Source organism: Bos mutus, chromosome 3 (genome assembly GCF_027580195.1).
Source record: "Bos mutus isolate GX-2022 chromosome 3, NWIPB_WYAK_1.1, whole genome shotgun sequence".
Taxonomy (NCBI): Eukaryota; Metazoa; Chordata; class Mammalia; order Artiodactyla; family Bovidae; genus Bos; species Bos mutus.
The window spans coordinates 30599398-30671486 of record NC_091619.1 but is presented as its reverse complement, the minus strand read 5'-3'; the positions used below and the strand labels follow the sequence as shown (position 1 = coordinate 30671486).

Here is a 72089-nt window from a genome sequence, read left to right as displayed (position 1 = left end):
ATAATTCTAAGATCATTCTAGATGAGCCACAAATGAATAAACTGAACTATTATGAAGTCTTCTCAATTCTATAGCTTTTCTTACAACATAGTACATCTTCTATCACCTTTTTGCTATTTTGGACAGTAATCTTTTGTAACACTTTTACTGAGATGTTTTCATCTCAGTCAACTTTCTTTCAGGCACACTATGTGGCATGCACAATCTTAGCTCCATGACGAGGGGTGGAATCTGGGGCCCCTACCTGGAAACACAGAGTCTTAACCACTGGACCACCAGGGAAGCCCTTTCATCTCAGTACATTTTAATTCACTGATTTTAACTTCTCTTCTCCTTGTCAAAATTGCAATGAAATACCTTTATTGCCTGCAGTAAAATCTCTTTGTTTCTCTTTCTCATTTGTCTCATTCACCATATTCTGGCCATTTATTGATAGAAAGAACCCAGGCTTGTAGAATGTCCAGTCAGAAGGAACAGGTTCAGAGGCATTCCTATGGCCTCTCAAGGGCTGCCACCTCTGCAAGTACAGTCTCAGCAGTAGGAAAATCCCTGCTAGTCTGTGGCCTCCCAGACTGTGTGTGTGTGTGTGTGCACAGCCTTTTCATCACACAGCTAGTTAGTGGTTTTCAGGAGCCCTTGTCTTTAACCCAATGAAGGGGTCTGATAGATAACTGTCTTCAATTTTTTCCCTTTTTTCCCTTAATGAGCAGATACTACAGAAAGCAGTGAGCACTCAGCACAGCCCTAGAACACAGAGATCAATAAATACTTGTTCACTGATTAATGACATTGACCTCCAGTTGTCCACGTTCACCCTAACATCAGAGCCCCCAGCACACACCCACGAGTCTCTTCTTCTCCCCTCACCCCAGCCCAGCTCAGAAAGGAGCTGTGCTGAACAACCTTGACCATGGCCGCTGTGTAGGGGAAGCTAAGGAAATGATGAAAGACTTTGAAAGACAAGTAAGCGAAAAAAGGCAGAAGGTCACAAGGGGCAGGGAAGAGAGAAAGGAGGCTGGGTAGAGAGGCTGGGGGCAGGACAGCATCTCCTCACAGTTGAGGCTGCCCGCTTGGTTCTCCGAGACTGCTCTCCTGCCCCACCCTTGGACTCCTGCAGATAATATTATTTTGTCTTATGTCTTGGTCATATTTAGAGAGATGGATACACAAAGGTGTGTGTATGTACACATATACAGGCTCACATAGGTGCCTCATGGCTATTTAGCTATACATACCAAAAGGGGAGATCCAACCAGTCCATTCTGGAGGAGATCAGTCCTGGGTGTTCTTTGGAAGCAATGATGCTAAAACTGAAACTCCAGTACTTTGGCCACCTCATGCGAAGAGTTGACTCATTGGAAAAGACTCTGATGCTGGGACGGATTGGGGGCAGGAGAAGGGGACAACAGAGGATGAGATGGCTGGATGGCATCACTGACTCGATGGACGTGAGTCTTAGTGAACTCCGGGAGTTGGTGATGGACAGGGAGGCCTGGCGTGCTGCGATTCATGGGGTCGCGAAGAGTCGGACACGACTGAGCAACTGAACTGACTGAACTGAACTGAACCAAACTAACACGTGTCCCAAACTGCACTCTGCTGAATGGAGCCACACACATCCTGTGCCTTCAGGGAGCTGGCACTCTTGGGATGACATACAGACGAAAGGATAGGGACGGGCCTCCTATCCTCCTAGTGGATGCCTATATCACACTTTTCTAAGAGTTGAAAAAAGTTGCAGCCTACGTCCTCATTTCTCCCCTTCTCTCCTCACTTCATATCTCACTCTAACACTTTGTCATGCAGCTGTCATTTCCTGAGCATCTCCTGTGTCCCAGGGGCGCTGCTGAGTGTTGTGGATTGAACCCCACAAACCTGAATCTGGCTCCGAGGAGATCCCCTCTCAAGTGTTCAGAGGAGTTCCCACCGATGTAAATTGCAGGCTTCTTGCGAGGACCAATGGAAATTTTAGTTATGAACACGCTTTGAGTAACTGGATTATCCAAGCTGATATTACTGCCATATACAGAGTTCATGAGTGTCCTTGTAGCTGAGAGGAAGCAGAAGGTAACAGTACTGAGCACCGTCATGGACCGCACGAAGGCTGTGAGGTCTGAGCAGCAATCAAGTTTCGAGTAGGTGAGAAACCCTGAGCAGAGTCCCATGGTGAATGCTCTTTTTGTTGTTATTGCTTTCTGCCCCCCTCCCCACGTCTTGTGTAATATACAAAGGAAACCAAATGCAAATTGTTACTTATTCTACAGGGGCCCAGAGTCCCTGGCTGATCAGGAAATGGAAAGTATCGGTTGCCCTAACAACAGAGTCCAGGTTGCAAGAGACCTGTGTGTGTGGGGGGAGCAGGGGGGGCGGTAAGGAGGGGGGATGGTTGTTTACCAGCTTGTTCTGGGGAAGTAGGTGGAACCCTCACCCACAGCACTAACCAGAGGAAACTGTTCCCCAAGGTTGTTATGCGCTTCCTGCCAGAGCACCTGACATTTTAGTTCAGGGCTGAGGTGTGCCTTCACCTCAAAATCTTTCCATAGATGGAGATGGGAGGGTTTGTGAATGACCAACCAACCGCCTCCCAGCTCAGACTTGAACTCTTCTTTCCTGCTGGCTGGAGGTAGAAGGAGCACCAGGCTTTTGGATTCCTGACTCTGCCATTTGAAAGCTGTGTTGAGGAGAGGGTGTAAAGCCCACTGGCTAGGAGGGTTACATAACCGTCTCCCATTCATTTTAATTTTCCCCCTTTCCTTCCCAGTTCCCAGGTTCCCTTTACCTCTTTTCCTGTTCAGCCAGCCAGAACTTAACATGTTTCGTACTTTATTTTGCAAAGAAGTTCTGTTTTCTTTGTTTCATGTTTTGCTCTCTAAACCAGATTCTGAGACCTAACTTTGCAAAATTGAGTGACTCTGCAAGTGTTTTGCTAGCAACAATAAAAGTCTTCTCCAGAAGGAATTCTGCCTCCAGTTTTAATATAAAATCCATTTTCCCCCCTCACGGCTACTATACTGGCTCTTCACTCTACACTTCCCTACCTCCCCTGTTCCTCAAGGTAACCTAAAATGAATGAGAGGGCCAGCCTATCCTGCCGTCTCTACAGACTCTGCCCTGAGGATCACATATAGTTTTGAAACTCACTGAAGCTCTTTAGACATCTCTACATTTAGAAATTTAAAATGACAAATCTTCAATGTTTCAAACATCTGGCAGGGGAGATATATTTATCCAAGTCCCCAGAGCATTGCTCCCATCACAGGTCATTTTTTTTTAAACAAACTGAAACCAATCATGTCAACCCTTCTCCCCTCCATCTCCCTCCTCTGTCTTTCAGTCAGCTTGTTTATGAAGTCTTCCAAAATCACCACTGTCATGCCAGCTTCACAGCAGTACATGTTTATTATGTACCTCTGCCGAACACTGGGCAGGGTTTGTAACCAAATTGCAAAAAGCAATCTATGATAGAAATTGTCTATCACCAACCTAACACTCTTCCTACAGCTTGCCCCTTCTACTCTGCTAAAAAACCTCCATGTGTTTAGCTATCAGAAGTCTTCTGAATTTGGGGAGAGAAGATGTCTTACTCCGACCATAAGGACTGAATTTTCCTAGACCATACATAGTGATCTATTCTCCTAAGTTCGGCTACTTGACCCAATGAGATATTAGGGGAAGTTTGCTGGATGGGGGTTCCAAGAAAGTTTTTGCTTTCGTGAGTTAAAAGGGACAAATTCAACTGCCAGAGCCCCGTTTACCTTCTGCCATTGCTTCTTTCCTGAAATGCCAACATCATGCCTGGAAGTACAATAGCTATCTTGGGACAATGGGACACAAGAAAAAGGACAAAGATACAGTCTGTTAAGTATGGTTTAAGGGAAAGACAGCAAAAGGCTGGGATACTAATGGTTACCTTGAGTAGTTGAACATCCTTGGTCTAACCAGTTATGTGAAACAAATAACCCTCTATTTGTTTAGGTACTTAGGTTTCCTGTCATATATATCATACTGATGTATAGTTCTTGTTCTCCAGAAGAAATTAATGGCTCAGTGTATATTATACACCTTGACATCAATCTTGATTCCAAATTCAGTGCATGAAAAAAATGCCATCTGTGATGGACATGGGTTTGGGTGGACTCCGGGAGTTGGTGATGGACAGGGAGGCCTGGCGTGCTGAGGTTCATGGGGTCACAAAGAGTTGGACACAACTGAGCAACTGAACTTAACTGAACTGATTGTCCCTGCTGCTACTAACCTGGTTTAAGCCACCATTCTCTCTCACTCAGAATAATGTTGTGTTCCCTTGACAGACCACCTGCATCTACCCTTTTGCTTCTAGTCTATTCTCAACACAGCAACCAAAATGATCCCATAAATGTAAGTTAGATGGTATCACTCCCCTCATCAAAACTATCCAATGGTGTCCACGTTGCTCAGTGTAGAAGTCAATGTCCTTAGAGTGACCTGCAGGGCACCTGTCTGATTTCACTCCTGGTTTTAGACAGTTTCTGTCATGTCACCTTCAAATTTACTTTTTCTTTTAATTTTACTTTAATTTGAAACATAATTGACTTACAAATGTGTGTCAATCTCTGCTATACAGTAAAGTGTCAAGTTTACTTTCTACTTTAGGATCTAATCTACTTTTATGCCCATCCAGTTCATCATTTTGAATATTATATTTTTTAGCTCTTGAGGTTCCTTTTTTTTTTTTATGGTTTCTATTTCTCTCTTCATTATTTCAACTGGTATACAAACACAGTGTGAAAGATATGGGTTACAGTTTTTTCTGGGGACTTACTGAGGACTCTAACCATAGAGACAGTCTCTCAGAGAGCTCTGAGGGCCTGCTTGGAAGAAGAAGGGGGAGACAGCATACATGTGATTTTGCAGAAGGGGGTACATTCAGTCAAGCATGCTGTTAGTCACACGGCAGGAATATCTTAGCTAATGATTTTAGTGCTTTCTAAGTATGGGAAGATGCAATAAATTGGGTTCATAAAATTATCTCCTGAAAATATCTGTCTGAAGGCCTGTTCTGCCAATTTTCACAGAGCACAAGGTGCCTCATTCCTGATTTCTGCCCTAAACTGCTTTCAGGGCATGTTGAAGGTCAGTGACTTTAGTGGCTAATGACTCAATCATTGTAAGGCCAGATGGTGAACAGCATTCTTTAGTTGCCAGTTGTATTTCTGTTTTTCTTTAAGTTCCTGGACATACTAATTATAGCTGCTTTAAGGACTTTGTGTGTCAATCTCTATTTTCTATGTCTATATACATATAACATTCTCATCCTGGTTGTTAGTCATATTTCCTGTATTTTGGCATATCTAGTAATTTTTTTATTGGATGCTGAACACGGGAACTGTTATGTCATTGAATGTGTAGATTTTGTTGGCAGGCAGTCAATTTACTGGCAGATTGGCTTCAGTGTTTTGAAGCTTGTGTTCAGGCTTTGTTAGAGAAGGTCTCCAGCGTCTTTGGGCCAGCATGTCCTTTACCAAGGATTGAACCTTCTGAGGTCCCAGTTTAATTTATCAACTGCTCAACCAAGACTTTCTGCTCTGGTCAGTCTTACTTAATGTCTCCCAGCCCTGTGCAGGCTCTAGTGGGTGTTTAGTTTTCGGCTCTCTAGCGGTTTGTTTTTTTTTTTTCCCCTCTGTGATACATCTTCACCCATTCTTCTAGAGTTTAACACTTTGTGCATACACTTTGCGTTCAGTGAGGATCCAGAGGAAACATAGATTCCTGAAGCTCTTTTTCTGTATTGCTCCCTTGTCTCTGGGACTCTGTTGCACAATTTCTGTATCTCCCAGCCTCTTCCAACTCTAATCTTTGTCCTCTCAGCTCAGCGAGATCACGATTCTCTTAACAGGTTACCCTTCCTTGTGCTGCAGTCAGGAAATGGTCCCAAGGCGGAAATCCAGGACAGCAGCTGGGCTCACCTCACTTGTTTTCCTTCTCTCTGATGTCATAGTCCTGCACTGCCTGCCGCCTACTGTTTGCCTGCATTTAAATATGTGAAATAATGGTTTCACAGTTCGATCTAGTTCTCTAGTTTATGGCATGAGGGTTACTCAGTCATAACTGGAAGTGGTGACAAACCCTTTTTAAACGTACAGTGCATTTCAGCCTCTGCACTAGCTACTAGGATATGGAGCTGAGTGTAAACATACTGGCACGTGGTAGAGGAACTGAAACTCAGAGTGGGGAAATAATTTGCCTAAGATAAAGCTGTTGCTGGTAACAGAAGGTGTGTCCAGGTGTTTTTCATTCTCAGGCTGGTCTTTATGTTCAGCCATATCATTTTTCCCCCCAACTTAGCACCTCTGAGCACTTTTCCCTACTTGGTCCCTGTCTTCTAATGCTTGGAATACTGACTCTTCTTTAGCCAGCTCCCTTCCAATGCTTCCCCAACCCTGCTTTCAGACTATCTGGGAAAGGTCTTTCAGGTCCACATGTAACAGACCATTTATTTATTTATTTTGGTTTGAAACATAAGAAATCTGTTCTCCAGTAAGTTCTGGAGGCCAGAAGTCCAAAATCCAGATATTGGCTGGGCCACACTTCCTCCAGAGCCCCTGAGGAAGGACCCTTCCTTGTCTCCTCCAGCTCTGGCAGCCCCAGGTAATCCCTAACTTGGGGCAGTGTGACTTAATCTCTGCTTCTGTCTTCATATGGTCATCTACCCCCTGTGTCTGTGTCTAAGTCGTAACAGACCATTTAGAAGCACTGAGACACTCCAGCAGCAGCCAGTGGGATGAGCTTTGTGATTCTCCCCACTTGGACATCTGCTTCAAGTCTGTCCCAAAGGCCCTTCACGCCAACATGCAACAAGATGAGCCCGGGTCTAGGAAACTGTGAACAGTAACATGTTAGCAAACAGCATGCATCAAAAAACAAGTAGAGTAATAAAGACCTGCCTCTGTGTGTCAGGCCTGGAGGGGCTGAGAGTCACAAATAAAAGGCCTCTTTTCTCCAGGAGCACGGAGTTCGAGGGACTTGTGTTTGGAAGCACATCTTGCTGCTGGTGCTTCAGGGCCTGCATCAGGTATAGATGTCTCCCTTTGCCAAGGTCATGCCCTTACCAGGGCAGCCCATATATGGGGGCTAATTTAGGTGGGAGGAGAAAGGCCTAGGCATTTTAGTCTGAAGGAGGACAACTCAGCTGGACACCACTTGTTCTAGAGCTCCTGGCCAGGTTGGCCAAAGCTTTGTCAGGGCTGCATCATGAGGCAGCTTCTCCCTCTGCCCCGTCCTGCCCCCATCCCTTCCTTTCACAGGTGATGACTCCTGATAAATGACTTGTGCTGTGATTCCACACCTGTTACTGGAGAACCTAACCTGTGTCATAGGGAACCACAGCTGGGCTTGGGCAGCTACGTGGAGTCCAGGTTCCCTGCAGCCAGGGTCTCGAGGTCAGGCAGTGGGTGATGACCTCACAGGAAGGTCACCCTACTACACAGGTTCTGTCTCCTCACAGCTCTCTACCTCCCTTCTTCATCAGTGTGACAGAAAATGGAAATAAACATCCAGAAGGTGTTGGAAAATAACAGATTTATTGAGTGTACATTCTCATACAGGTACTATACTAAATGCTTCACGTGTATGATCAAATTTAATCCCTCAGACAACCCCACAGGGGAGGTCATCTTATTATACCTATTGTGTAAAGAACTTTGTCTTCTCTGACCTGCATCTGCAAGAATTGGAGCAGGTCCATGGGCAATGATGTACGCTTATCTCAGGCCCCTCCAGGACTCTGACTCCAACTTCTATGGCACGAACCCCCTCACAACAGCTTGCTTTTCATCTCTGGCTGGTGCTTACATCCTTCTTTTCCTCCTTCCTCCCTCGACTTTCAATTCTGCAGATCTAGCAGCCCCTGCACGGGGCCCACTAACAAATCAGAGGCTCTTTCAGTGCTCAACCCCCACCCTCAAAAATAGGAAGGCAAGACGCACTCAGCCCACATCCTGTATTTGAGCCAAGTTCCCACCAGTGGTTCAACCTAGGCAAGCCTTTATGCAACATCTTTCAGCTTCCCACCAGCTTAGCAACCACCAACTTGGGGTCTCAAGAGTTCACTTGCTCATTCATCTGTTCAACAACGATGCACTACTGATAATGGGCCTACTGTGGACAGCAGCCAACTGGAAGAACACAGATGAATGGCTTATTCATTTATTCTCACCCCTGTTTATTTAATAAAGACTTAACTGAGATCTCATTCTGTTTGAAGCAAAGCCTTGAAGTTATGGAGGAGGAGGAGAGAAAGAAACAGTATTTTAAATTGAAGTATAGTTAATTTGCCATGTTGTGTTAGTTTTTGCTATCCAGCAAAGTGATTCAGTTATACATATGTATGCATGAGCACGTGCATCTACTCAGTCATGTCTGACTCTTTGCGACGCCATGGACTATAGTTGCCAGGCTCCTCTGTCCATGAAATTCTCCAGGCAAGAATACTGGAGCGGGTTGCCATTTTCTGCTCTAGGGGATATTCCTGTCCCAGGGATCAAACCCACGTCTCTTGCATCTTCTGCATTGGCAGGTGGATTCTTTACCATGAAGCCATCAGGGAAGCCCCTATACATATCTAAACGTTCTTTTTTATATTCTTTGTTTAAAAAAGATTTATTTATTTATTTTGGGCTGTAGTGGGTGTTTTTTGCTGCCTGCAGGCTTTCTGTAGTTGCGGCGAGCAGGGTCTACTCCCTTGTGGTGGAGCACAGGCTCTAGGTGACCAGGCTTCTCGGCGGTTGCAGCACGTGAGCTCAGTAGTTGCAGCCCCTGGACTCTAGAGCACTGGCTCAGTAGATGTGGCACACGGGCTTAGCTGGTCCTCAGCGTGTGAGATCTTCCTGGACCAGGGATCAAACCTGTACCCCTGGCTTTGTGAGGCAGATTCTTAACCACCGGACCACCAGGGAAGTCCTTATATCTTTTCCATTATGATTTATCACAGGATATTGAATATAATTCCCTGTGCTACACAGTAGGACCTTGTTTTACACACACACACATCCATTCTATATATAGTAGTTTGCATAACCCCAACCTCCCACTCCATCCCTCCCCCTTCCCCACTTGGCAACCACAGACTTGTTCTCTATGTCTGAGAGTCTGTTTCTGTAAGAAACAGTCCTGACCTCACACTCCACTTAGCAGAAAGGAGAAGGGCTGTTGTTGTTATCGTTTAGTCACTAAGTTCATGTCTGACTCTTGGTGACCCCATGGACTATAGCTCATCACATTTCTCTGTCCATGGGACTTTCCAGGCAAGAATACCAGAGTGGGTTGCCATTTCCTTCTCCAGGGAGAAGGGCTGCTGCTGCTGCTGCTAAGTCGCTTCAGTCGTGTCCAACTCTGTGTGACCCCATAGCCGGCAGCCCACCAGGCTCCCCCGTCCCTGGGATTCTCCAGGCAAGAACACTGGAATGGGTTGCTATTTCCTTCTCCAATGCATGAAAGTGAAAAGTGAAAGTGAAGTCGTTCAGTCATGTCCGACCCTTAGCGACCCCATCGACTGCAGCCTACCAGGCTCCTCCGTCCCTGGGATTGTCCAGGCAAGAGTACTGGAGTGGGGTGCCATTGCCTTCTCTGAGGGAGAAGGGCTAGAGTCCATTATTAAACTACATTACTGTTGTCCTGTCTCATACACAAAGTCCAGAAGACATTTTTAGTTCAGGTTTAACAGCAAAAAGGGTTCTCAGACAGATGGGTACTTCTTTTGAGAGGTATGGGTCTTTCTGTTTAGGTCCTCTGGGTGTGTCACAGGCCAGTTCCTCTCACCAGGGAGGAAATACCTCTTTCTGAACCTGCTCTCGCTCCTCCCCGTCATGGGCCCTTGGCCTCATTTAGCCTCCCTGCCCTGTAGTGGGGCCTCTCTCAGCACACATCCCATTTGTCCCCAGGCTGACATGTGCTGAAAGAGCCTGTGTCTTCCTCTGCCTTGAGACACATTAACAAAAGCCCCCTTTCTGTTGCACCAAGCCTAGGCCTGAATCGGGTCCCAGATAGCAAAGTGGGAAGGTGCCAAGCCTCAGGAATGTGTGCAAGTTGGGGCAAACAAGAAAAACCCACTTGCCATATTTAAAACAGAACATTTCTTCATCCTTTTTCCCTCTGACTTTCCCTGGTGTTCTACCTCTGTTTCTCCCCACCACCCCCCCTTTTTTGGTTTGTACCTATTTCCACATTGAGTGGTGTCATTGACTCACTCCTATCTCCCTATTCCCTTCCCTATTAATCCTCCCAACTTTTCAGACATTCTTTATCCCAGGAAGAAACCGAGGGCGAGGGGGAGACAGTGCCCAGGAGTTGAGCCTCCCACAAACTACCACCAGAGGGCGCTACTCCCCCTGGCCTCCTGCTGCCCGCGCACTCTCCCAGTCCAGGCTGGTGATGGTTCAGCCGCAGGGCAGGGGCCTGGACCCAGAATTCTACCTAAACCAATGCCAGTGCCTCACTTTCCTCACTGACTCATAAAAAGTCATCCTTCACGTGTATTTCCTCTTCTGGCAGAACTGGGTTCTGAATTTCCTTCTCAAGCAAATCCCTAAAAAGTGTATTTTTGACCAAACCTTGACTTAGTAAATAAAATTTTTTTCCCCACCTTTAGGAATTTGAGTCTTTCCTGGGGCTTGAAACAGAGCTGAACTTTGCCTTCCTCAGTTCAGTCTCTCAGTCGTGTCCGACTCTTTGTGACCCAATGGACTGCAGCATGCCAGGTTTCCCTGTCCATCACCAAATCCTGGAGCTTACTCAAACTCATGCCATCGAAACATCTCATCCTCTGTCATCCCCTTCTCCTCTTGCCATCAATCTTTCCCAGAATCAGGGGCTTTTCCAAGGAGTCAATTCTTTGCATCAGGTAGCCAAGGTATTGGAGTTTCAGCCAAAGTATTGGAGTTTAGTTTTGCCTTCCTAGGCCCCTGTAAATCAAGGTGACCCAGAGTTGGCATTGAAATCTGGCTGTATAACCAAAATGGACATCCTCACACCCCCACTCCCCCGCCCCCATCTGGTGATTCTCGGTTCCTGTGATGCTGGTGAAAGCTCTCAGTGACTCTTGTTTCCACCTGAGACTTGCCTGAGGTCTGGCTGCAGTGCATGTTTCTGACTCTTCTTCTGCATCCTACCTAGCAAAGCCCACACCCTCTCTCTCTCGACCTATCTGAAGGTTTGCTGTTGGCAGGAAACCAGTCCTGTTCCTTTCAGGGCACTGCAGCCATTCTCCGGTTAGTCTTCATTTCAATTTGCACTGCTGTGCTGGGTGCATTTTATTCTCTCTTCCTTCATCCTGCGTCTGACATAGCCCTCACCTATGTCCTCTTTCCTGGGTTAAATGCATAAGACATAAATGAAGATCAACAGATAAGATTTCAAAACAAATTTTTTTAACTGCACAAAGAAGATATAAACAAAATATAGAGTAAACAAAATGATAACAATTGAAATAAATATGAGAAAGAAAAGGTTAATATGTGTAATATAGAGAAAACTCCTAAAAAACAATACCAAAAAAAAAAAAAAAAAAAGGACGATCCAGTAGAATGGTCAGGCAATAGTACTGGCCAATAAATAAATTAAATAGTTACCCAATATTTAATTTTAATATAAATTAAAATAAGGCATCACTGTTTAATTGAAAAGATATAAAAAACTGATAATAACTATTATTTGTTAGAAAGGGGATGATGGACACATTCTACATACTGTTAGAAGGAATATAATCTGAGTAGCATTTTGAAGAGTAATATAGAAGTAGCAAATGCATGTTTTCTTGGTACAAACTCATCTCATTGAAGTATTTACTGTAATTGTGAAGTTTAGGAACTAAAACATCCGTCAGTGGGGAATGGTAGCTGTTGAAAAAGGCATAGAAATTGATATATCCTGATTGACCATTGTGAGGATGCTTTATCATAAATGGTTGAGTGCATGTGTGTGAATGTGGAGAGAGAGAGACAGGGAGAGAGAAAGAAGAGAGTTAGGTGTGATATGTATTAAACAGTCACAGTGGTTTCTTTAGAGAATGATGAGCTACTTTAATTTTCTGCTTGGTATACTTTCTTACATATTGAATACTTGCATATACTATGCCAAAGCCTTTGACTGTGTGGATCACAATAAACTGTGGAAAATTCTTCAAGAGACGGGAATACTAGACCACCTGACCTGCCTCTTGAGAAATTTGTATGCAGGTCAGGAAGCAACAGTTAGAACTGGACATGGAACAACAGACTGGTTCCAAATAGGAAAAGGAGTTTGTCAAGGCTGTATATTGTCACCCTGTTTATTTAACTTATATGCAGAGTACATCATGAGAAACGCTGGACTGGAAGAAACACAAGCTGGAATCAAGATTGCCGGGAGAAATATCAATAACCTCAGATACGCAAATGACACCACCCTTATGGCAGAAAGTGAAGAGGAACTCAAAAGCCTCTTGATGAAAGTGAAAGTGTAGAGTGAAAAAGTTGGCTTAAAGCTCAACATTCAGAAAACGAAGATCATGGCATCTGGTCCCACCACTTCATGGGAAATAGATGGGGAAACAGTGGAAACAGTGTCAGACTTTATTTTTGGGGGCTCCAAAATCACTACAGATGGTGACTGCAGCCATGAAATTAAAAGACACTTACTCCTTGGAAGGAAGGTTATGACCAACCTAGATAGCATATTCAAAATTAGAGACATTACTTTGCCAACAAAGGTTTGTCTAGTCAAGGCTATGGTTTTTCCTGTGGTCATGTATGGATGTGAAAGTTGGACTGTGAAGAAGGCTGAGCGCTGAAGAATTGATGCTTTTGAACTGTGGTGTTGGAGAAGACTCTTGAGAGTCCCTTGGACTGCAAGGAGATCCAACCAGTCCATTCTGAAGGAGATCAGTCCTGGGTGTTCTTTGGAAGGAATGATGCTAAAGCTGAAACTCCAGTACTTAGGCCACCTCATGTGAAGAGTTGACTCATTGGAAAAGTCTCTGATGCTGGGAGGGATTGGGGGCAGGAGGAGAAGGGGACGACAGAGGATGAGATGGCTGGATGGCATCACTGACTCGATGGACGTGAATCTGAGTGAACTCCGGGAGTTGGTGATGGACAGGGAGGCCTGGCGTGCTGCGATTCATGGGGTCACAAAGAGTCGGACATGACTGAGCGACTGATCTGATCTGATATACTTTAGGGTTTTGTTGCAATGTACATTTGCTACAATTATCTCTTTTTTCCCCCCAAATTTTCAGTTTTGAATGAAAAGAACAATTTGTTTATGCATTTGTCTCCACCACTAAGAACATAAGTTATTGGAAATCTGGAACCATATCATATTAATATTTATAAAGTAGATGACATAAATTAAACATTCTGTTAATCTATTTTGAATTTATTTTCTTTTACACAATTTAAAAGTTGTTGTTCAGTTTAGCATTCCTCCCTTGCCTATGGAGTATAATTTCTAAGACCACCAGTGAATGCCTGAAACAGTATATAGCACTAAACCTGATATATACTTTTTTTTTCTATACGGACATACGTATTGTAAAGTTTAGTTTATGAGTTAGGCACAATAGGATAGTATCCTAATGGCCTGCATCTCTACTCTTTCACTTTGGGCTATTATAAACTAAAACAAGGGTTATGTGAACACAAGTGCTGCAATGCTCAGACAGATGTGATATCCAAGGCTCCTAAGCGACTAAGCGAGTGCAGTGGGTAGAGGACATTTACACTCTGAATAAAGTAATGATTCACATACCAGGTGTGCTGGAGAGGGATGGACCAAGGTTTTATCATGCTGCTCAGAACAGCTCTCAATTTTAAACTTACGAGTTGTTCATTTCTGGAATTTTCCACGTAATATTTTCAGATCCTGGTTGACCACAAGTAACTGAAACCATGGAAAATGAAACCAAGGAAAGCAAAACCATGGAAGAGAAGGGACCACTATACTTCATTTCCTGTAACATTAGTATTATACTTAGATGTAGAATTGATTCTTGAATAATGTGGGAGTTTGGGATGGCAGCCCTCTGCATAGTCAAAAGTCCACATAAAACCTTTACAGTTGGCCCATGGTTTCACGTCTGCGAATTCAACCACAGATTGTATAGCACTGTAGTATGAGCTTATTTTTTAAAATCCACATATAAGTGGATGCATGCAGTTCAAACCTGTGTTGTTCAGGGGTCAACTATATTTATAAATTTGTCTCTATAAGTACAAGTTTGTTGAGGCAGACCACATGCATCCTTTATAAAGCCTCTAGCAATTCATTGCAAAGTATAGACTTTGCATAAAGTTTGCTGAACTTGTTGAATGCTAAATAATTGCAAACCTTACTCACTGCTCAGACCTCATTTTTTTTCACTCATATTCTTCTTTTCCGCAGCGGAGCTTTGAGTCTAGAACATACTAATGCCTGTTGTAAAAGCATGAATCTAGTAAAGAATGTCTGTAATATAAGCTTTTTGAACAATGTAACAACAGAGCAGAGGTCCCTCTATTGTGGGACTTCTGTGAATAAAATCCACAACTTGAATCTGGAAGACTTGTTTAAGAAGAAAGTCTGCAAACAACTGCCATGACCTTGATAGAGAAAAGCAAAATATTATTGACTAAGTTTCCTTTTTTAGTCTGTGCTGTGTGCTAAGCTGCTTTAGTCATGTTCGACTGTGGGACCCTATGAACTTCAGCCCACCAGGCTCCTCTGCTCATGGGATTCTCCAGGCAAGAATATTGGAGTGGGTTGCTATGCCCTCCTCCAGGGGATCTTCTCAACCCAGGGATCAAACCGCATCTCTCACGTCTCCTGCATTGGCAGGTGGGTTCTTTACCACTAGTGCCACCTGGGAAGCCCTTTTTCAGTCTTGGGGACAAATTTATTATTTTCCAGAATTAAGATAAAGGGAGAAAGAAAAGATACATCTCTTCTGCTGCTGCTGCTGCTGCTGCTAAGTTGCTTCAGCTATGTCTGACTCTGTGTAACCCCATAGACGGCAGCCCACCAGGCTCCCCGGTCCCTGGGATTCTCCAGGCAAGGACACTGGAGTGGGTTGCCATTTCCTTCTCCAATGCATGAAAGTGAAAAGTGAAAGTGAAGTCACTCAGTCGTGTCCGACTCTTAGCGACCCCATGGACCGCAGCCTACCAGGCTCCTCCATCCATGGGGTTTTCCAGGCAAGAGTACTGGAGTGGGTTGCCATTGCTTTCTCCATCTCTTCTTCTACCAACATATTAATAATAAAGTATATTAACTTTATTATTATATTATTAATATTATTATATTATTATCTCCTCTTTCCTGGAAAGAGGAGATAAATCCTGAATTACTTTGTTTAACATACTGTCTGTGGACCTGGCCATCTGATTAAAAAACTGAGATGAACACGATCAAAGAAATACAAGCCAGTGTATAATTCACAGAGACACTCATGAAATACTAAGGTTAATTTTCTAGAAAGGCAGGAAATACCTGCTACAGGATGGGAAGACCTCCATTCAAACCATATAAATTATTGGTCAAATAAATTAGATTAAATGATGAGATCTTGTGGAAATATCAAAAACAACCAAATTGATGTTAAGAAGTCAAGGGTTTAATTTCAGGTTCTGTCTTTAATTAGAGGTATAATCTTGGACCTGTAATTAAACATTTATAGGCCATGATTTTCTCTTCTTCCAAATGAGGAAATTAAAACTGATAGGTTGTTTACAAAAAAAATGTGTTGTTGTTTTGAATAATCCAGCACGCTGTCTTAAAATATAAGTTTAGAGAAGCTGCATGTATACAAACATAAAAATGAAACTGTTCTGATTGAAGCTGGCATGAGTGCCTGGAACCATCTGTTCGCACAGGCTGCCTTTGAGGGAATCCAAGGAATTCCAGACTCCATGAAGCTCAGTGTCAAAGTTGCTGGACAGCATAATCCTTGGAGTCACCTCCATTTCTGACTGACTACAATTCAAGGGCCCTCATAAAATTAACTGCTCAAAGTAAAAAATTCAGGTGATATGTTGGGTGTAGATTTCAGCCTGGGAAACACGGAAGCACCACCATCCAGTGATGACATAGTTATTTTTCACACCTTGGTTGCCCTGTGACAGAAAATCTTTCATAAGTACTAGAAAATTTCTATAAGATCTTGACAGGAATCGAGTAAAGGGACAAAGCATGTAGTTAAATAGTTAATCCCACTAGGAGATTGTAAGTAGAAAAATATAGGAGACCCCTGTAAGTTAATGATCACTCAGGAAAACAAGTTTGCTTAACCTCAAAACCAAGCAAGCTTGCTTAGCAATGAAACTATGCTGCAGAAGCACAGGACATGACCCCAAACAATAAACGAGTAGTGGCATGAGCCTCACCTCCTGCCCAGCGAGCTCCATAAGTTAATGACCCCTAGGACATGCTCTCTACACACAGTAAAAAACAATTTGTGAACCTAACTTGACCATTCAGGAATAAGAAAACTCCCCTGCTTAACCTGGAAAAGGAGCTGATGATGAAAGTATGACATCTGCTCAAGAAAGGCAAACAAATTCTTCTTCCCCTCCCCACTTTTCCTTTGCTTATAAAACTGTAGCCCAGCAAGTTCTCAGGGCACGGTATCCACCTGTAAGCCTAACAAGCATCCTATTCTAATGTTGTCGTTCAGTTGCCCGGTCATGTCTGACTCTTTGAGACCCCAGGGACCGCAGCATGCCAGGCCTCTCTGTCCCTTACCATCTCCTGAAGTTTGCCCAAGTTCATGTTCATTGCATCGGTGATGCCCTCCAGCCATTCTAATAAATCACTTACCTATCACTTTGGCTCACACTCAATTCTTTCTGTATTAAGACATAAAAGGCTATGGTACTGGAGTTCTTTGGAGCCCCCCAAATGACACCAAAACAGTTTCAATCTTATCACCTATTCTAGTTTACTTGACTAAGTATAAGCCACTGGAAAGATCCTAGGTGATCTTTGTCTACTGAAACTACTGAAATCTAATTCTGATTTTTATAGTAAGTCCCCTACTTTTCCAAGTTCTAACTAAACAAATGTGATTGTATTAGGATAAACTTAACTTTTCCCAGGCTACCTAACTCTGACTGTAGCTAGTTCATCACTGGCCAATGACAACTATTTGGGAACCATTGATCTAGTCCAGTTTCAAAAAGTACAAAGCTCTATATTCACCCAAAACACAAACACACTGGTTTTCTATATAAATTCTCAGATCTCCATACTGCTTTCTCCTAAACAATAGATGAACAAACAAACAAAAATGCTTTCCAAAGTCTCACTTTAATTTGCAAGGAGAATGAACACTTTTGTATGCATAATGCTAATACTATACACAATATTAATATTTTTCTCTGCTATATTTTGTAAAACTCACTGAAGAAACTAGAAGAAAATTAAGGCTTTCTACACCATTTTCTTGACTCCCTCTTAGTGGACTGAGCTGAGTGATTTTCAAATTGAACCAGGTTCTGCTGGCTTCTGGGGCCATGAAGAATCAGCATAGGTAGGAATGGATTCCAGAATTAAAACTGTTGCTTTTCGTGTACACGTCCCTCCTCTACAATATGGCTTGATGAATATCAGCTTTTTAATATTCTATGATTTGGTATCCACACAAAATGACTCCATTTAATATTTTATTTTATTATCTTGGGTCTATGTTTCATATCTAACTCATTTGGAGAGCTCCTTTAGATATGCACGCATGTAAGAGAAAATGTTCTCAAGAAATGTACATGGCATAATATAATGTTACATATTTTAAAAAGCAGAAATAAAGTGTAATGAGATAAGCTACATGTTAAAATGCACAGATTCATCAATGAACAGAATATAGGGGCAAAGAATAAGGAAACTTACCTAGTCAGTTTGCCACCTGAAAGTGACATTTCAAGTCAATGAAGAAAAAAAGAATTTTCAATAAATAATATTGAAGCATGTAGTTAACTTTCTGGGGGAAAAAAGCTGGATCTACATACATTAAAAAAAAATTAACTCCACATAGATCAAAAATGTAAAAAGTAAGTCACAGATGTTAGAAGAAAACATAAAGTAACTTTTAAAAATATAATCTTGGGTTAAAAAGGCCTGTTTGCTTAAGCAAGATACCAAAGCTAAAACTCACTAAAAAAAAAAAAAAAGATTAGTTTTCATTACATAAATATAAAAAATACTATGTGCAAAAGCACCACAAACAAACAAAAAACTGAGAAAATACATTTACAACATATTGACAAAGCTCTAATACACTTTATATATAAGTCAGGGTTAATTCATTCATTGCATAGAGGTCTTTCAAATAAACAAGTATCCAATAGAAAAATGGACAAAAAATATTCAGGCAGTGCTCTGAAAATGAAATGTAAATGGTTGCTAATATAAAATACTTATTTAAAATAATGCAAATTAAAATAATGAGGTAACATTGTCAACTATGAAATTGGCAAACACAACAAGTTGAGAGATATGAAACTCTTTGGAAGGCAGTTTTACAATAGTTCTCAAAATTTAAAAATTCAAATGCCCTTTGACCTATCAATTCTACTGCTAAGGATTTCTCCTATAGTAGACTCCTGCACATATAAAGAGTAGATATTTTCAAGGATGCTCATTTTAGCTTTATTTTAAATAACAAAAATATCTAGAGATAAGTTAAATGTTTATCAATAGGAAATGGGAAGTAAATAAAGGTATAGCCATACAAAGGAATGCAATGAAGTTGATAAAAAAAATTTAAAAAAAAGACTGAGTTAGACAGGGGCTGATTTGGAGGGGTATCTAAGTGTATTGCTGTTATTGTTTAGTTGCTCAGTTGTGTCCGACTCTGCAACATGGACTGCAGCATGCCAGGCTTCCCTGTCCATCACCAACTCTGGGAAGTTGCTCAAACTCATGTCCATCAAGTCAGTAATGCCATCCAATCATCTCATTCTCTGTCATCCCCTTCTCCTCCTGCCTTCAGTGTTTCCCAGCATCAGGGTCTTTTCCAACAAGTCAGCTCTTCACATCAGGTGGCCAAAGTATTGGAGCTTCAGCTTCAGCATCAGTCCTTCCAATGAACATTCAGGGTTGATTTCCTTTAAGATTGACTGGTTTGATCTTGCAGACCAAGGGACTCTCAAGAGTCTTCTCCAACACCACAGTTCAAAAGCATCAATTCTTCGGCGCTCAACCTTCTTTATGGACAACTCTCACATTCATACATGACCACTGGAAAAACCAGTCCATATAGCTTTGACTATGTGGACTTCTGTCGCAAAGTAATGTCTCTGCTTCTTAATATGCTGCTTAGGTTGGTCATAGCTTTTCTTCCAAGAAGCAAGCATCTTTTGATTTCATGGCTGTAGTCATCATTTGCAGTGATTTTGGAGCCCAAGAAAATAGTCTCTCACTGTTTCCATTTTTTCCCCATCTATTTGCCAGAAGTGATGGACCAGATGCCATGATCTTAGTTTTCTGAATGTTGAATTTTAAGCCAGCTTTTTAACTCTCCTCTTTCAATTTTATTAAGAGGCTCTTAGGTTCCTCTTCACTTTCTGTCCCAAGTGTGGTGTCATCTGCATATCTGAGGCTATTGATATTTCTCCTGGCAATCTTGGTTCCAGCTTGTGCTTCATCCAGCCCTGCATTTCGCATGATATACACTGCATATAAGTTAAACAAGCAGGGTGACAATATATAGTCTTGATGTACTCCTTTCCCAATTTTGAACTAGCCCACTTTTCCATGTCCAGTTCTAACTATTGCTTCTTGAGCTGCATGCAGGTTTTTCAGGAGGCATGTGAGGTAGTCTGGTATTCCTATCTCTTTAAGAATTTTCCACAGTTTGTTGTGATCCACACAGTCAAAGGCTTTAGCGTAGTCAATGAAGCAGAAGTAGATGTTTTTCTGGAATTCTCTAGCTTTTTCTATGATCCAGTGGATGCTGACAATTTGATCTCTGGTTCCTCTGCCTTTTCTAAATCCAGCTCATATATCTGAAAGTTCATGGTTCACATATTGTTGAAGCCTTGCTTGGAGGGTTTTGAGCATTACCTTGCTGAATGTGAAATAACTGCAATTGTGTAGTAGTTCGAATACTCTTTGGCATTAGAATGAAAACTGATCTTCTCCAGTCCTGTGGCCACTGCTGAGTTTTCCAAATTTGCAGGCATATTCAGTGCAGCACTTTAACAGTATCATCTTTTAGGATTTGCAATAGCTCAACTGGAATTCCATCACCTCCACTAGCTTTGTTTGTAGTGATGCTTCCTAAGGTCCACTTGACTTTCATCTCCAGGATGTCTGGCTGTAGGTGAGATGAGCAGATAACCATTGTGGTTATCTGGGTCATGAAGATCTTTTTTTTGTATAGTTCTTCTGTGTATTCTTGCCACCTCTTCTTAACATCTTCTGCTTCTGTTAGGTCTAGACTGTTTCCATCCATTTTTGCATGAAATGTTCCCTCAGTATCTAATTTTCTTGAAGAGATCTGTAGTCTTTCCCATCCTATTGTTTTCCTCTATTTCTTTGCATTGTTCACGTAGGAAGATAAGAAATTATCTCTCCTTGCTATATCTAAATATATTAAGTGGGAAAAAAGTAAAGAAAATGAGTATTTTATTTTATGCTTCTATTTAGATATAACTCTAGATTTCTTGGCTCAGTGGTAAAAAAAAAAAAAAAAATCTGCCTACCAATTCAGAAGATGCTGGAGATGTGAGTTCAAGGATCCCTTGGTCAGGAAGATTCCCCTGGAGGAGTAAATAGCAACCTACTCCAATATTCTTGCCTGGGAAACCCCAGAAACAGAGGAGCCTGCTGAGCTACAGTCTATGTGGTCTCAGTCTCGTGTCTCTTGTCAGACACGACTGAGCACTTATGCACCCACACAGTAGATTTCTTAAGATGTGAACCAGTACGGCTGATACATTAAACTAGCAGGACTTACTAGAATCATCAAAACAACTTTATTTTTTGTTCTGGTCCCTTTAAGCTTATTTCTCAGTGGGGATAGTTCTGCCCTCTTCCTGGATTTTTCTCCTGACTTGTAGGTAATAAAAGTTCTGTAGTCACCAAGTTCCAAACCCAGTTCAGTTTACTAGCCAGTCCAGATGGTAATGTCACCTAAAAAAAGATGCACAACCTGAGAGTTGAGAGTTAAGTTTCATTTGAGGGAAAATGGGGACTTCAGCCTGAGAGACAGAACCTCAGATAGCTCTGAGAGACTGCTCCAAAGATGTAGTGGGGGAAGGTCAATATATATGATTCTAGCGAAGGGGGAGTTCAATGCAATCAAGTGTTTAATTTATAAAAGGTTTTCTGCTAGTCATGAGGAGCTGATATCACCATAAGGAATTTAGTGCTTTTCTAGATATGAGGAGATGCAAGGACTGGGATCACGAAATCAGTTTCTGAAAATAACTATCAAAAGACCTGTTCTACCAGTTTCCCTGGAGCACAGAGTGGCTCATTCTCCACCCTGAGCTTCCTTGAGGCGTGCTGAAGGTCAACAGCTGCAGCAGCACAGGGTTCATTCTCCACAGAGGCAGACAGCAAACATCCTTGTTTTTGTTCAGTCACTGGCAAATGCCCTTGGCAAGCACCAATTTGTAATGGACAATAACCAAGACTCCAAGCTTGATTGAATGTTGAGTTGGATCCTGTTCCCCAGCCCAGCCTGCTATGGGATGCTGCTTAAACTCACCTTCCTTTTCTCTTTTCTTGGTCTACTCTTCTGCCCTGTCTTTTTGCAACTTGCTGTTATGATTTCTAAACCAGCACTAGTCAGAGGTAGGGGAGGGAGAGGAGTGGAAAGAGGAATAGGATAGTTGTCACTTAACTGGAGTGGGCTTAAGAGGGCATCATGCCTCCAGGACCTAGCCGATGTTTGAAGCTGACATTTATCCCTCCTGAGAGTCGAACATGACAGAGAGACTGAACTGAACTCAGAGAATTTGTGCATTTCCCTCCAGGTGCTGCTTCCCATCTGCCCCAGCTTTTCAGGTGTGTCCCTTCAAACAGCAGACTTTCTCTGTTGGAGTCCCGTTGCTCTTCCTTGGGCAGGAATTTAAATGGATCTAGCCCATTTTTCTTTTCCATGTGACCCACATCTGATATGTGAAAAACAACAGGCTCAAGGCTGGAGAGAAGCCTCCTGGGACTAATACAGAGCGAGAGAACAGGGATAGGAAAAGGGAGAGACACACCCATAGAGAAAACCAGGAGATGAGAGAGGAATGCAGGGAGCAGACGGCATAGGGCCTTGAGAGTCTGCACCTTAGAATCTGGGGTACAATTCAATTCTAACAAGTTAATGGAGGTTCCTCAATAAGTACTTGTCGAGGTTTTTGTTTTTCTTGTTTCACTTAATTCTTGTACTTAAGAACTACACAGTCAAATTGGGGAGATAGACATGTACACCAGTGCATTACAGTATAGTATGGAGACATGAGAAGAAATTCATTGCACTGTGAGCAGAAGAGCCAGCTTCCCTGGGCTCAGGGAAGAGCAAGAAGGGCTCCACAGAGAAGGCATCACTGGGTGGTATCATGTGAAGAAGAGCTGCTAGGGTAGAACCAACTGGGATGATGACCAAGCATAAGTAGGCCACTGGTGATGTGAGTGTGGAGGGAGGTGAGGGAAAGAAGAAGGAGACAGATCCTGGATGAAGGGGTAGCAAGATTTGGGAGCCAGAAAGCAGTACAAGGAGGCAAACCAAAGTACCATCTCCTTCCCTTCCCAGGGACCATATACCTTCGGGTGAGACTGGAGGAAAAGGACCTCTCAGTGGTTTTCCCCACTGCAGCATATTTTTTTGGACAATTGGCATTGCTCAAACCTGAGTCTCATTGCCAGGAAGTTTCACAAGGCAGCTTTGCCAGGGGAAGTCCCTGGAATGTCCTGGACTTCTTGCTTCCTTCCCATAAAAACTCAGAGGCATAAAAGGCCCAGAGAATGAGCATCCCAGAGAAACTGACCAGGGATATGGGAGTGATCGCCATGGATCAGAAGTCTTTCTGGGAAGGTGAGCTCTGGGCTGATAATTCAGCAGAAGGTTGGAGAGGAGAGAAGGTATAACCTAGATAACTTGGACCAATAGAAGAAGTGGTCGTCTTCTTCTGGGACTCCAATCTCTCTGTTTACCTCCTTATCAATACCTATTGAGCCAAGACAACTGCATCAGGGACCATTGGATCTTTCCCAGATGGGCAAGGGAGCAGCAGAGGCCAAAGCCCTTCAGCCCATCAGGGGTATCGTCAGTCTGTATGCATTTGCACAGAGGTGTCTCTTGTCCAGATGGTGATGTATGAGCACTGTCTTGGGAGTCCCATGATTCATGGACTATACTTTCTGCACATTTTAAAACTTTGGAGACCTCATATTTCTTGTCTGCAGAATGATTCATTGGTAGATGCTTTCTAAAACCATCTCTCAGTTCTAAAGTTCTGATCCAAAACTCTGACTTTCATGGTGGCTGGGAAATTGGATAAAGGTGAGGATGAGACTAAATACATAGGGCTATGGGTGAAGAAGAGAAGTGTGCCAGGAGGAGAAAGAGTGTGCCTTATGGAGGAAAAGGACCCATTTCATCATGTCCTTACCTCTTCCTGCTTGTCCATGCTCTTGAGCCATGCCTACCCACTTGGAAATGGCAAGAGCATTTTGAGTTTCCTGTTGAGGTTCTCAGCCTTGAGTCCTTGGGGGAGCAGCCCACAGGGAGCCTGCATTTTGAAAAGGGCCTGGAGGCCAACCTGACAGCAGATGAGGCAATGAGCATTCTCCTACCTGCTTAGTTGGTGTGCGGAGGACCAGATCCCTACCTGCTCTGCCTAAAAGTGACATGAATCAGCAGGACAGAACCCTCGAGTTCACTTCCCCAGCCCCAAGCTCTGTGAGGAAGGCACCCACTTCAGCAGCTGTCACCCAAGTTTCATCTCATTTTTTTTCAAGGTTTATTTATTTATTTTTGGCTGTTCTAGGTCTTCGTTGCTGTGCGTGGGCTTTCTCTAGTTGCGGTAACCAGGGGTTACTGTAGTTGTGGGGCACAGGCTTCTCATCGTGGTGGTTTCTCCTGTTGCAGAACACAGGCTTTAGCGCGGGGACTTAGGGGTTGTGGCACATGGGCTTTGTTGCTCGGTGGCATGTGGGATCTTCCCAGACCAGGGATTGAACCCTTGTCCCCTTCATTGGCAGGCAGTTTCTTAACCACTGGACCACCAGGGAAGCCCTGTCTATGAATGTTTTATGTTCTTTAAGACCTACCCCCAGAGTATAATATGCTAAGCAGCATTCAGCGTATTATATGCCAAATGTCATATGTCACTGCCAAATATCTCTTCCATTGCTGTTCCTGCCACCATTCATTTCATTTTTAACTGCCTTTTCCTTCATTTTCAAACCCTTCAAATGTCCTAGTGTGGGTAATTCTAGACAATGTCCCCAGGGAAGGGGTCATAGTTCAAGGTCTCTTGCCTTTTGGGTGAGGTTTCCAGGACAAAAGTCCTGCCTTAGCAGAATAAATGAAGTCCTTCCAGGGGAGGTGTTCTGTGGAGAAGAGGCTGGACAGGACCTCAAACGGGAAGGCTTAGAGCACTACCAGAGCCAGCTCACACTCCTCAATTCACCTTAAGAGTTAGCTGTCTGTACACAGGGTGACTATTCATCTCAGTTCACCCAGGAGACTTCTGGTCCCCACTGTTGCCCACAGGGAAATGATTAATAATGCTCCTTTTCACTCTATTCAGTTCTAGACTAGGCTGTGAGCCCCTTGAATACAGGGGCATTGACTTCATCCTTGTTTCTCTAGTATCCAGGGCAACACTTGGGATAGAGCAGGTGGTTCGATAAATTTTTGTTGGATTAATGAATGAGCGAATGAATTCCCAGCTTGGAAAATGTTTCTCTGTAGGGCTGTAGACTCTGCAAGACACCCAAGGGCTGGGTACCTCAAAGCCTATAGAGGGACCTCAGCAGCTGTGGTTGGATCGCTCAGAGGAAGCACAGCTATATGTTTCACGTAGGCACACCCACACACTCACTACCACAGTCTGAGGCAAGAACCATGTTGGGCTCAACAAATGTCCTTCCTGTCCACCTCTTACAGGTTTAGTGGTCTTGCTGCTTCTTCAGGAAGGTAAGTAATCTGTGAGTTTACATCTTCCTGGGTCCCTTGGGCTGTGTCCTTTCTGCTGTTGGGTTTATGTCTCTTCTTACGACTCTCCTAAGTTCTGACATTAACATATTGATGACTCCGAGTTTTCATTCTGTGTATCTCTTTGTGCATCCATGGCTCCGTTCTGTCCTTTGAGCCTCTCTCTATGTCTCTCACCAACCTCAGTATTGTGTATCATCTCTCTATCCACTTATATCACTGTGACATCCATCTATCCATCCACACTAAATCTCAGTGCTCTGGGAATGTTTGCCATGTGAGTGATATATATGTCTCTCAATATGTCTCTTAACTGCAGTCTGGATGCTCAAGAGACTCCAGCACAGAGGGCCCAGGCTGAATGACCCTCAGAGGCTCTGACTGAATAAGTAAAGGAGGCAATGGCTTTGGGGAAGAAACTTGTGGCAGTCTGGGCTCTGAGGTCATCACACTGGGTTCCCCATTGTCCCTCTTCCCTCTCCTCCAGGATGTGCCTACAAACTGGTTTGCTACTTTACCAACTGGTCACAAGACAGGCAGGAGCCAGGGAAGTTCACCCTTGAGAGCACTGATCCCTTCCTATGTTCTCACCTCATTTACTCATTCGCCAGCATCAGTAACAACAAGGTCATCATCAAGGACAAGAATGAGGCGAAGCTTTACCAGACCATCAACAGTCTCAAAACCAAGTCAGTAGGAGAGGAGTGGGGAGCACCCAGGGTGGGTTTTGGGGGAGAGAAGATAGCTCTAAACTGGGCCTAAGGCCTTCTGTCTCCATTCACTCATTTGTGCATTTATTCATGTGTATTTCCTTGGGTATAACCCCAATCCTTCCTGTTCTTCTTCCCTCTGCCTCGTCCTTTCACTAAACTTAGCTGCTAAGCAGACAGGGCCCATTTATCCATATTCTAGCCCTAACTCTTTAGGCAAAGTTTTCCCTGGCAGCCAGCAAAGAAATAATCAGCTTATTCTTCTATTCCAGGAATCCCAAACTGAAAATTCTGTTGTCTATTGGAGGGTATCTGTTTGGTTCCAAAGGGTAAGTTCACAGTCTCTTTATTTTTTGTTCATTCTGCCATGTTCATTCTTCTGTTTTCCTTTTCTGGGGGTGGTGTCCTGGGTCTTTGTTGCTACGCACAGGCTTTCTCTAACTGTGGTGAGCAGGGGCTGCTCTTTGTTGTGGAGCTTAGGCTTCTCATCATGGTGGCTTCTCTTTTTGTGGAGCACGGGCTAGAGCACACAGGCTTCAGTAGTTGCGGCATGTGGACTCAGCAGTTGTGGTGCACGGGCTTAGTTGCCCCATGGCATGTGGCGTCTTAGTTCCTTAGACCAAGGATGGAACCAGCATCCCTTGCCTTGGCAGGCAGATTCTTAACCACTGGAGCACCAGGAAAGTCATGGTACGGGCAGTTTCTAATTGTCACTGCTTTTCCTACTCTTGAAAAGAGACACTGAATTGGGCTTTAGAAAGGTCCTTCCTTGGCTTAGATGGCAAAACCGATCTGAGTTTTGTCACAGGTTGAGGCATCGCCCTTTGTTTTCTGACATCTTGGAAGGAGCTCTGCAGGAGCTTAGGAAACTGAGCCGGGAGCGGCGTTCAGTAAACTCAATTATTCACATGAAGGTTGCTCACCTGATGGACTATGGGGAGACAGCTTTAGTTGGGAAATTTAATTTTTTAAGGGTTTAAGGGATTTGAGGGCTTGCCTTTCACCTTGAGTGGGGGTCAGGCAAGTGCTTTCCTAAAACCAAGTCCTTGACTAGCAGCTGTCAGGAAACCATAGTTTCCTGGGCCATGGTTGTGTAGCTGGATGGCCTGAAAGTGCAGAGCATAGGAACAGTTGGGTCGGTCTTGCTTAAAAGCAGAACAGCTATTAATCTGAAACATATATTACAAATTATACTTCTATTCACAAGCAAATGATACTCCATTGGCATCAAGAGCTAAATAAACACAAATCTGTAAAGAAGAAAGGCATCTTTTTGCAATTTTCAAATACAGTTAATCTAACTTTGAATTTCTTCTGCTTTAATTTTTTTTTAAGTGCCAGGATTTTAAAAAAGCTGAGAGAGCTTAATCTTAGCCAGCAGAGGTTTTCAGCTTTCACAAGAAATCTGATAAGACTTTTTTGTGCAGCTGGTCAGTATTCTCTATAGCTGGAGTAAGCAGGGGAAAGAAGTAACATCAGAAGACCTATGTAAATGAGTTACCTAGGGGAAGTTAACATACCTCTCTGAGCTCAGTTTACCCATCTGTAAAATGTACATCACAACATCTATTTCATAAGGTGTGGGCAAAGATTTTGAATGAGGTAACGTATATCGTGTGCCTGCCTTGGTTATCATTCAATTAACTAATGCCAACTTTTCCTTCCTTTCTCTTCTTCTTTTATCCTGAATACATTCACCTATGAAATAATAGGATTGACCTAATTAATTTTTAAAGTCTTTACCAGTTCAAAACTTATAAAATACTTAGCAACACAATTTCTACACACAGACAGAAAAAAGATCAACCTATCTAACTTATTTGGTTCTACATTAACTTCATCATGATCTCCTGTCAGTTTTTAATGGGTTTTCATGGTAACTATCCTTCTGATTCCCAAATTCTCTCTCATTCGTAATACTTGGTTATCCTTGATTCAATTAAAAATATCTTCATTCATTCATTCTTACGTGCGTGCATTCATCTTTCAATAAGTAATTTGCTAAGTACTCCTTGTATATTAGTTTAGTGGTTGAAACCAGGACTCTGGAGATTAAAAAATTTGGTTTGGATTTCTCTTTAGCTATATGCAAACTGTGTGCAAGTTGTTTGACTTTAGGCGATTTCTTCTCTTATTTTTTAAAGGCAATTTTATAATGTCACTATGCTTCATTTTCTAAACAAATCCACAATGAAGAAAATAACAGAATCAACTTAAAGATGAAGTTGTGAGGGCAGGCAATACAAACAAACTGTTTATGCTGTGCTGGTGTGCAATAAGAGCCCAGTGGTTGCAATAATTATTGTTATTCATTAACTTTGTCACTATTATTAGATAAATGGCAGCCTTTGTGTCAGGTGCCGTGCAGCAGTGCTTCAAAATGTGTACCACACAGACTTGCTTCTCTGTTGAATGGTTGTCTTTCCTAAAACTGGAGTTTTCTGCCCAAAGCATCAGAACACCTCTAATCGAGCATCAGATGCAACTGCTCTCTAAAAGGGGTATCCCTTGCTTTTCTTCTAAGCACTGTGAACACGTTTGAAATACAAGAGAAAAGTTACAAACCTACTTCTACCATTGGTTTTCAGCTAATAGGCCTGGTTTTACTATTTCCTCCACTGTGCTGCTGAGTTATATACAGGAACAAAATCCTCATTTTTAAAAAAAAATTTATGGAAGTATAGTTACAATATTATATTAGCTTCAGGCATACAACATAGTGAATCAATATTTCTACAGGTTATACTCCATTTAAATAATGCCTATATTGTCTTATACTGTATAATAATATCTTTATTTATTTTATACATAGTAGTTTATGTCTCTTAATCCCATACCTTTATCTAACCTCTCTACCATTCCCTTTCCCCACCGGTAACCACTATTTTGTTCTCTACATCTGTGAGTCTCTTTCTCTTTTGTTGCATACACTTGATTGTTTCATTTTTTAGATCCCATGTATAAGCTATAACATAGAGGCAAATCCTCTATTTAATATTGATTGAAACAAATGAATTCAAGACTCTGAATCTTTCTGGGATGGGGGGTATTGTGACAGGTGGGAGGTGATTCAAGTCAAAGGATATATCCTCTGGAAAATACTGATATCTTGTCTACAGATTTGGATTTTAAATCTTGTTGTGGAACACAGGCCCTCTGCATGGGCAGCTCAGAGTCAACTTCCTGGTTTAAGAATTCTAGTTCAGATGAAAGCCCTGGAGGGTTGCTGTGGCTCAGGGTCCTCCTGGTTTTTCACGAGAAGGGACTGCAGAGACCTGGGTTGCTTATTCAGGACTGGGTTGCTTGTGGGGGGAAAGAGAAGTTCCTATGAAGTCCAGCTTTCTTTTTAGGAAGCTTTCCAAAATAAGGTCACTTTGAGATAGATGAGGCAGGATCAGTGTCTTCAGTCCCATTTTAAAGATGGGCCAGACTGAACCCAGAGAGCTACTTGGTGACAAAGAGGTCACTAGAAAGGACTCTGACCTGGAACTCAAATCTAGATCTCTTGACCCTCAGCCCATCACATTGCAAATTGCTTTTTCAAGGGTGTAAGGTGTTAAAGAAAGTCAGAGGTGGATAGTAATTAAAGAGAGAAAAACAGATTTTATTCAGGAAGTATTGTAATAGGGGAAAGGAGACCTCAGGATAGTACTGGACTCAATGCTGGATATAGCAGAGACAAAAGTGGATTTATAGCCAAGAAGCAGGTTGTTTGTGGGTGTTGGTGGATGGAAAATTCCTAAGAGGAAACATTAGGGCTAGGGAGATTCTTGCTAAACTGACTCAACAGAACTCTTGCTAAAGGCAGGCCAGGATGATAAGATATCACCTGGGGGATGGTGGGGGATGAGGATGATACTGAGGGTGATCTGATATCAAGGGTAGGGGATTTTCATTAAGCTGATTTAGGATTCTGCAAAGATAGGGACAGAAGCCCAAGGTCAAGGCCAAGTTGAGAAGAGAATTCAGAGGACTTGGACTAAAGTTTGGGCTTCCCCAGAGGCTGTGGTCAAGAATCCATCTGCCAATGCAGGAGACACCGGTTTGATCCCTAGGTCAGAAAGATCCCCTGGAAAAGGAAATGGCAACCCACTCCAGTATTCTTGCCGGGAAATCCTATGGACAGAAGATCCTGGCGGGCTATAGTCCACGGAGTTGCAAAGAGTTGGGCATGACTTAGTGACCAAATGACTTAAGTTTGGTCAAGGAGAGTCTCTGCCACAGGCAGCTCCATTATCCTGCAGAAAGGGCTGCACAGAACCCAGTCCTCCTCTACCCAACTCCATTGATTTTCTGGCCTAGCAATCCTTTCTCTCCCCATTTGTTCCAAAAGAGGCAGGGGTTGGGATAGAAAAATAGTGAGAAAATATTGGGGAAAGGAAGACTATATCAGGATTTCTGTAAAAAAAATGTGTTGTGTTATGTCTACTTCTTCCCAAGAAACAACTGTCTTGCTTCTACCCAGGTTCCATCCTGTGGTTGAATCTTCTTCATCAACCTTGAAATTTGTCAACTCTGTAATACTATTTCTGAGGAATCATAACTTTGATGGACTGGACATAAGTTGGATCTACCCAAATGTAAAAGACAACAGTCATTTCACTGTGCTGATTCATGTAAGGCAAACTCCACATTACCCTTATGTGAAACCCACAGCCATATCAGGAGAAAAAAAGGAAGAGACTGGCTCTTGTTGGAAGATAGTCCCTTCCTTCCAGAAGCCCCAACTCATGAAGGAAAAGCCCTTGGACCTAGTTTAGTGCAAGGACAACATCAAAGAACAGAGCCTCCTTATAGAACAAACAACACCGAAACAAAGCAACATCCATGTAAGAGAGTATAGGGCCATAGACTCTCCTGAGCGCTGGGATAGTCTCATAAAGTTCTATCACATGGATCAGAGAATCTACTAGGAGGAAACCCAGATAGTTCTTCTTGAGTACAGTGAGACTGGTGGTCCCCCTGCGTAATGTGGACATTCCTGAGCTTGAGGCAGGAGGCATCCCCATGTGGGAATGGGGAGAAAAGTTTCGATCTTTCCATCTAATGTGGTTCTAGAAATTTCAAATCAGGTAAGAATCTTAGGTCTGTGCTCTGGGAGGGAGCACTGACTTGTGGGCTTTTTGTTTTTCACAGAAGTTAGCAGAAGCTTTTCAGCAGGACTTTGTAAAATCCACCAAAGAAAGGCTTCTCTTGACTGCAGGAGTTTCTGCAGGGAGGCAGATGATTGACAACAGCTATCAGATCAAGGAATTGGCAAAGTAAGTGCACTGGATCACCCCCTCCATCTCTCTGCCGCCAGCCTGGCTGACGCAAGTGATGCGTGTCAATATGTCTGAGGGATGAAGGGAGAAGGGAAAGCATGAAGTCACTATCCTAACCACATCATCCAGCCAGGAACTTCTCCTTTACGGCTAATTTCAATCCTTCTAACAGCATCCAAAGCTCTACATAAATATGCGTACAGTTTACCCTCGAACAAAGCGAGGGCTAATCCATGTGTAATTTACAGTCAGCCCTTTGTATCCATGGTTCCTCCTCATCTGTGGATTCAGCCAACCCCAGACCATGTGGTTCCATAGTATTTACAGTTCTGTAGTATAAAAGTGAACTGTGCAGCTCAAATGTGCAGTGTTCAAGGGTCGACTGTAGTTGCTTCTACCTCTGCTCATCGCAGAATCTCTTCTTTTGCTTTTGGCAATCTAGAGACCTGGATTTCATCAACCTCCTGTCTTTTGACTTCCATGGGTCTTGGGAAAAGCCCCTTGTCACTGCCCACAACAGCCCCCTGAGAAAGGGACAGCTGGACAGAGGAACAAGCTCCTACTACAATGTGGTGAGTCTTAGGGAGAAACAGTGCTGGGTACACTGGCTGTGAGAGGAGCTGAGGCCAGTGCAGGTCATCTAGAGTTAATTCTGCCTCGAACTGAGGAAGACATGCATTGCCCAAGAGGGACTCAGATAACCCTGTAAGCTGGGTTTCCCTGAGAACAGGGAAAATGCATGGACCAGGCATAGTAAAATGTCACCTAGAAAATGTCAGAGGACTTTGCAACTGAAATGTCCTAAACTTTTCTCTGACTTGAGGTGTCAGTCACCCCAGTCTTCTCTTAATTCTCCATCCTCAATACATTTCCTAAAACCCACATGGATGCACAGAACTTAGTACTTTCCTGTATGTGCCCACATTCCCTATTTAATTTGATCTTCAAAATAATCTGAGGGTGGCTGGTCAGGAAGCATTAGTTTCACTTCACAGATGATGAAATGGAAACCTGGCAGATTAATTGGCCCTTCAAGTTCTTGCTGATGTGAATATCCTGAAAAGGTAGAAAATGGAAAATCAAGGGGAAAAAGTCATTAACAAAACAGTTTTGTTGTCATGGTACATGTGGATGTATTCCTAAAATTGGGCAGAAAGAAATGTCTGGGTTGTATTTTTCCAAGCCTTCATATTTAAAATTACAAAACAGATCAGTCCAAGCTGGGTATACTGATTTCTAGTCTGGGGTTTTCTAGAACACCATATGATCAAGTCACATCAAACCAAGCCCCCTTCATTCTTTCCTCTCTCTCGACGATTTTTAAGGATGAGGAGACGTACCCTTACCTTCTGTAACCCCTTATTCTTTTCTGGAAGCCAGTAAGGCCCAAACTAGCCTCTAACCTCTTATCTTGCCTCTTGGACCTAATGTTATTGTAAGGCCTCACAGGCTAGTGTCTGATGGCCACAACCCCCATCACCTTCATCAGTAATACAACCCATCATAGTGTAGAAAAATTCCACAGGCTGTTGACTCAAAGGGGAAAGATAGATGGTGACAACCTTGATTTCATGTTTTCTAGGTCACTTGCCTGATTTCTTTTCTGATTCATTGTTCAGTTTTCTTTCATGATTAGAAAAAGCTGACTTGGTTACTTAGTGCTGAAGAGCATTAAGAGCATTAGAGTAAACACTCTGGTTCCAATGGGATCCTCCATAGTTACTGATGTAGAGAAGGAATCATGGAGTCCCTTCTGTGAATTTGGGTTGGAGGCTTAGTAAGGCCTGACACGTTTCTTTCCCATACATGCTGTGCCTCAGTCTATCTTCTCTTTCTAGGAATATGCTGTGGGATACTGGATAAACAAGGGGATGCCTGCAGAGAAGGTGGTCATGGGCATCCCCACGTATGGACGTTCCTTTACACTGGCCTCTGCAGAAACTGCCGTGGGGGCCCCTGCCTCTGGTCCTGGAGCCGCTGGCCCCATCACCAAGTCTTCAGGCTTCCTCGCTTATTATGAGGTATCTGGAGCTTCCCTGTGCCCTTAGCTGCCCCCTGTGTCTAGATAGGCATTCCAGCTTCAATCTGACAATAATAGAGTAACACATCCTGAGTGCTGGGAAGGAAAGTATGGAGTGCTATTGGAACATGTAAGAGGAGCTCTGCACCTGACTTGAGAGGGAATCAGGGAATGCTTCCTGGAGGAAGTGACATTAGCTGAAATCTGGAGAGGAGGTGGCACTAGTGAGGAATGGGGATAGGTGAAACAGGTATGGGAGATTGAAAAAAGGAGACTGTTTCACGTTTTTGACTTGGGCAACTAAGTAGAGGGTAATGCCATTTTTACTGAGTTGGGGAAGATATGAAGGAGCAGAGTGGGCATTGGTCCCAATCATGAGATCAGTTTTGGACATTCTGAGTTTGAGGAGCAAGTGGGACATCCAAATGCCTGTGGGATGTATAAATAAAAGGTGAGTAGTTTGGTATGTGGGTTTGGACCACAAGAGGCCAGCCTGTGCTAGAGATGTAGCTTCTAAAACTATCAGCATAAAGATGGTATGTGAAGCCAAAGTGCAAGAAACAGCAAAACCCAAGGACCTCTTGTACTTAAGGGTTAGGCAGAGGAAGAGGAGAACTTTAATGAAACTGACAAGATCTACAAGAAGGTAGGCAGAATCCGGAGTGTTCTGTGCCAAAGAACAGAGTGAGAGGTGGGTGTTTCAAGAAGAGAGGAGCCAAAAACCAACACAATACTGTAAAGCAATTAACTTTCAATTAAAAATAAATAAATAAAAAGAAGCAAGGAGCAGTCAAATATGTCAGATTCTGTCCCACAGTCAGACAGACTTAACATCATAGAGATAACTATCAAAGGTGTTTGGCTGTTTTTTTTTTTTAATTTATTTATTTTAATTGGAGGCTAATTACTTTACAATATTGTATTGGTTTTGCCATACATCAACATTAATCTGCCATGGGTGTACACGTGTTCCCAATTCTGAACCTCCCTCCCACCTCCCTCCCCATACCATCCCTCTGGGTCATCCCAGTGCACCAGCCCCAAGCATCCTGTATCCTGCATCGAACCTGGACTGGTGATTCGTTTCTTATATGATATTATACATGTTTCAATGCCATTCTTCCAAATCATCCCACCCTCTCCCTCTCCCACAGAGTCCAAAAGACTGTTCTATACATCTGTGTCTTTTTTGCTGTCTCGCATACAGGGTTATTGTTACCATCTTTCTAAATTCCATATATATGTGTTAGTATACTGTATTGGTGTTTTTCTTTCTGGCTTACTTCACTCTGTATAATAGGCTCCAGTTTCATCCACCTCATTAGAACTGATTCAAATGTATTCTTTTTAATGGCTGAGTAATACTCCATTGTGTATATGTACCACAGCTTTCTTATCCATTCATCTGCTGATGGACATCTAGGCTGCTTCCATGCCCTGGCTATTATAAACAGTGCTGTGATGAATGTTGGGGTACACATGTCTCTTTCAATTCTAGTTTCCTCGGTGTGTATGCCCAGCAGTGGGATTGCTGGGTCATAAGGCAGTTCTATTTCCAGTTTTTTAAGGAATCTCCACACTGTTCTCCATAGTGGCTGTACTAGTTTGCATTCCCACCAACAGTGTAAGAGGGTTCCCTTTTCTCCACACCCTCTCCAGCATTTATTGCTTGTAGACTTTTGGATCGCAGCCATTCTGACTGGTGTGAAATGGTACCTCATTGTGGTTTTGATTTGCATTTCTCTGATAATGAGTGATGTTGAGCATCTTTTCATGTGTTTGTTAGCCATCTGTATGTCTTCTTTGGAGAAATGTCTATTTAGTTCTTTGGCCCATTTTTCGATTGGGTCGTTTATTTTTCTGGAATTGAGCTGCAGGAGTTGCTTGTATATTTTTGAGATTAGTTGTCAGTTGCTTCATTTGCTATTATTTTTTCCCATTCTGAAGGCTGTCTTTTCACCTTGCTTATAGTTTCTTTTGTTGTGCAGAAGCTTTTAATTTTAATTAGGTCCCATTTGTTTATTTTTGCTTTTATTTCCAATATTCTGGGAGGTGGGTCATAGAGGATCCTGCTGTGATTTAAGTCGGAGAGTGTTTTGCCTATGTTCTCCTCTACGTTTGACTATTTAGACCATCATTCCTTTCTGCTCCTCAATCTTGAGAAAAAAATTTTTTAATGTATAGGAAGCTCTAAGATTCAAACAGTAATTCAACCAACAGAAACTCTTGGGTTGCTCCCATATCGCAAAGACGGTCCTGTGAGAGCTAGAACTCATTCTTCATCCTTATCTCAAAGGGCTTACAGTCTAGGTGGAAAGAATGTAGAATACAAATGAAACTAGTTAAATAAGAGTTTTAAAACTATCAGAGTTAATAACATTACGTAGGTACTGCAAACTAGATATGATTAAGTGGCCAATGTGGAGGGCCACAAGTTCAGAAATGAGTGATGGGGAAGGCTCCATAGAAGAGGAGAGATGTATTCTGGATCTTGAAGGATAGGAAAGAGTTTGATCAGGTAAGGAAAGAATAACACCCTACATTTTGGTTTCCGCTTGGAGTCCTAGTATATTCCCTCATCACTGGCATGGGCTTATGCTATGAACTGCTACTGATGGTCTTGGCATCCACTGAGATATTCTGAGTGTAATGCTCAATTTTTCGTCTCACCTCACACGGGAGAATGACTGAAGAACCATCAGTTGAGTTGACAAGGGGAAAAGGGAATGAGTCACCATCAGAGTCCTCACTGAATCACTTAATATAAGGAATAAAAGAGGTCAGAGCTCAGAATCTGCTGGAAGGATTTAAGTGTAGACCACTGGATACACACTCCCCTATTGCATGGAAAATTTAAACTGATTGTTCAGTGTATCACCCTACATCATTATAACTTTGACAAATTTGTATTTCCTTAAATATTAAACTTTCCATTTATCACCCTCATTGAGGCAATAGAGAAGGAAATGGCAACCCACCCTAGTATTCTTGCCTGGAGAAACCCATGGACAGAGAAACCTGGTGGGTTATAGTCCATGGGGTCTCATCGAGGCAAACATGAGTGTAAATAATCTAAAAAGAGTAAGCAAAACAAAGTGAGTTTTCTGTGTGGCTTTAAAATGCATTTTTCAATGAAGATTTATCTTTTTTAGTAGCTCTTACTTCTGCTAACAAGAAGAGAAAAATAGCTGATGATAGAAGGGGAATCCCAGCACAGGCACATTGGGAGGGGGAAGGGACAGAGGGAGAGTAGTGGAGTTGAAGTGGGGATAAGCTACAAGGTGGGGAATGATGGTGATGGGCATTGTGACGCTACGTGTCTGTAAAGCACTTTATTGTTTTCAAAGTTGTCTTTTTTTCCTAACATGTATTAGTTCCGTTTACAATATTCCTAACAATATTGTAAAGTAGGTATATAAGATACATAATTATAATTGCTTCTGTTTTGCAAATGAAGACATGGGAAGATTTACTGATCAATACTGAGGCCTGATGTGGAATTCAAGTACTCTCTGCCCTCTATCTGTTTGTGGTTCCTCCTGATGAGGCCTTAGCATCAACAGTTTGCAAAGATTCACCTTGAACTATCCATTCTGCATGTTGTATCTGATAATTTCTCTCGTTGATTCCTGGAGTAAAGATTCTGATATTGTCCCCAAGACCCTTACCTTCCCCTTTTATCTCAATAAACTTAAAGAAGAGCCCATTAGTGAACCTCTTGCTCCTCCTTTCCTTACCAGATCTGTCAGTTCCTACAAGGAGCCAAGATCACAAGACTTCAGGATCAGCAAGTTCCCTATGCGGTCAAGGGGAACCAGTGGGTGGGCTATGATGATGTGGAGAGCGTGGAGACCAAGGTACGTCTGGGTTCTGGGGGAGCAAGAGGCTCTGGGACAGTTGTCCCCAAGCGAAAGGCTCTTGCTTAAGCAGCTCTAGGACAGCAGAACACTCTGGTGCTTGGGGGATAGGGTGTGTGATCAAATGCCTCAGTACTCTGTGCGGAAGGAGAGAAGCCTCTGTGGTGCAAAGCTAGTCATGATTCTAAGTCATACCTCTGAGCACCTGATAGAACGTGCAGGAGAGGTGGAAAAGGTGCAAGAAAGAATTAGGAATAAGGGAAGAAGCAAGGAGTGGAGAGAAGGGAGGAGGGAGAAGAAGGGGAAAAGAGCAAAGGAGACATTGGTGCCTATACAGAATGGTCACCCATCTGGTTGACCAGGACGGACCCTTCAGTCTTTCTCATGGATTACGAGGCTCCAGATTTCTGAGGCTACCAGTTCTTTGGAGAAGGAAATGGCAACCCACTCAAGTTTCCTTACCTGGAAAGTCCCATGGACAGAGGAGCCTGGCGGGCTACAGTCCACAGGGTTGTTCTTAGACCTTGCTAAGATGTTTGCTTTCCAGGTGCAAAGTGGGACAAAGGCATCAGTGTAATTGACAACCCAATTGTAATTGAAATCTTGCTAGTGATTTCCTAGTTTCTACTCCTCATCCTAGAGGCCTAGGTTTTGGACCTGGGATGTGATTATTCCATGACAGGTGGTTAATAGTGGGTGGCTCTGTCTTCATTTTATAAGCCTTCCCAAGTAACCCTTTCCTTCAGGGAATCCATGACTCCATAGGGTGCAAATCTACTGCTACATTCTAAGCTCAAACCCTCCTGCAAACCTGACGTGGGTCTTGGGCCTTTAAGGACCCCTTCTAACCTCAGTATACCCTCCTGTGCTCCACTCAGGTTCAGTTTCTAAAGAATCTAAACCTGGGAGGCGCCATGATCTGGTCTATTGACATGGATGACTTCACTGGAAAACTCTGCAGCCAGGGCCCCTACCCTCTTGTTCAAGCTGTCAAGAGGAGTCTTGGCTCTCTAGAAAGGTAACAGAATTTTAGGACAGACTGAGAGTGGGCAGAGAGCTGGGCAGAGCGGGACACAGGAGACTGGGGGAGGTAGTCTTCATATATTTGGACTGATGAATTCTCAAATTCCTTTGGACCTTCTGTTCTCCTTTTTCTTATTGATTAGTCTGATTCTGTTCTTTTGGTGAGCTTCCAAAGACTTCCAATATATAACAATAGTAATTTGGCTACCATTTATTGAGCACAGTCTAAGCTAAGGGTTTTCTTTTCATGTAGAGTGGGCATAAATATTTACTCCACTGCAATTCTTCACTACAAAATCATCAGCCTGTTTTAATTTTCTAAATCAGAATAAATCTGACTTTATGCTCCCAATTGACTGCTGAGAGATCCAATCTCAGTTGTTATTAATGGTCTATTCCTCTCTCCCCATCCACAGTTGTTTTTTTTTTTTTTTAATTGGAGGAAATTTGCTTAAAAATGTTGTGATAGTTTCTGCTATACAACAATGCAAATCAGCCATAATTATACGTACATCACCTCCCTCTTGGGTCTCCCTCCCTTCACCCCAGCCCACTCCTCTAGGTTGTCACAGAGTGCCTGGCTGGGCTTCCTGTGTTATACCGCAACGTCTCATCAGTTATCTATTTTACACATGATGATGTATATATGTCTATGTTACTTTCTCCATTTGTTCCACTCTCTCCTTCCTCCGCTGTGTCTGCAAGTCCATTCTCCAGATCTTGCTTTAGTGTGGACAGTCAGGAGGTCTCATGGTCATTATTGATGACCATGCCCATTATTGCCTTAACAGCAGGTGGTTTGGCTGCTGCTCCATCCCTGGGTCCTGGGTTCTGTAAGCAAATCCTATATCTTCTTGTGCAGGTGAGGGTGCTGCTGACCAACCAGGTGTGCTGACATCATCTCAGTGGAGGAGCAGGACACTGGAAATCACTGCAGACAGACAACTGGAGAGGACTGGCCATATTGTCCTGGAGAAGGGCCCAGAGCAGTGCAGAATCTCCTAAACTATATGATTGGGCAGCAGCCTTTCAACTCTGAACATCTATGTCTTAGTAACTTGACTGAGGCCTTATGTTACTGATTGGATTTGAAATACTTTCTTTTTCTTTCCAGGCTTAATTCATAGCTAAGTAGGAAAGGTGACCTTGCTGCGTACTCCTGCTACAGGAATTCATGTGTGGGATTCTTGGAGGTTAGATGAGGCCCTCAGGATGTCTCTTCTCCAAGTCTCCCCTTGACTTTCTCTCAGACCTCAGACTGGGTCTGGCTTTGTTCTCCTGCAGCGCTGACTGCTTCCCTTGAGGCACAATAAAGAAAAAGCATGTTGTTCCAGCCAGCGTGGCCTCCTCTGTGCAATCTTGGACCTTGTGGTATAAGGCTGTCCTCTCCCACCATTTATGGGTACAAGTGTAGGCCTGCGTATCATATGTCTAAATATTTAAGAGCCAAGGGTTAAAATATGATTTATATTCTTAACGAACATGATTTTGCAATGACCCAAAAGACCAGGTTTGAAGTTAGAATTCCCAGACTCCTGGGAATTCTGTGCCAGAATGCAGCAGCTTGAGCCCTTGGTTCCTAGCCCACTGGTAGCCCCTTTCCCTTCCCATCTAAAGCCCTGACTCAGAGAGCAAGGACCTCACATACACACTGGCAGATGTTGGAAAGGGGAAGTTGTTAGGGGAAACAATGACTGAAACTGCCCACCCTGTCAGGCACTATAGTAACTATTTGCATGAGTTATTTTACAACAGGAGGTCCTGGTAAGGAACATAGAACTAACAAGCCATCACCAATTGGAAGAATTCAGGAGAACTCAAAAGGAGACTCCATGTGTCCTACCACCTCCCAGAATCCTCACTGAAATCCATCTCGGCTGAGCAATGCCTGTGCCACCAAGAAGCACCCTGATTCAGAGTGAGTGGCTGGAAACAACCCAGAAACTAACCCCATCGCCATAAAACCCGAGACTGAGGGCCATGTGGTAGAGCAGCCCTGCTGGGTTCCCCTTACCTTTCTGCTCTCTGCCTGGGTGCCTTTTTCCAATAAAATTGCATGCTTTGTCAGAACATGTGTCTCCTCGGATGATTCATTTCTGAGTGTTAGACAAGAGTATACTCTTGGGCCCTGGAAGGGGTCCCCCTTCCTGCAACACAGACATCTCGGCTTTTGCATCCAAAATTTGTCTTCACTCCACCCCAGTGCGCGTGCACACACACACACACGTGCATACACAGATCCTCTGGCAAGTGTGTTCACACCAGCCTTGTGGTCCACACTCAGAATGAGTGAACAGGGAAAAGGGCTGCACAGGATCTGAAAGTGGGAACAGGCTGTTTGGCTACTTGTGCAGGAACCCTGGGTATTCGGATTAGAGTTAAAAAGAGCAGGGGTGTGGGCTTCAGGGCTAAGGATGTGCCCTTAGCCCTGCCACCTACTCAGCTCATAGTGAAGGCTGCAGCTGGAGGAGGACCAGAATGGAAACACCAAAAGCAGGGAGGAGCAAACTGTGGCAGATGGGTCAAATCTAATTCACTGCTTGCTTCTGTGAATAAACTTGTATGGGAACACAGCTGCACCTAATTTGTTTACATATTGTCTATGGCTGCTTTCTCTCCACAATGGCAGGGTTGAGAAGCTGCAACAGATTCTGTGTCCATGCATACTAAGTCACTTCAGTCATGTCTGACTCTTTGCAACGCTACGAACTGTAATCCACCAGTTTCCTCTGTCCATGGGTTTCTCCAGGCAAGAATACTAGAGTGGATTGTCATGCCCTCCTCCAGGAGATTTTCCCAACCCAGGGATCGAACACACATCTCTTCTGCTGCTGGCATTGGCAGGTGGGTTCTTTCCCACTAGCGCCACATGGGAAGCCCTCAGAATGGCCTGCTGCTGCTGCTAAGTCACTTCAGTCGTGTCCAACTCTGTGCGACCCCATAGACGGCAGCCCACCAGGCTCCCCCGTCCCTGGGATTCTCCAGGCAAGAACACTGGAGTGGGTTGCCTTTTCCTTCTCCAATGCATGAAAGTGAAAGTGAAGTCGCTCAGTCGTGTCCAAATCTTAGCGACCCCATGGACTGCAGCCTACCAGGCTCCTCCGTCCATGGGATTTTCCAGGCAAGAGTACTGGAGTGGGTTGCCATTGCCTTCTCCCAGAATGGCCTACAAAGCCTAAAATATTACTATGCAATTCTTCATCTAAAGCATGGTACCCAAAGCAGGGTCTAATGCTGCTTGAAGTCTAAGGCTGTTTTTGAATTCAGACACCCTAATTCCAGGATAAATTGTGTTTCCCCTCTTTTTCCCTTTCTTTATTGAAAATGATTTTTACCCTAAACTTTCTTTTATCTGTCTATCTATTTGTTTACTTTTGGCTGTGTAGCATATGGCATCTTAATTCCTCAACCAGGGATCCAACACATGCCCCCTGCAGAGGAAGTGTGGAGTCTTAACCACTGGACTGCCAGGGAAGTCCCTTATTAAACTTAAGCAACACTTTGCTGTGCACATTTAATTCACTTGGCTGATAAAGGTGGTATATAAGCCCAATTTGCAGATGAGCTGAGTGGGGCTCAGGGAATGTAAGGTCATATATTTAAGTGGTGGCAGGACCAGAATTTCTGCAGAGGAGGTGCTTAGAGATGGCTATAGGATCTGAAGGAGAGTGAGAGTGGAACTACTTGGGTGTCAACTATAAATTGGCACTTGACATGGACACTCGCCATCTACCTCTAGAGGATTAAATCATGTGCTGCTGCAGTTGCTGATTTTCAATACCCCCTGAAAGGAGCTCAAGATGGAGAGCAGAAATCAGGCACTCCATGCTCTGAAAACAGACAGAGCAGGTCTTCAGATAGTTAGACATTTTGAGGAGCCAATTTTATGAGCCCAATCCTTGTATCTGCTCATGTCTAAAAAAGCACTAAAAATCCTTCATGGTGATGACTGCTCCTCGTGACTAACAAAAACCTTCGGTAAAAAAAAATATGTGCTTGATTGCATGTATTCCTCTTTCACCAAAATCACATGTATACTGTCCTTCCCCCTACTCCTTTGGAGCAGTTTTGAGAGGAGAATCTGAGTTCTTGTCCATGGAGCCGAAGAATGGAATCCAGGAACATGCAAACACTCACAGAAGCAAGCAAATAGAATTTATTAAAGAGGAGGAAAGTGCAAAGCCCTCAGTATAGATACTGAGAGGAGGTAAAAAGTTCCCCCAAGGTGGATCTTACACCAGTTTTTATATCCTTCCTTAAATCACATTATTTCTAACCAATCAATTTAAAGGTCAAGATACTTAATATCTTTATGGCTTCTCTTGATCCTTGGATTAAGTCACCACCCTTTTTCATGCCCTTTGGCCATTTTACCATGGACCAGATGTATGGCTTAAGATTAATGATCCTCAGTTGTTTTACCCTCAAGCATATGGAACAGAATTTGTTTACTGCCCTTCCCTGGATCTGAGTGCTGATGATTTATTAGACTAAACACACATTCCAGGAATTCAGGACAATGGAGTTGGATGTTTACTGAAAACAAGACCGAGGTCTCAGAGTTCTACACTGTCTGCCTAGTAATCTCTACTTCAGTTTCTTAGAGCTATCTGAAGTGCTATCTCCTAGGCTATAGTCCTCATTTTGCCCCAAATAAAACTTAACTTGAAACTCTCATATTGTGCATTTTTTTAAGTTGAAAAGGGGATTTATTCCTTTATGACTGAGAAAATGTCAGATGCACTTGCGAAAGAACAGAGGTGGCAAGCGGTGCTGGAGACTAGGGGAAATTTGTCCGCAGGGCCCCCTAAATGCTGCCCAAGATCTTCAGTCTTTTTACTATAAATTAAACATTGCTTGAGGGCACTTCTCTGATTTTCTAACACTGGCTCAGTCCTTTGCTTCCTCTGATTATTGCATTCTCCAGAAGCAGAGGAGTGAAATAATTGAGTCAGGCTGCCTGAGTGCACATCCTGGCCTTGCTCTAACTTGCTGACCATGTGACTTTGGTCAAGTTCTTTACCCTCTCAGTGCCCTGCCCCTGCTGTTTTCTCTGTACAATGGGAATAATAAGCATGCTTGCTGCCAGAGGTATGAGGGGTAAGGAATGCTGGTACTTGTGTTTGTTGTTACTTTGGTTTTCATGGACAGCTGCCCAACATATTAACCTTGGCCTTTCATGGAGCCCAAGAGTCCATGGAAGGTCTGTGTCTTGAGCTCTAAGCCCTGAACTCTATGCATTCCTTTCTCATACTTGCTGTGAGGAGAGAACCATTTGCTTTGCAAATATCCAGGAGAAGGGTAAGGATATTAGGACCTTTTGTTCAGCTGGGATTGGAGAGAAACCCTGATCAACCTTCTCCTCCTCTCCCCCACCCCTAAAACAACTCCTTTAAGGAGATCTTTTAAGGCTAAGTGTTCTCTACCAAAGAGGAACCATTGATGTTTTAAGAGCATTTGCCACTTGCCTCTGCAGACACTGAAGCCTGTGCTGCTGCAGCTGGTAGAGAATGAGGCCCTCTGTGCTCCAGGGAAACAAACATAAATTCTGCAAAAGTCTCATTTGGAAAATTCTCCTATTAAGTGACCGATCTTATCTCATTAACTCTCAGTTCAGTTCAGTCACTCAGTCGTGTCCGACTCTTTGCAACCCCATGGACTGCAGCACACCGTCCCTGTCCATCACCAACTTCCGGAGTTTGCTCAAACTCATGTCCATCGAGTTGGTGATGCCATCCAACCATCTCATCCTCTGCCATCCCCTTCTCCTCTTGCCTTCAATCTTTCCCAGCATCAGGATCTTTTCAAATGAGTCAGTTCTTCTCATCAGGTGGCCAAAGCATTGGCCAGCTTCAGCATTAGCCCTTCCAATGAATATTCAGGACTGATTTCTTTTAAGATTGACTGATTTGATCTCCTTGCTGTCCAAGAGACTCTCAAGGGTCTTCTCCAACACCACAGTTCAAAAGCATCAGTTCTTCAGTGCTGAGCTTTCTTTATGACCCAACTCTCACATCCATAAATGAGTGCTGGAAAAACCATAGCTTTAACTATAGCTTTGACATAGCTTTGCTTCATATCTAGGAAAGTACTAAATCCCTTCTTGGTGACATCAACTCCTCATGACTACAGAAAACCTCTTATAAGGTAAGCACTTGATTGCATGGAACTCCCTCTTCGCCAAAATCTTATATATTGACCTTTCCCTATTACCCCTTTGGAGCAGTGTCTCAGAGCTAACTGAGGTGCAGTCTCCAGGGCTGCAGTCCTCATTTTGCTCCAAATAAAACTTAACTCATAACTCTCAGGTTGTACATTCCTTTTAGTTGACAGTTGCATGAGATGGTATGGATGAAGGGGAGTGGAGTAAGAGTTTCCAGGTCCCAGGGGCAGGCTGTCTCTGCTTGGATCTGAGCTCTGCTTCTCAGTGTGACCTCGGGCATTTTACTTAAGTTCCCTTAAACCTCAGTTTCCCCAATCTGTAAAAGGGATGGCAAGGCAATAATAGTATCTGCCTCAAAGGGGTTTTTGTTTGTTTGTTTGTTTTTTAGCATTAAGTGAATTAATCACCTGGCACATTGCATGTACTGAGTAAATGTTATTACTCATAAAATGTTACTTACTTATAAATAAGCTGTTATTATTTTCAGGACTGGGCCAATTCTAGTTAGTTAATTCATCAAGTTCTTGGCAGTCAATGACCAGAGGCCAAGTGAGTCTAAGGCCTGGGAAAGGTCAGAGGAAACTGGATAATAGCCCTGGGAGTACTTGTATTGAAGTCTGTATGTTCCTTCCCTGTATTCTCTGTGAATCCAGATTGAGTCTGGATTAGAAGCTCCCAACAGTCTGATCAGCATCTTTCTGAAGACCTTGAACACTCACCTGGTAGATCTCTAAGTCAGAGGTGTCACCCGGAGTGCAGCCAGTGATACCACCCACAACTGGGATTTTAGGCAGACTAATTGGATGTCCTGGGGCTGGTGTAAACACCAAAGGTAAAACCACACTTTTGCTCCTCTCATTGCCTTCTGGGGCTGAGTGATCCTGAGACACAGTGTGGACACCTGGGATATGACCTTGTGGTGAGTTTCCTGTAGGTGCATCCCCTTCTGTCTGGGTAGTTAGGCTGGGAGTGGAGTGGAGTGAAGGGAGGCAGATCCTAAAACATTGAGATTCTCAGCCTTGATCTGCAGCCATTTTTACAGCTATGTTTTCTCTGATTTTTATGGCTCTCTGGGGCCTTGTCCCAGCCCTTGCTACTTCTCCCTTCTGAATAAAAGCCTAACTAGAAATGTGTGCCCCACCCGTCCTTGAATTTCTTCCATCCTCTGTAAACCAAGCAACCTTCAATTAAACAGAAGCAAGTTTGGAAAGTGATACTTTCTCACTCCAGACTTGGTGAAACCTCACAAACTTCTAGCCATTACCTGACATATGCTGCTACAAAGAGCAGGAGGCTGGGTAGGACCATCTCCCATTGTCCAGTCAGGGACAAATCCTGGTCAAATGGCAGACTCACTTCGCTTGTCCACACTCCTCCTCTAGAGTCCAGATGGTCCCTTTTGACCTGTGGGGCCCACTCTGACCTGTAGTGACTTTGAACCCAAGGCCTGCTTTATTCCTGTGCCAGGTAAGCCATTTTCCTAAATGTATCTTCAGTCAATAACCTTTTAAGGTTGTTTCTACCAAGTCTCCATTGTGTCTTGGGGTTGATTGTCTAAGAAGGAAAACACAGATAAGATTCAGAGAGTAAATGGGAACCATGTGACCCCTCATGTCCCTTTATTTCTGGGCTGCCACCTTGCTTGCTGAGGGGAGCCAGGTATGCGGTGGCAAGGTCTGCAGTGCTACCTATAAAAAGCTGTCAAGTGCCCATTCAGCCTTGGAACTCGCATGGAGCACTTTCCGTTAAAATGGCAAATTACTGCTTCTTGGTGGTGAGTCTGTCCCAGGAGGCCCAGCTGAGCTTTCAAAGTACCGGCTTCCTCTCCTCCATTTACTCTGTCTCTACCCTAGCTCTTTTCCAAGGCTTCCTTGTCCCCTTTCTCTCTGGAAGCTTCTTTGGGTTCATAACATAGTGGGGAAGGAAGGGAAGAAGAGGGAAAGAGGGAGGAGGGAAGGACTAAGTGACCACCCAAGAGCTTCAGAGGGAAAAGAAAGTGGATCTTTCTGGTGTAGGAGGACAAGGCCATTTCCTCATGTAGGATGATGAAAAGACTTGGGCTAGCCATTCTGATCCCAATGTTCTGCCAACCACAGAAGGAGCTCAGTGCATAGACTGGACTAAGATTAATTAACAGGAACAATTAGCAGAAAAAAAAAATGGATGAGGCAGAGGTTTTTCTGAATGAACACTCTGGGGACAGGTGTGAGGGTTCTAAGGAGGAAGGCAGACAAGATCTTAAAGAGCTCATGCAATTCCTCCAGTGCTAACTCACCCCCAGAGATGATGCCCAGACTGTGGATAGGAGCCCGGTGAGACTGGCCACTGGGCCAGGCACAACGGCTCATCCTGGGTATGACTAGGTATTAATAGCTTGGATGAAAATAAAATTTAAGACCATCATTTTAGTTGAGAAGTAGAGCAAAGCTTGTTCTGGAAAAGGTGAGTTCTAGTTCTCAGTGCTACCAGAAGTGACCTCTGCCTGCCCACCCCTTCTCCACCTTTATTGTCTCTTATGCCCTTCTCCACCACTTTGGATTATCTTTCGAGTCTGTTCATTCAACACAGGTTAATAGAGAGTAGATCATGTTCCAAACACTGGACTGGGTAGTGGAGTTTCAGCAGTGTAAGCACAGTCCTTGCCCTCAGGGAGTTCATAGTCTAGTGGGCAGACCAATAAACTAGTGCCTTCAGTGTAATTCATGCAGAGATAGGGGTGTGTGTGTGTGTGTGTTAGTCTCTCAGTTATGTCCAGCTCTTTGGACCTCTATGGACTGTAGCCCACCAGACTCCTCTGTCCATGGAATTCCCAAGGCAAGAATGCTAGAGTGGGTTGCCATTCCCCTCTCCAGGGGATCTTCCCGACCCAGGGATCAAACCCTGGTCTGTTGCATTGCAGACAGATTCTTTATTGTCTGAGCCTCCAGGGAAGCCCTGTCACAGGGAGAAGAAAGCACAAATCCCGAAGAAACCTAGAGGAAACACAGAGAACATTACAAATATTATCTCTCTTGGGGAGGTCTTCCCTGATTTGTTTTCTATAATACTTTGCATATCCCAGTTTTATTGCTTGTGTCATTGCACTGCACTGAGGTTTGATTGTGCTTATAGGTTTGATTTCCCACCAGGTTCTGAGTTCTTTGAAGGCAGGGAGCTTGCCTAATTTTTCTTTTTGTTGACAGTAGCCAATACTTGCGCTTCCCTGGTGGCTCAGGGCTAAAGAATCCGCCTGCCAATGCAGGAGACTCAGGAGATGCCAGCTTAATCCCTGGGTTGGCAAGAACCCCTGGAGAAGGAAATGGCAACCCACTCCAGTATTCTTGCCTGGGAAATTCCATGGATAGAGGAGCCTGGTGGGCTACAGTCCATGGGATCACGAAAGTGTCAGACACGACTTAGAGACTGAACAACAAACCAGTACTTAATATGACTTTGTTGAATAAATAGCAGGTAAATAACAGCTAGTTCCTGAACTGCTCACTATCATCTGAGCTTTCAGGTAGCTCACCGAATGCCTACCTTAGCCACCTTCCTTGAAAGCATCATGCAGGGGTCCATGTTGGGAAAGGACTTACAGCAGGCCCCAACTCCCCTTCTCACTTTACTGCTCTGTGCTGTCCCAGGCCAGCCAGGGAAATAATGACCCTGCTACCCTCTGACCAAGATCTCTTGTCTTCTTTTTAGGGCTGGCCCTCCTGCTGCAGCTGGGTAAGTGCCCCATGGATGCAGAGTGTCAGGGGTCCCTGGGTACAAGGGACACTAGTCAGGGCAGGGACCATCTCTTATTTCCCTGCCAATCCAGGCACAGCCACCAAAATTGTCTGTTACTTCACTAACTGGAGCCAGTACTGCTCTGGGGTTGCCTGCTACATGTCCAAGGATGTGGACCCTTGCCTCTGCACACACATCATCTATGCTTTTGCTGGCATGACCAACTACCAGATCACAACCATCGAGTGGAATGATGAGACACTCTATGCCAGCATTAACGGACTCAAGCACTAGTGAGTTCTGTGCTTGGGCTCTGGGCTGAGTTGGAAGCCTTTCAGAAGTCCTTAAAGATACCAGTATCAGAATGCCCAGTCTTTGAGTCCTGTTTGCAATCACCCTCATGCCTCATTGGCAGAGTTGTTAACATCACTGTCCCCAGGGGAGGCAGGTTGCTGTCATTTGCCTAGATTATTTTCTTAGCAGACCCTCTGCATCATATTCTATAGGTCCCACAAGGTACTACCTACAAGGGATTCATTGTGAGTACAGTTCCTGGAGTTTGCTGCATTGCAGTAAAGTCCCACACCACCCTATGAGCTAGCTACCAGTTTAACTTAAGATGGCTCTCGTGCCAATTAAATACGTGGCATATTTATTGGGTGACTACCTATGAATTGGGTGAGCCAGGCTTTATGCTAAGTGCTTTTTTTTTTTTTTTAATGTAACCTTCAGAACAGAAGCAAAGTTTTAACAGATATTTTAAATTGAGGACACTGTATCATATAGAGGTTTTCCTTAGACCATACAATTAGTAGGTGGCAGAATCCAGGAATGCTTGGCCAGTTTATCAGATAGGTTAATCGACGCTTTGGTCCAGTTGGGAATCAGTGGGTAGGTTTTAAGATCAAGCTCAAAGGACCTGGTGCCTGCTGGGAGTCACCATGTAACAGAGGAGTTAGGTTTGAATCCTGCTCTGCCAGCCTTGGTAGCTGGGTGATGTGAAACAAATTGCTTAACTTTTCTGAATATTGCTTAGAGGGCAATGTGAGACTAATAGTTCCTGCCTGATTGTAAGTGTGACAGGAGCAGTGCATGTGACATGCCTGGCATTTGGTAAGCATTTAGTAAATTGTAGACACTTTTACTGCCCCTATTCCCTGCTGTTTCCTTTACAAGACTCAGACTTTCAGCTTTCCAGTCTTGTGTGTCCCGACAACTCCAGCCCACCTACCATCTGTGTTAAGGGACTGCTTTTAGATTCCTTCATCCTCCCTAGGATGGCCTGCCTTGTCTTCCCCTGAAGCTTCCTGTCAAAGCAGAATCCATCAGCCCACTCTCAGGGCCAGAAACAGGAACCTGTTCAATGAGTATTAATTAATACTGTGTCCTGGAGGTACCTATAGTAAGAGAGTGCATGTGTGCTAAGTCACTTTAGTTGTGTCCAACTCTTTGCCATCCTGTGGACTCTAACTCACCAGGCTCCCCTGTCCATAGGAGTCTCCAGGCAAGAATGTGAGGGTGGGTAGCCATGCCTTCTTCCAGGGGATCTTCCCAACCCAGAGATCGAACCCACGACTCCCGTGTCTTCTGCATTGCAGGTGGATTCTTTACTGCTCAGCCACTGGGGAAGCCCCAGTAAGAGACTACCTTGCTCTTACAGAGAGCTTTGCTCCCAGCACAAGAGCATAGACTGGTAATAGGGCAAACCTGGGGCTGCTCAGGTGTGGGATAAGAGGGTGGTCAGCAGATGACTTCACTCTCCCTGGGGAATTTCATTTACACTGGAATCTTCCTATCTCCAGCAATACAGAACTGAAAACCCTGATATCTGGTGGAGGCTGGAACTTCGGGACCCAGGGGTAAGACTTTGTATTCAAGGCAGAATCACTCCCAGATTACTCAGTCTCATCCAGATGTCAAGTGCTCTAAAATTCTCTGACACAGGTTGTCTCTAGATTTCAGGTATCAGTGTAGGTACCCCTTAACTTTCTCATCAGAGTTCTCTTTGAAGTTTTTCCTTCCTTGATCATAGCTCTTACCAGGCTGTATTTTAACTGACTGTCTACTTATCTATACCTTCCTCCAAAAAAGCTCCTCCAGGGCAGAAACTATTTTATTCATCACTATACCCCAGCACTGCTACTGCTAAGTCACTTCAGTCGTGTCCGACTCTGTGCGACCCATAGACAGCAGCCCACCAGACTCCCCTGTCCCTGGGATTCTCCAGGCAAGAACACTGGAGTGGGTTGCCATTTCCTCCTCCAAAGCATGAAAGTGAAAAGTTAAAGTGAAGCCGCTCAGTTGTGTCCGACTCTTGGCGACCCCATGGACTGCAGCCTACCAGGCCCCTCCATCCATGGTATTTTCCAGGCAAAAGTACTGGAGTAGGGTGCCACCAAATGTCAAATGAACACCTTGTAACTTCAGTCCAGTAAAGCTTGATCTTTCCTCTGTCTCATAGGAAATGTATGAGGCTTTTGAGCACGAAGTCACCCAGAGCAACAAGCCCAGGTTGCTGATTTCTGTGGCTATGTCAGCTGGCAAAGGTACCCTTGAGACTGCCTATCAGATCCCCGAAATTCAAAGTAAGTAACCTCCAGGCCTGTGGGCCCAAGTTCAGAGCTAATTAACCCTGAGACCTCCCCCATAGATTGGCTAATGCTCAGATACCCTGGAGAGAGAAAGCTCTGTCCCAAAAGAATAAGATGATCTCAAAGCCTGAGAGAGACATGGGAAGCCAGTCAAAATTCTTAATGACAAAAGGCTACTTAGAAAAGTTAGTTGAGTTTCAAACTTCTATAAGACCTGAAGGTCTGAGTGCAATGAGTTATTGGTTATAGATTGTGCGTCTTCTATATATCAACTTTTCAAATAAAGGTGAGACAGAGTGGAGTAAAGAATACTAAAGCATAATCCTTCATGACATGATTACAAACCATATTCAGTTGGGACTAGGACCTTTAGGGGAAGTGGGATGGAGAGTATTATTTTCCTTGGGTCATTTTTCTTCTCTTGTATCCTACCCCCCACTTCCCAAGGTACATGGACCTCATCAATGTGATGACCTATGACCTTAGGGGCTCCTGAGATGGTTCCACAGGAGAGGACAGCCCCTTGTTTTTAGGACCCTACGACAAGGGAGACAACAAATACTTTAGTGTGGTAAGTGAGGATTTGGGCCAACCAGCTCTGATGGATATTTTCAACCAAGTCTTGAGATCTCTGGCCAAGGAGTAAAAGGGAGGCTGAGGAAGCTTTATGGACAAGATGAAGATGATAAGCTTTCTTAACTCAGTTCATGTTGCCTACTTCCTTATACCTATGATTAATTGTACTCATTTATCTTTTACACCAGAGGAAGCAGCACTGTGGTTTGGGATAATCCCAAACATTGGGGAAAAAATATAACTATCATTTTCACTGATGTTAAGAATACATTTCAAGATCTATCTTGCCCTTAATCTTCCTCACTTTTCATCCACTTTCTCCCGATTCTATAAGATTGATCTTCCTGACTTGTATGGCATAGGTAGCTATATAATAAACCTTCTTAATGATTAGTAGATGTATAAATTGATTAGATGTGATTTCAGTGCAGAATTCAACCAGAGACTTTAAAATTGGCATGGGAAAGTCTCCCAGGGGAAAACCCTATGCTTAAACATTCTGAGATGCCATATTTTGCCAGTTGTGGAAATGAGAGGATGCATGACTGAACTCCAGTTACATCCCAAATGCCAAGTCTAGTATGAGGGGAAGAAGGATAATGGAACATTTCATTCCTAATTGACACTGAGCCCTGCTACCTACATAATGTACCTCTTAACAAGGGTGCCTATAACACCCAGTTCCAGAAGGGAGGGTACACCTTTCCCTTCTATGAGGCTGGGTTATGGAAGAGTCTATGTCCAAAGTGGCTGGGAAACTGAGTAGAAAGTGTTGACTATTCCACAGGCCTCTGGGCACAAGCTTAGCTGCTTCTTAGTAAACATCTTCCTTACCTTTCCTCTAGGATTATGCAATGAACTACTGGAAAAACCAAAATGCCCTGCTGAGAAACTGATGGTGGGCTTTGGGGCTTATGCCAGTACCTTCACTCTCACCAACCCTGCCAACCGTGGCCTGGATGGTCCCACCTCTGGCCTGGGGGCTGCCAGAGCCTACACTCAGGAGGCAGGGACTCTTGCCTACTTTGAGGTAATGTCCCAGAGGGCTGGGAGGACCAAGGAGATTGACTCTCTGTCCTAAAGGGTAAAAATACTTCCAAAAAAAGAGAGAATTTATTCTTTGATTTCTAATCAGGGTACCCCATGTTGCCTGCTCTGAGTGTATGTGGTGGGGAGGGAAGGGTAAACTATTAATAAAATATCTTAAATTTTAATCTTTTAGAGTAAATATGCATGATTAATACTAGTAATGGTTAACATTTACCAAGTCCAAATGGATAGCCAGCTCTGTTGTCAATGATTTTTATATATTATCCTATTTAACACTCACAATGGTGAGATGGATTTAATCATCTTACACAGAAGACAGGGAGGCACAGGGGGATTAAGAAACCTGCTCAAGGTCACAGAACTACTAAGTGGCCAAGCTAAGATTCCAACTAAGGTTGTCTAGCTCCAGCATGTTAGACCCTAACCACTATGCATTAGCATCCCCTTGTTGGCTCTTTTGTGACAAATATTCTTTCAAATAAAGGAACAAACAAGCTAGATTCAAAGGGTAACTGGGGCACAAGGCACAAAGAAGCTGCCCTGTTCCTTGTGCACATATGGGTATTGGCACACCCAGGAATGGCAGGAATTCAGGTCTCATCTTCCCAGCCAGCGCCCTTTCCACTGTGCCACCCACAGGAGGAAGAGCAAGGAACCTGGGTGAAATGGGAGCCATGCACTCTTGTTTCCAGTAAAGAGTGGGTGGGGTGGGAGTGTATTCCAGAAAAGAAAGAGAGGGAGAGGGAGACATGAGCCAGGCAGAGCCAGGTCCATCTGAGCCGTGATTGCTCCTCTTGCCCCAGGTTTGCTCCCTCCTGAAAGGAGCCACTGAAGTGTGGAATGCCCCCCAGGAGGTGCCCTATGCCTACAGGGGAATTAGTAGATTGGATATGCCAACCCCAAGAGCTTCATGATCAAGGTAAGTCCCTCCAAACCCTACCTTCTGTACACCTGGGAGAGGCAGGGAACCTCCCCTCCAAGTATATTGGAATTAGTACAAGAAAATACCAAAGAGAGGAAAAGCAAAACCCAAAGTGGCCCCAAGGTCTCGACCCAGCTGCAGAGCCCAGCAGTTGGAACAGTCCCTCTGCCCCTCAGCAATTGCAGCTGGTTCCTCCCTTCCCTCAGCCCCTCCCCCTTCCCATACCCGGCCCCCATGCCCCTTCCTGAACTCTCCCCTTTGACCCCCTGCCCTCCTCAACTCTACAACTCTACTCCTGATCCAGCTCTCTGACACTCTTCTTGCCACAGAACCACGGAGTAGATCTGAGTTCCTTCCTCTCCTCTGCTCCTGCTTACAGTAACTTCATGCAGGAAGAACCCAAAATCTGGAGATGAGAGATCCATGGGGCCATTAGGCATCTGCCCACTGGCCTTTCATGCTCTCATCTGGATGGTTACTGTTTATCAGACCCAAAGCCCTTCACTCTATACCTCATAATCACCAGCTCTGTCTCTCTGCCCAGACACTTGCCATGTGAAGGGCCCTGTGTATCTTTTGCCACTGCAACCCACTCAAGCTCCATCTCAGACAAGGCTTCTCAGAAGGTGGCTGGTAATACAGAGAGCACAGGTAAGACTCATTCTCCCTGACTTGGTAGTCCTAAAATCTCTCCCTGTCCACAGCTATGTCCACGAGTCCTTCAAAGTACCCGTGGAAAGCCATTTTCCATTCCCTCCTCTCCATGGCTGGATCATGGCCTTCCCTGTCATTCTGCTGGAGTCACTCCCTGTGCTTGTGCAAAGGCCACCCTACAGTCCCCCTGATTCTCTCCCACAGGCCCAGTGGCTGCTGAAGAACAGGTTGGGGGGCCATGGTCTGGAACACTGGCTTGGATGACTTCACAGGCACTTTCTGTGGACAAGACAAATACCCTCTCATGCACACCTTCAAGTCTGCACTTGGCGTCTCCACTCCTGGTGAGTAGTGATGCACCTCTCACCATCCACAGGATGACAAACTGGACATGGTTAAGGAGGAAAAAAAGACTATCCAGTGCTCCCCTCAGCCTGGCCTCAAAGGAAGCCTCCTTCAGATCTTCCACCTGTCCTAGCATGTCCATGGGCACTGGCATTTGTGACTCAGAAAGAAAGACTCAGATGGCTGCTATGGGGCAGCCCTTGGGTGGCTGCCCTTACGAAAGGTCCATCACTGTTCCCAAGAATTCTTCTTGTAGAGCTGTTCTGGGAGCCCCTGGAGAACATCCGGGAGCCTGGGTAGGGAGGGGACCACAAACACCTTGTTTCTGTTCTCATCTGTCCAGCTCCAGCCCTAGGAACTATGTGGAGTAAAGAAGACAAGCCAAGGAAGGGATGCCAAAGTTAGATGATGAGGAAAGGGATGGAAAAAAAGACAACTCTAAAGGGGTCCAACTGGCCCTTTTTCTGAGAGTGAAGCAGAGTTACAATTGGTCTCAGGATACAATTTTGCCCCTAACATAAGGTCCAGGGCACATGCAGAAAGCAGAAGCAAGATTGGGGTGGGGGGCAGGAAACCATGGGGACAGCCAGTGCTGACTGATGGACCATGTCAGGTCTGCCGGTTCTTTCAAATTTCAAGTTATCCTTACAGGTGCTCTTGGAGACCAGGCGTAATTAGTCTATTTAAACATAAAAACTAGGGAGGTATTAGTCAAAGGGTGTGTTTCAGTTGTACAATATGGATAAATCCTGGAGATCTATTGTAGAAACAGTAACTATAGTTAACAGTGCTTTATTGTATACTTTACAGTTTGCTAAAAGAGTAGATCTTACGATACGTGCTCTTATTGCAAAAGTTAATAATAAAGAAGGTGAGAGGAGACTTTTGGAGGGGATGAACATGTTTATGGCATTGATTGTGGTAACCATGATGCGTACTTATCTCCATCTCATCAAGTTGTGTGCATTAACAGTTTTTTATATGTCAGTTCAGTTCAGTTCAGGCACTCAGTCATGTCCGACTCTTTGTGACCCCATGAACCGCAGTACGCCAGGCCTCCCTGTCCATCACCAACTCCTGGAGTTCACTCAAACTCACGTCCATTGAGTCGGTGATGCCATCCAGCCATCTTATCCTCTGTCGTCCCCTTATCCTCCTGCCCCCAATCCCTCCCAGCATCAGTCTTTTCCAATGAGTCAATGTCAGTCATACCTAATAAAGTGGTTTAAAAAGAAAGGTATTAGTGTAGTTGGCATTGCACAGGCTCTGTGCTCAAGACAGAACTGGTTTTGAATCTCAGTTCTCACCTTAGCTGACATGAATAAAATAATTTTTAAAATTCCTCCACTCTGTAGGATTTTGGTGGGGAGGTATGGACTTTCCAGCTGGTGCTAGTGGTAAAAAACATACCTGCCAATGCAGGAGATATAAGAGACCCACGTTAGATCCCTGGGTCAGGAAGATCCCCTGGAGTATTCTTGCCTGGAGAATCACCATGAACAGAGGAGCCAGGCAGACTACAGTCCACAGGGTCGTAAAAGAGTCAGACATGACTGAAGCAACTTAGTACACATGGAACATAGTATTTGGGCAAGCATTTAAGTGATGGAGGTAATAAATAAGCATATTCTCTCCTTAAACTAAAAACAAAACTAATAATTGTGCTGCACTTACTATTTTATATACCATACACACTGGAAAGTGCTTCACAGAGTAATTCTAAGATTAGTGTCTCTAATACAAGTAAAGGGAGGAAATTGAGGCTCAGAGAAGTTAATGATTTGTTTGTGGTCACTGAGCTCATGCCAGAGCCCGGCTATGAACTTGCGTATCACTGATTCAGGCCCGGAGCATGTAACCACTGGTTCAGATAACAGAACCCCCAGTGACACTACAGACATGACACTTGTGCTGGGAAAGACCACTCTAGCACCTATGGGTTCCTTTACTTACTCTCTCAGGTTGCACAGTGCCCACCTCTACTGTGGGCTCCTCCACAAACACTGAAGCTCCCAAGACTGGCAGTGCTGATGATAGTGGATTCTGTGCCAAAAAGTCTGATGGTCTCTATCCCAGCCCCACCAGCAAGCATGCCTTCTACAACTGCATGGATGGACATACCTATGAGGAGGCTTGTCAGACAGGCCTGGTCTTTGACACAAGCTGCTCTTGCGGTAACTGGGCTTAAGCTATCCCCTTGTGGGGTCCACCGAGGACTCTAGGAACAGAATGATGATTAAATGGAAGTTTTGCCTCAGAATGCCAAGTGTCTGCTTTGATTTATGTCTGTGTGATACTCTCCTGCATGTAAAAGAGAAGTCCTGCCTTTCTGCTCCCTAGATGGCTGGAGAGGTTGGGACTGGGAGAGGAGGGGTAGTGACTGGGACCTCTCTGAACATCTCTGTGGGAAGTTCTGGAGCTCTGGGCTCCTCCTGAGGCAGAAGGGGAGTGGAATTGGGAAGGTCTAGGAGGAAAGAGAGATCAGATCCATGTTCTTTCTCATAAGTATGCCTCCAGATGGTCTTGCAAAAGGACCTAGAAAAGTGGCTGAACTCAGAACACTTAATTTACTATATCTTCTCCTTCAGGAAACTCTTCTTTCACCAGGTTTACTCATCTCCAGACTCCAGGGCTATACAACCCAAGCAAACCATACTTGTTTGAGGACAGAGCGTGATAGCCAACTGCAGGACAGTCCACAGACTCCACTTCCACACCTGTGAGCCTAGGAATAAAGTTCATCAGCATGATTTCTAAATTAGCTCACTTAAAAAAAATTAGTTCATCATCTTCATTTCCACAACACACCTAAATGTACCTTCAGTTCCCTAAGGGAAAGCACAAAGAAAATGAAAATGCACATTATAACAGGGGTGGGAGATCTCGCTCCTGACATCTCCAGGGTGGCATGGCCCCTGCTCCAAGGAGCTGAGGAACACAGCAGCTCACCAAGCCAGGAAGAGCTTCCACACTAACCAGCTCATTTTTGGGGCCAGGGAAGGGTGGTTCTGTGCATCGTGCTCTTTGGACAAAACCAGTGTAAACAACAAGCAGAACCCCTGGAAGTTAATTTCTTTCCTTCCCATCTCATCAGCTGAAAATTAGCAGGGTTTCTATCCATCTCAGTTTGTCTGGGATAGTCCTGGTTGCTAACTATTGTCCTTGCTTCCTGTTGATTTAATAAGTTCTACTGGTTTCAAAATTTTACTTAAAAAATTTTTTTTACTAGCCATAGCAAAGTTATCTGGAATGGATTGGACACACCTCCACTTTATATTACTTCCAATTTCTGCCGTGGTCTGTACACACGGTTAAATCTAAATGTTCATTGGTGATAACCCATCTCTCTTTTCCTGGTTCTTTTCCAGGTGGTGCTGTGCTTAGTTGCTCTATTGTGTCCAACTCTTTGCGAGCCCATGGACAGTAGCCTCTCAGGCTCCTCTGTCCATGGGGATTCTCCAGGCAAAAATACTGGAGTGGGTTGCCATGCCCTCTTCCAGGGGATCTTCCCAACCCAGGGATTGAACCCAGGTCTCCCACATTGCAGGCGGATTCTTTACCATCTGAGCCACCAGGGAAGCCCTGTTCTTTTCTGACAAAGATTAAATTATCGCCTCTTACAATGACCACTTGCAGATGCTCACTGACAAATGAGCATGTGCTTAGATGGAAGTGGCTAAGGACAGCTATTTCCTCTGGTCTGCCCAGCTAGAGTGGAGAAGGCAATGGCACCCCACTCCAGTACTCTTGCCTGGAAAATCCCATGTAAGAGGAGCCTGGTAGGTTGCAGTCCATGGGGTCACGAAGAGTCAGACACGACTGAGCGACTTCACTTTCACTTTTCACTTTCATGCATTGGAGAAGGAAATGGCAACCCACTCCAGTGTTCTTGCCTGGAGAATCCCAGGGGCGGTGGAGCCTGGTGGGCTGCCGTCAGTCGGGTCACACAGAGTCGGACACGACTGAAGCAACTTAGCAGCAGCAGCAGCAGCCCAACTAGAGGGGGAGGTCTTGATACTGTGGCTCCTTGGTGGGCCAACTACTGTGCTGTGCCCACCATGGCCTGCAAGATGCATAAAATCATCAGGTCACCAACATGGGATCAGTGGGAAGTTTGGGAAAATACAGGTTAGAATTATGTGAAATACGAACAGGAGAAATCAAGCAGTCACACCATTGAACTTGTAGAGAGTAATCTGAATGCTCTTGCTACAGGGTTTGTTATTTGTTGTGTGGAATAAATCTACAACCACTTATTTTATTCTCTGACAACACTTTCTATTTTTGAAGTAACTGCTTTTGTTAGCAATAAGCTATATACAATTAAAGTGACTATATAATGAAAAATTAAGTACTGAATTTTCATACTCCAAGAAAGTTGAGATGAATGTATGACTTGTGTAAGATGTTAGTTGACATTAACTGTCTACCATAGGGTTGTTGAGTATTACATGAAAACCAGAGGACACAAATCTGCTGAATAAGCATCACCATCTATTTCTAAATTACTAATTAGTTTAAGAAGATTTTACTTAAATTTGATTACTTAACAGAGGTAGTTACTAAAGGTATTTTATATCACTTGGTGAAGCATAATATGTCAGTTTAGGTAAATATAAGAACACTTTTCTTATAAGAACAGAAGTACCAAATTCATTTCTTTTTCTACTGTGTATGTATGTGTGTGTGTGTGTGTGCGCGCGCACAATTATTAAAGTCAAACTCTGTTTGCAGAATAAATTCACAAGCTTTTACACAATACCAAATTTATATTGATGTAATCCGATGCATTATATAGAAAATCACATAAGTTAATTCTAATAATAGTTGAATTTTTTCACCTAGTTCATGAAATCAAAGTAAAGCTTTTTGTGGTTTATTTCATCAAAAGTGAAACATCTGACATTATTGTAAATGCTATTGTAAATTCACTTTAAAAGTTAAACATTAAAAATTATTTTTGTGGTGATGAATTTAAATATCAGTGGAAAACAACATTATGTAAAAAAAAATATTCCTTCTAAATTTAAAAAACCCTACAGAGCAGAAATGTCCTGGGAGTTAGCTGAAGTCACAAATCACTCACTAATGTGTTTTAAAATGTGACATTCTATCATTCAAGATAAAAGTTATAAAATTTTCAAATATTTTTGTATGTAAAGAGTAACTGATCTATAACTTTTTAAACAATGCTGATGTTGAATCAAGAAAATATACATCAGTGTGACAGTACAAACTTCTCTTTGCTGCCTATTTTCTGTTTGATTTTAGAAATGTTTGAACCATTAAAGAATTATTTCTTAATTAACTCAAAGTGTTCCACAGTGGTACTGAACTTAAAAAAAAATCTGTATGTCTTCTGCATTTTGGTTGCATTTTTTCCCCAACTGGTTATAAATGTTTTAACAAAGTATTTAATGGAGAAGCTCTAAAACATTTTAATGTTTGAAGTTTTCCTAAGTTAATATTATCAAAAAAGAATTTTGCAAATAAGAAGACTCTGAAAGAGGCACTGAACAAATTAAACAAGAAGTGCGCAAATGTATATAACATACAATTTTGAAATTTTAAAATTTTGAAATATTTCAAAGAAATATTTCAATTTGTAAGAAATATTTCAATTTGTAAATATTTCAATTTGTACAATATTGTACAAATATTTCAATTTGTAAAGAAGACCATTTTGATAGAGCTATTTTTAGTATGATTTTTAATTGGATATATTTATTGCTAATTAGATGAGAGGTGTACAAGAAGTATTCTGAAGAGGTGTACAATCTTGCACCTAAGTTTGGGGAAACATTCAAAGGAGTCATGAAGATAGTTGTTGAAGAAATCTTCTGTGGATGGAAGCAAAAAGATAGCATCTGTTAAAATATTAGCATTATAATATTAAAACATTTTAATAGAAAAAACCAGAATTGAGAATATCCCCCACTGAGAATATCCCCCATTTAGCAGGCTTCCTAGGTGGCTCAGTGGCAAAGAATACACTGCCAATGCAGGAGATGCAAGAGACACAGTTTAATCCCTGGGTAGGAAGAATCCCTTGGAAATGGAAACCCACTCCAATATTTTTGACTGGAAAATTCCATGGACAGAGGCACCTGGTGGGCTATAGTCCATGGGATCACAGAGTTGGACACGACTGACTGAGTACAAACATACCTATTTAGCAGAATTTCCTCTGAGCATCTTTAAGGAGAGTTTTCCTCAATTAAAAATTTTCTAGCCTACAAAGAAAAATCAGTAGAGTTATTATGGACTGAATTCTATCACTCCAAAATGCATATATTGAAGTGCTAACCCTAAGTACCTCAGACTGTGACTGTACTTGGAGATAAGGCCCTTAAAGAGGTAATTGAGGTAAAACAAGATCATTAGGGTGACCCCTAATCCAACATGACTGGTTTCCTTATGAAAGATTAGGACACACACACAGAGACAAACAGAGGGAAGACCATGTGAAGACACGTGGAGAAGATGGGCATCTATCAACCAAAGAGAGAGGCCTCAGAAGAAGCCAACCCAGCAGATACCTTGAGCTCAGACTTCTAGCCTCTAGAACTACGAGGAAATAAATTTCTATTGTATAAGCCATCTAGAATGGCATTTTGCTGTGGCAGTCCTATCAATCTCACATCAAAGGTATCAACATCTTTGAAATGATTAACCATGAAAAGCAATTTTAAAGATTTCAAGCAACATTATAAAACATAATAAAACTGTTAGGTAGGTAGAATAGGGAAAAGGAGTCCAAAATGGTGGTGGTTAAAAGACAGGGAAGGTCCGAGGACCAGAGTGAAGACTTCAGGCAGAACAAACAGAACAAACAGCACTCCTGGCTAAGCCCAATTTGCATAGGGCAGGCCCAGGTGGAGGAAAAAACATATAAAAGGAGGAGCCAAAGCGCTTTCTCTCGGACTATCTCTCCGACTATCTCTCCCGAGTGCATGTGCGCTCGGCCCACGCACTCTCTCTCGCTCTCGCGCGCTTGCTCTCTCTCTCTCTCTCTCTCTCCCCCCCCCTCCCCTCGCACTCCTCCACTCTCTTCTCTTTGAGTCTTGGATTCTCCTGCTATCTTCTAAATAAAATAGAGCTGTAACACTGATTTGCCTAAGAGCTGTAGCACGGTTTTTCCAAGACCCGAGAGCTGTGACATGCCCAGGGCTTTAATGTCCGTTGCTCCAAATCTTCGTTGTGACGAGACAAAGAACCGGGAAACATACACTCGCGTGACAAAACCATACTGAAAAATCTTTATTCTTCAGAAAAAATGCCAGTAACACCTTACTTAGAAATACGGCTAAGAAATTTATTGATGTTTGTGAATATATAGCAAGAATAATTTGAAATTTTAAATATTTGTTTACTGTGCATATATATTCACTTTTTAGAAAAAAAATCTTTGCGAATAGTTTTAACAGAACTATTTAAGTTCATCTGTATAGCAAAACACTGAGCAAAAGTAAACGTTTCAAAAATTACATATTTCTTTTTTTAATAGGCATTAGAATTTTATTAATTTTTATTGGAGTATAGTTGCTTTTTAAAATTATGTATTTCTAATGCCCCTTTCATCTCAAGCGTGTCTGGGTTTGGATGATAAATTATGTGAAAGGATTCAGAACTTTTGATCGGATATTCCACTGTAAACTGAATGTCCTTATAAGTTTGCAGAAAAGAAAATTCCAGATGTACACAGAGTGGGGACCCAGTCATTTTGTATACGAACTAAAAAGGGAAAACTTGAACTTAATTTTTTGTGGATCTGACATATTTCACAGCCATTACAGCACCTCTCGCCCAGAGATCCGCATCCCTCTGTGATCCCCGTGGCTTGCTCTTTAGCCTTCTGTAATGTGTCTGGATTGCTGTCTTCATCTGGAGAGTCCACACACATGGCTCCTTATCTCATTGCTTTGGCTCTGCCAGGAAGGAAGTCACCCTTGGTATTCCCCCCAGAGCTCTCTCCAAGTCCCTTCCTGCTGCTTTCTTTATTTAACCAACATTTATATAGCACTCTATGAACAGGCCCGGTCTTCAGCACTCTAATAAACATCAAATCTCTGGATTTCCGTGAGGACCCCCTGCGGTAGTCATGGTGATTATTCCAGCTTTACTGGAATCCGGCACTGAGAAGCTGAGAGACTTGCCTAAGGTCAAAGGGCTGCAAAATGCTTTGAAAGCTGCCAGCATGACTCAGGTGTCCGTGATCTTAGCCCACACTATGCTGCCCTTTGGCCCAACCACACCCTGAGGCCACTCTTCATCCCAGTCCAGGCTCCAATTTTTGGATCACACTCAAACCTGAGGGGGAAGCGAAGTGGAGCGGTCAGGGGGTTAGCACTCGGTGTTTTAGGACCTGGTTCCCTGATTGCAGCACACCCCTTCCAGGAATCTGAAGTCATCACGCTGCGCCTGACTGATCGCCCTCGGGGCGGGGAAGGGACCTCCAAGCGGGAGCCGAGGTGGTTTGGAGTAAAATGACAGGTGTTGACCCAACCGCGCTGCCCCAGGCGACCGGGTGGAGCAGTCTGTTGCCCAGAGCTGTGTGGCGGAGAAAGATCCACCCCGCGCCCCAGGCCGTAAAAGCGGCTGCTCCTCTTCCCCCTCACCCCCGCCCTCCCTTCCCCACCTCGGGCCCTGGGCGCTGGAGCTCAGACGGAGCGACCCCAAGTGGCTTCCCTGGCGAGCGCTCTTGCAGACACCTCGGCGCTCTCTCCTTTCTTCTACCTGTGTCCCACCCAACATCTTCTATCACTCCCCTTTCGCGGGCCGAGGGGTGTGGAGGTGGAGGCGCGCAGAGCATAGGTAAAGGGCAGAGGGCCCAAAATCTCTTAGGTTTGTCGACTAAAAAAAGAGTTGTGAGTTAAGTTTTATTTGGGGCAAAATGAGGACTGCAGCCCGGGAGGCAGCAACTCAGATGAGAGACTGCTCTAAAGCGGCTTTGGAGGAAAGTCAATATATAAGGTTTTGGTGAAGGGGGAGTTCAATACCATGAAGCACTCAATTTACAAAAGGTTTTTTGTTAGTCATGAGGGTCTGATGTCACCATGAAGGGATTTAGTGCTTCTCTAGATATGAAGAGATGCAAGGACTGAGATCATAAAATCTGTTCCTAAAAACATCCAACTATCTAAAGACCTGTCCCACCAGATTGCCTGGAACACAGAGTGCCTCACTCCACCCTGAACTCCCTCAGGGATTGTTGAAGCTCAACAGCTTTAGGAGCATGGTGTTCAATCTTCATAGAGGCAGATGGCAAATGCCTTTGTTGTTCAGTCATTGGCAATGCTCTTGGTAAGTGCCAATTTGTAGCTGACAGGTTGAAGAAGAAAGCCTGTTTGCTGTCATGGCTGGCCTGGACTGGACGGGAAGGGTAGGGGAGCCCAGTGAGGAAATCCCCATCCCTGTTCCCAGAAGGAGACAAGTGACAGCGTGTTGGAGGTGTCAGAGATTTACATCTCCTGCCCTTCACAATTCTCCCAGCTACCTGCGCTCTTCATCCACACCCACAGACTGGGTGATCCAGTGCTGAAGATTGGCAGTTCCCGCCCCCCACCCCCAAAACCTCGGTAGGGGCGTCTTGTGTTGGCTTGAGCTGTCAAGGTCAGAATCCAAAGGTGGATTCTCCGCTGGAGGGAGTGGCCTGTCCTGGGTCCTGCCCTGGGAAAATCACCAGGGAGTGAGGACCCTCTCAGCTGCAGGGCCCCTGGACTCCTAAGGCTGCTTGGTGCTGGCTGCTGGGGTTCCCTTCTAACCAGTCGATCTGGGCCACCACAGACTAGCTGGAGGCAGCTGACACCATTTCCAACAACAAGAAACAGGTGGGCCACGCTCTGGCTAGAAAGAAAGAAAGTGAAGTTGCTCAGTCGTGTCCGACTCCTTGCAACCCCATGGACTGTAGCCTACCAGGCTCCTCTGTCCGTGGGATTTTCCAAGCAAGAGTACTGGAGTGGGTTGCCATTTCCTTCTCCAGGGGATCTTCCCGACCCAGAGATCAAACCTGGGTCTCCCACACTGTAGGCAGACGCTTTACCATCTGAGCCACCAGGGAAGGTGTTCTTTAAAAACCTCCTGGCTAGAAGCTCTGAGAACCCACATGGAAGGCAGGAAGTCTATTGGACCAGGTGCTCAGACCTTGCCCATTATTCCTCCCCTTGGATGCTCACCTGCCCCACTCATGTTCTGCTGTCTCTAGTTGCTCACTCCGTCACCAGTTTTTTTTTTAATCGGTATCAGTGTTATCATTTGGATCGACAAGTGACTGTTCCAATCAGCTGCAGTGTCTCACAAAACATGCTCTGAAGAACACCAGTGGTTTGCAAACTGATAGTAAACAGAACACATTTGGGTAAATGTATCCTATATTCATACTGTGTGTAGGCCACAGATTTGATTCTACATTTCTAGTAGCCAGTAAAAAATAGAAAAAGAAATTAGTTACACAATATATAATGTCTGAAAGATCAGAACAAACCAACAAGACAAGCCCAACTATTTTAGATTCTAAGAACAAAAACAGACGTCTCCCCAGGATTTTCATAAAGAGAACGCTGTATAACGGGAAGATGAGCATCTTCCCAGTAAACACAAGGCCTATTTTATAGACAGTTGCCTCCTATAGCATCCCTCAGAAGAAGGGGAGGGCCTAAGTCAAAAATGCAATCAATCAGAGCCAACCAATAGCAAGCCTATAACATAAGAGCCAAACCTGGCCTTTCTGCTGGGCTCTCTGGAGATGGGCTGTCCAAAATAGTAGCCATGAGTCACAGGTGACTACTCAGCACATCAAACATGGCTCATCCAAACTGAGATATATATTTAAGCTGAAATACACACCAGCTTCGGAAGACTCATAAAGGAAAAAAAAGTAAAATATCCAAATAACTTTTATATAATTGATATAAATTAGTAGTCCCATGATAAAATGATGTTATAGATCAATTAGATTAAATAAAATATTATTAAATTAACTTTACCTGTTTCTTTTTATTTTTCTAAATGTGGCTATTAAAAATTTTAGAGTTATATATGGGGCTCCCAATATATTTCTACTGAACAGAAGCAATATTACTTAGACTATATTCTACATATAATACATATATAAAATATATAATATGATATAATTATATATAATATATATGCAGCATTCCCCAACATATTCAACCAAAGAACTTTTTTCATCCTGAACACAGCACTCATTGACACAACTCTGAAGGGCAGTTGAGGGAACACTGACCCAAACAATGTCTCACAGCACTTACCCTAGTCCTCAAGTTTCTTGTGTGGCTTGTAGTTTAACTCTGAAGTCTCTTCTCTTGCTATTTCCTCCAACTAGTATCTAAACCAAACTTTTCACCAGATTTCAAGTCTTTATCCCAGACTTAATGAATCAAACCCTTTGAGACTATCCTTTTTATATCAGTTAACTTTTACAGCATGATAAACCTCCCTCAAATATAGTGGCTTATAATAGTGACCATTTTACATGCTACACCATGGATGAACTTTGTGGAGTGAAATAAACCCATCACAAAAAGACAAATGCTGTATGATTTCCCTTACAGGAGGTATCTAGATTAGTCAAAAGCATGGACACAGAAAGTAGACTGTGGTTACAGGAGACTGTGGGGAGGGGGAAATGGGGAGTTTTGTTCAGTTGATATGGAGTTTCAACTTGGGAAGATGAACATGCTCTAGACAGCTGTTGTGTGACAATGTGATTATAGTAAACACTACTGAATGCACACTTAAAAATGGTTAAGAGGGTGAATATTACAGCACATGTTTTTTACCGCAATTCAAAAAATTTAAATTAAAAAAAAAAACAGCAACAATGAATTTAGTTCTCAATTCTATGAATCAACGATTTGGGCTAGGATGGGCTGGGTATTCCTTCTACTGGTCTTGGCTGGGCTGACATATGCCTCTATGGTCAGCTGACAGTCAGCAGCCTGGCCCATTGTTGGGGCTGCCTGGCTATCAGCTAGGGCCAGTAAAGTGACAGGCCGCATGTTTCTTGTCTTCCCTCAGGCTAGCCCTGCTCACATGGCAGTCTCAGCATTCTAAGATTGTGAGAGCAAAAACCACATGGCCTCTTCAAAACTAGACCAGGAACTCACGCGGTATTATCCCTCCAACTGCTCTCTACCAATCAAAGCAAATAGCAAGGCCAAATCAAATCCTGATGCAAAAAGCTATAAACCAGCGTGGCTATTTTTACAATGGTCCACACTTGTTCTGTAGTCCCATTTTCCAGAATAATCCATTATTATCTGTTTCTTATGGTTTATATGTACAGAAGCACACTTTTTAATATTTCACTTTTTTTGCTTCCTCAGACATATCATCTGTAGATTAGAGCTATTTAATTTTTTTAGTGGTGAATTTTTGCATTATCTCTTTGTTAAGCTTCCCTTCCCCCCGTCTTTCTAGAATCTCAGTACTAAATGCAGGATATTCTCAAGATGATCTTATCCAAATACATTTTATTGATTCCCTCTATCTACCTCTGTCCCTTCCCTTTGGAATCCTTAACTCCAGATGCAGAGCTGCCCACTCCTCAAGCTGGGCTCCCTTTTATTTGGCTCTAATAGTTGGACCCAATTAAATCCAGACCAATTTTTCTTATAGAAATTAATTCACCAGATCATAATTTCCCACTTATTTACCTATCTGTACCAGTGACAGTGAGCCCTATGTCTTGTTTACTTATATAACTGAGCATTCTCATGGTACCTGGCACAATATAGGCATTCGTTAGGTCATTATTAAATAAATAAATGATCGTTAATGAATAGTTTGATACAGGTATAGGCTGATGATTTTCACTGTGAGTACAGTATCTCTCTACAAGGTTATAAGGGTTGGGAACTGCACCTCCTCCCTTTATTTCTTCCAACCTGTGACTAATCTTTTACTGGAAGAATGCCTTCTTTTAGTACCTCTTACCTGGCTTCCAATATACTCATTCCTTTGGCAACAATCTCAGATATCTATGTACACATCTATGAGTGCCACCTGTTAAATTCTGTCTCTCTATCAGAGTATTTCCTCTTTGGAAGTACTTTAAGTGATGGAACTCTCTGGAAACAAGTATCCCTACACTCCTTATTCCTTCTTGTACACTTTAAAAGCATGATTGTGCAACTGTGGATACAGTGATGTATGTATGCAAATTAGGTCAAATTTATTAATAACCCATTCATATCTAGACAGTTACTGACTTTTCTATGTTCTGTTAAAGTGGAGAGATACTTTAAAGTGGAGAGATACTTTAACAGCTCACAGTGTAATTGTGAACTGTCAATTTCTCCTTTCAGTTTTGTCAGTTTATATATGATAGAGATTTTCAATTTTGATATCCTTGTTGGATCAATTATTATAATAATTGATCTAATATTTATTATTATGCTAATAAATATTATATAATAATTCATAATTATTATAAAATGTCCTTCTTTATTCTCAAAGACTACTTATTATCTTAAAGTCTACTCTTTCTGATGTCAATATAGCTACACCAACTTCCCTTGGCTAGTGTTTATGTTGTATATTTTTCCCATCCTTATACTTCAGTCTTGCTGTTTATTTGTGGTATGTGTCTCATAAGCAGCATACTTTTAAGCAGTTTTAAAACAAGAAAATAAATGAGAAATCTTTGACTTATGCCTAGAGTATTTAGCCCATTTACATTCACTGTGATTACTGATATAGTTAAGGTTTGCATGTGGCTTGCTAAGTCGCTTCAGTCATGTCCAACTCTTTGTAACCCTATGGACTGTAGCCCGCCAGGATCCTCTGTCCATGGGATTCTCCAGTCAAGAATACCGGAGTGGGTTGCCATGCCCTCCTCCAGGGGATCTTCCCAACCCAGGGATCAAATGCACGTGTCTTAGGTGTCCTGCATTGGCAGGTGGGTTCTTTACCACTAGCATCACCAGGGAAGCCCCATAGTTAAGTTATAGTTTAAATCTGAAATCCTTTTTTTGCTGCTCCAATCAACTTAAAGGAAACTTTATTGAGACCCAAGGCTAAGGGAATACCACCCTACAGAGCAGGAGGGGCTGTAATGGACCTTCTTCTTGAGGGGCAGGTTGTTGGTACAGCTTGTAAGATTTGGCAGTGTAGGGGTGCAGGTGAGCAAAGCCCTTGGGACAGATTACCTTGTCAAAGTGATATTTCTGGTCTAACTAGTGGAAGTAATGCCACCTGGTAGGTGAAGGAACAAGTTCAGAATGAATTTTTTCTGGATATTGTAGTCTGAGTGAGTATTGAAACCCTCCAGCTGTTTTCCCATGGAAATTGGAAGCTGCTGGATAGGTGGGATGCCCTCTTTGTCTTGAATTTTGCCTTTGAAATTCCTTTGACACCTTTGACATGGTCACTGGGCTGAACCTCAAGACCAAAGACCCCCATCAGTGTCTCACAAAGATTTGCATCTCTGCATCTTCTTACTGGCTGCCTAATTGAAGAGAAAGAGCTAAACCTATAATGTTTGTGACCCATATGCTTTATATTGTTTTCTTTCTCCATTGAGAAGAACAACAATTGTGAAAAAGGGGAAGCAAAGAAGGAAAATCTTCAGATTATAAACTTCATTTTCAGGCAGATGAATTCTAGTGGTAAGTACATAAGAAATTTGAGAATCTGGACATTTGTCCCACTCAAAAGCACTGTTAGATATTCTAGTATCAGGAGTGAAGGCACAGGGGAAAGGGAGACAGAGTGAAGCATGTTAATCTGCTTCTGGGAATATCAGTTGCTTCAGTCATGTCCATTCTTTGCAACCACATGGATTTTATCCCACCAGACTCTCTGTCCATGGAATTCTCCAGGCAAGAATACTGGAGTGGGTTGTCATTCCTTCTGAGAAGGACCAGTGAGATTGTTTGCTACAAATGCATGAGCTAGGAAGCCGGAGGATTAAGTGACTTTCTCAAGCCCCTCAGTGTTAGTGGTAGAGGCTGCACTAGACTTCTCCTAAATTCCAAGTCCAGGATGTGTTCTCATCCATTATACCCTGTACTTGGATTAAGGGTTGTACCTGCATTTCACCCTCCTCCTTCACCCTACCCTCATTTCCACTGTAGTCCTAGTCCTTACAGTCCTTTGAGAGACTGCACCTGCTCTAGAATCATACTCCTGCTTTAGAATCATAGGCTGGCTTTACTGATGAAAAAAGGCCAGAATGAAAGAACATTAATAGCCCTGTAAGGGCTTTCTCCTTATTGCAAAATTCCGACTTAAATTGAAGAAAGTAGGGAAAACCACTAGGCTACTCAGATATGACCTCAATCAAATTCCTTACGATTATATGGTGAAAGTGACAAATAGATCCAAGGGATTCGCTCTGATAGACAGAGTGCCTGAAGAATTATGGACAGAGATTCATAACATTGTATGGGAGGCAGTGATCAAAACCATCCCCATGAAAATGAAATGCAACAAGGCAAAATAGTTGTCTGAGGAGGCCTTACAAATAGTTGAGAAAAGAAGAGAAGTAAAAGGAAAAGAAGAAAAGGAAAGATACAGACATCTGAATGCAGAGTTCCAAAGAATAGTAGGAAGAGATAAGAAAATCTTCCTAATTGATCAATGCAAGGAAATAGAGAAAAACAATAGAATGGGAAAGAATAGAGATCTGTTTAAGAAAATCAGAGATACCAAGGGAACATTTCATGCAAAGATGGGCACAATAAAGGACAGAAATGGTATGGACCTAAGGGAAGCAGAAGATATTAAGAAGACGTGGCAAGAACACACAGAAGAACTATGCAAAAAAGATCTTAATGACCCAGATAACCATGATGGTGTTATCACTCACCTAAAGCCAGACATCCTAGAATGTGAAGTCAAGTGGACCTTAGAAAGCATAACTACAAACAAAGCTGGTGGAGGTGGTGGAATTCCAACTGAACTATTTCAAATTCTAAAAGATGATGCTATGAAAGTGCTGCACTTGATATGCCAGCAAATATGGAAAACTCAGCAGTGGCCTCAGGAATGGAAAAGGTCACTTTTCATTCCATTTGCAAAGAAGGGCAATGCCAAACAATGTTCAAACTACCACACAATTGCGCTCATTTTACATACTAGCAAGGTCATGCTGAAACTCCTCCAAGCTAGGCTTCAACAGTACATGAACTGAGAACTTCTAGATGTACAAACTGAATTTAGAAAAGACAGAGGAACCAGATCGAATTGCCAACATCTGTGGGATCATAGAAAAAGAAAGAAAATTCCAGAAAAATATCTATCTCTGCTTAATTGTGTAGATCACAACAAACTGTGAAAAGTTCTTTAAGAGATGGGAATACCAGAACACCTTACTTGCCTCCTGAAAAACCTGTATGCAGGTCAAGAAGCAGCAGTTAGTACTGGACATGGAACAACAGACTGGTTCAAAATTGGGAAAGGAGTACATCAAGGCCGTATATTGTCACCCTGCTAATTTAACTTCTATGCAGAGTACATCATGTGAAATGCCAGGCTGGATGAACCACAAGCTGGAATCAAGATTGCCAGGAGAAATATCAATAACCTCATATATGCAGATGACACCACCCTAATGGCAGAAAGTGAAAAGGAAATAAAGAGCCTCTTGATGAAGGTGAGAGAGGAGAGTGAAAAAGCTGGCTTAAAATTCAACGTTCAAAAAATGAAGATCATGGCATCCAGTCCCATCACTTCATGACAAATAAATGGGGAAAAAATGGAAACAGTGGCAGACTTTATTTTTGGGGGTTCCAAAATCACTGAGGACAGTGACTGCAGCTATGCAATTAAAAGACACTTGTTCCTTCTGGAGGAATCGATCTGCCTGACTTCAGACTATACTACAAAGCTACAGTCATCAAGACAGTATGGTACTGGCACAAAGACAGAAATATAGATCAATGGAACAAAATAGAAAGCCCAGAGATAAATGCACACGGCTATGGATGCCTTATCTTTGACAAAGGAGCCAAGAATATACAATGGAGGAAAGACAGTCTCTTTGACAAGTGGTGCTGGGAAAACTGGTCAACCATTTGTAAAAGAATGAAACTAGAACACTTTCTAACATCATACACAAAAATAAACTCAAAATGGATTAAGAATCTATATGTAAGACCAGAAACTATAAAACTCCTAGAGGAAAACATAGGCAAAACACTCTTTGACATAAATCACAGCAGGATCCTCTATGACCCCCCTCCCAGAGTAATGGAAATAAAAGCAAAAATAAACAAATGGGACCTAATTAAACTTAAAAGCTTTTGCACAATGAAGGAAACTATAAGCAAGGTGAAAAGACAGCCTTCAGAATGGGAAAAAATAATAGCAAATGAAGCAACTGACAAAGAATTAATATCAAAAATATACAAGCACCTCATGCCGCTCAATACCAGAAAAATAAACCCAATCAATAAATGGGCCAAAGAACTGAACAGACATTTCTCCAAAGACATACAGATGGCTAACAAACACATGAAAAGATGCTCAACATCACTCATTATCAGAGAAATGCAAATCAAAACCACAATGAGGTACCATCTCACACCGGTCAGAATGGCTGCTATCAAAAAGTCTACAAACAGTAAATACTGGAGAGGGTGTGGAGAAAAGGGAACCCTCTTACACTGTTGATGGGAATGCAAACTAGTACAGCCACTATGGAGAACAGTGTGGCTGCTAAGTCACGTCAGTTGTGTCCGACTCTGTGTGACCCCATAGATGGCAGCCCATTAGGCTCCTCTGTCCCTGGGATTCTCCAGGCAAGAATACTGGAGTGGGTTGCCATTTCCTTCTCTGAACAGTAGGGATTCCTTAAAAAACTGGAGATAGAACTCCCATATGACCCAGCAATCCCACTGCTGGGCATACACACCGAGGAAACCAGAATTGAAAGAGACACGTGTATCCAAATGTTCATTGCAGCACTGTTCACAATAGCCAGGACATTGAAGCAACCTAGATGTTCACTGGCAGATGAATGGATAAGAAAGCTGTGGTATACATACACAATGGAATATTTCTCAGCTACTAAAAAGAATGCATTTGAATCAGTT

General features: G+C 43.3%; 1 protein-coding gene and 1 pseudogene across 2 annotated transcripts; both read left to right on the top strand.

Moving 5' to 3' along the window:
• The first annotated feature begins 14681 nt into the window (after positions 1-14681).
• On the top strand, positions 14682-40060 carry CHI3L2 (chitinase 3 like 2). Of its 2 annotated transcripts, none has more exons than XM_070364007.1 (11): positions 14682-14826; positions 25097-25126; positions 25632-25833; positions 26127-26183; positions 30320-30470; positions 30991-31115; positions 31561-31690; positions 32957-33139; positions 36879-36995; positions 37874-38013; positions 38881-40060. In XM_070364007.1, the coding sequence occupies exons 1-11, from the start codon at positions 14688-14690 to the stop codon at positions 38882-38884; spliced, it is 1278 nt and encodes a 425-aa protein (XP_070220108.1). In that variant the 5' UTR covers positions 14682-14687; the 3' UTR covers positions 38885-40060. The 2 variants fall into 2 exon arrangements, with proteins under 2 accessions (XP_070220108.1, XP_070220116.1); XM_070364015.1 differs by lacking the exon at positions 14682-14826 and adding an exon at positions 22920-23017.
• Positions 40061-50356: 10296 nt separating this feature from the next.
• Positions 50357-56218, top strand: LOC102285797 (acidic mammalian chitinase-like; annotated as a pseudogene).
• Positions 56219-72089: the final 15871 nt, after the last annotated feature.

Excerpts from the sequence above, each read along its gene's own strand:
- CHI3L2 (XM_070364007.1), top strand. The coding sequence starts at position 14,688 with ATGAACTTCAGCCCACCAGGCTCCTCTGCTCATGGGATTCTCCAGGCA. Across the intron at positions 14,827-25,096 it reads CACGTCTCCTGCATTGGCAG|GTTTAGTGGTCTTGCTGCTT; the intron begins GTGGGTTCTTTA and ends CACCTCTTACAG. Across the intron at positions 26,184-30,319 it reads TATCTGTTTGGTTCCAAAGG|GTTCCATCCTGTGGTTGAAT; the intron begins GTAAGTTCACAG and ends GCTTCTACCCAG.